The 72,089-nt window shown below is 47.3% G+C and overlaps 1 protein-coding gene across 1 annotated transcript; it reads right to left on the bottom strand.

Moving 5' to 3' along the window:
- Nucleotides 1–36,414: 36,414 nt before the first annotated feature.
- LOC140588952 (polymeric immunoglobulin receptor-like) lies at nucleotides 36,415–49,242 on the bottom strand. The gene is made up of 4 exons (XM_072711597.1): nucleotides 49,138–49,242; nucleotides 47,795–47,927; nucleotides 46,009–46,323; nucleotides 36,415–36,743 (listed from the first exon to the last, which is right to left on the bottom strand). The coding sequence occupies exons 1-4, from the start codon at nucleotides 49,240–49,242 to the stop codon at nucleotides 36,415–36,417; spliced, it is 882 nt and encodes a 293-aa protein (XP_072567698.1).
- Between the last annotated feature and the right edge of the window lie 22,847 nt (nucleotides 49,243–72,089).

Here is a 72,089-nt window from a genome sequence, read left to right as displayed (position 1 = left end):
CAGACTCGTGTCTGCTCGACGTTGTATGGCCTGAAGACACTCCTGCTGCGGCTGAGAGTAGAAGACCCACGGCCCCCTTCTGGTTTGGCCTGTGGATCTCTCTGCACCCTCTGGCCTCACTGACTTTCTGAGGCCCTCAGGTCTTGCGGACCATACAGGCCGGTGAACAGGCCCAGGGGGGTCCATATCCCAGGATTATCATTTTACAAAAATACCTTCAAAGTAACAGATTTGATAGTTGGTCATTACAGCTCAGAGAATAAAATACATGCAACTGAAGAAAGTATGTCAGATTTATTTCTTAACTGTCTGATTTCCTTGTTTTTCACTCATGCATGAACAGAAAGCAGCTAAATCATTAGCATGATGCAGAAATTATTTTAAGACAGACACTTATTCTCCATCCATCCATCCATTAAGTACCGCTTGTTTGGGGTTCGGGTCGTGGGGGTAGCAGCTTCATGAGAGATACCCAGACCTCCCTCTCCCCAGCTACCTCTACCAGCTCTTCGGGGAGGACACCGAGGCATTCCCAGGCCAGCCAAGAGATATAATCACTCCAACGAGTCCTGGGTCTGCCCCAGGGCCTCCTCCCTGTAGGACATGCACGGAAAACCTCTATGGATAGCCGCCCAGAAGGCATCCGCACCAGATGTCCAAACTTCTCACCCTATCCCTAAGGGAGAGCCCAGACACCCTGCGGAGAAACCTCATTTCGGCCGTCTGTATTCGCGATCTCATTCTTTTGGTCATTACCCATAGCTCATGACCATAGGTGAGGGTAGGGACGAAGATGGACCAATAGCTTGAGAGCTTTGCTTTCCGGCTCAGTTCTCAGTTAGCCACAACGAACCGGTTAAGCGCCTGCAAATCTGTAGATGTCGCTCCGATTCGTCTGTCCACCTCCCGATCTCACCTACCCTCACTCGTGAACAAGACCCGGAGATACTTGAACTTCTCTACTTGAGGCAGTACCTCTTCTCTGACCTGAAGAGGGTAATCCACCCATTTCTGGCTGAGAACCTTGGACTTGGAGGCACTAATCCTCATCCCTGCTGCTCCTCTCTCGCCCGGGTTTTTGCTTCTGTAACTGCCTGAGCCGCGTTCCGCCTGGCCTACCGGGAACCGTCAGCAGTCTCCGGAGATCCCCAAGCTAATAATTCATGGTCGGCTTCCTTCTTCATCTTGACAGCCCCCCTCACCTCTGGTGTCCACCATCGGGTACAGGGGTTACCGCCACGACTGGCACCGACCACCCTGCAGCCACAGCTCCGTACGGCCGCTTCCACAATGGAGGTCCGGAACAGTGTCCATTCAGACTCAATGTCCCCAACCTCCCCCGGTATATAGTTGGAATTCTGCCGGAGGTGCGAGTTAAAGCTCAGGCGAACAGAAGCCTCTGCCAGACGTTCCCAGCAGACCCTCACTATGCGCTTGGGCCTACCAGGTCTGACCGGCTTCCTCCCCTGCCACCTGAGCCAACTCACCACCGGGTGGTGATCAGTTCACAGCTCTGCCCCTCTCTTTACCCGAGTGTCCAAGACAGAAGGCCACAGATCAGATACGATTATGAAACCGATCATAGACCTGTAGCCCTGGGCATGTTCATACCATGTCCACTTATGGAGACCCTTATGCTCGAACAACAGTGTTCGTTATGGACAAACCATGCATTGCACACATTGGAAGAGATGCTGAGGAGAGAGTCTGCAGCTTCAGGTTCCATGGGGTGACCCTTAGTGCCAGAGCCTCAAGTCAGCTGGGCATGCAGCAGCCGTCACTAAAAAGGCACACCAACGACTGCACTTCCTCAGGCATATAAAGACAGCTGGGATGTAGTTGCTCAGAAGTGCATTAAGACCCATATAGAATGGAGTGTTGGTACCACATTTAGGAGATGATTATTGAAAAATGCTACAGTAAAAATTCACCAAAATAAGTCTGCTTACACTCTGTTATACCTACTATAAGATGGCAATGGCAGATTTTTGGGACGTTTTGAAATGAAAGAGCAGGGGCCTGTAAAAATACCTGAAAAATAGAAGCATTTAAGGTGGACCGGAAAAATCCGAATAAGTAACTGCGAATAAGTAGCCAACTTCTGCCTCGTCGGGTCTTGTGCCGTTTGTGCTTAAAATACGGTGTTTCGCTCGGGCATGTCTCTACTTGTTTAAAAGTTAAAAGTTTTTAAAAAAGCTAGGTTGTGGGGGAACGGGGGGGGGGGGAGTGGGGCGGGGGGGTATGCGGCTGGCCCTGTCAATCATCGTTGGGGTGGGGGCATGCAGCTGGACCTGTCAATCATCGTTGGGGTGGGGGCATGCAGCTGGACCTGTCAATCATCGTTGGGGTGGGGGTATGCAGCTGGACCTGTCAATCATCGTTGGGGTGGGGGCATGCAGCTGGACCTGTCAATCAATGGTGATGACGTCATAGACTAGGGGGGGGGCTTTAAGCCCCGCCCTAACTGCCACCTAACCTTTTTTTCAAGTCCCATAAAAACTCTGAAGTGACGACAATGGAAATGAAAGCTGATTAGATACATTCCCAAAAGGTGGTTTTGAAGTGTGCAGGATACTTTGAGGGATACTAGTCCCTATTCCTAATTTAGTCCCTATTCCTAATTTGCATTTCTTTTTGTAACCCGGGCTTTTATTATGTCTGCATATTTCTCCTTGAATGCTAAACTTTTCTGTGTTGAAGAAAATGAGTAACAACTAAAGTGTATTAGTGCTTTAATAATGTTGGAATATACTGCCTGTAACAGGCTTCAGCCCACCCCTTGCAACCTTAACCAGAAAAAGTGGTTCAAAGATGGATGGATGGTGTGTTTGGTTATATTTCCTAAGTCATATATTTTTTGTTTATAGATTTGTTTTACCCAAATTTTCGCATGGACCATCTAGCACCCCCTAGTGTTTGTTCCTGAATTTCTTTAGTTGCTGTCCATGGTCCTGAGGCGCTGTCCACTCAAACCTTACTAAAGTAACATTTTAAAGTGTATAATTCAACAAATGGGCGTCACTGGACCTTTCATTACAGCATCTAAATTTGGAAGATATTCACTGCGGGGGAAAATAGCTGTCGCCTTGCCATTTACGGTCAGGGGTTTTTTTTTCCAATTGAAACAAATATGCTCATTTTACGGGTGCTCTAAAAAGATTCCTAAAAAGACACCTCTGTCCACGTAACATGTATAGACAAGAGAAAATTAACCTGCAGCATGAACAAGAAAAACAGCACAGGATGGATGTTTAGGGGAGTCAATATCCTCTGTGTATCTGTGTGGAGACATGCTGGTTGTGAAAACGTCAGTGGACGGGATATCTGCAAATATTGTGGTGTGGGAATTGGGCAGCTGCTTACAGGTGTACTGGGAGAATGGATTTTTCTTTTTTGGGGAAATGGGGATCAAGCAGGGACAGAGACAAAACAACACAAAGTAAAAGTGAAAAATAAATATGCTTTCAGCAGGTAAGGCCAGAATAAGCAGGGACATGTGAGTCTGGGAAACGACAGAACACAGAAGCATGGGTCTCAGGACGGTGTCGGGATTTGAGTTACTGGGGCTTAAAAACAACAGAACAAATCAAGAAACATCTACACAAGGAACCAGGGGCAAGTGAACCAGATTAGCAAAGGTCTATTCCACAATGTCAGCAGTGTTTTACATCCTGCTATGCATGCTCAGTCCTACCATGTAATCAATACAGTCTTGAGTGACTAAAACTATAAAACTTGCAACTTCTTTCCAAGTGCAATAGTAAATCTTACATGAGCATTTTTACGTAATATTAACTACCAATCAATTATTATGCCAGACTGTTCATTTTACTGCCCATTCGTATCACAGGTCTATAAAAAAACATAATCTTCCTCCCAGTTTGTGTTTATTATGTAGTATTTCAGTGAATATTAGCAGGGAAGCATAATTACATCGCTGGGTGGCTGCAGAGACTTTTGGGCGTTCTTGTATGACTGCAGAGAGGCCTTTGTGCAACAGGGCCAGTATGTAGACAGAGCAGCACAGTGTGTGACACGTGGCTAATTCCCCCTTTCCGTACCATCTGAGCCTTACTCATCATTACCCTCCATGGGCACCAGGCCCAGACTATAGTCATGAGCTAGTTTCACTACAACCGCTTTCCAGTGTAATTTATTTGGTTTGCAAGAAATGCTTTTTCATGCAACTTGCTTTTTACATTAAAACTAAAATGTGACCTTCTTCATAAGACGTTTTCATCTCGAGTGATTTGCCCTTTAATAGTTGAGCATGTTTACAGTACAAACCTTGCCAGTGAAATATGAGGGAAAAACCAAAAACAGAATAATCATTCATTAATTGAAATTGAGGTAAATTTTTCAATTAATCATGATATTATTTTGAGGTCATATTGACCGGCACTAAGACAAGGCGCCCAGATAGAGTCTTAATCTGAGTCTCATAATACGCTCATTGAAAGGAGTGACATCAGGCACCATTGGGAGGAGTCAATTCACCAAAGCAACATCTGCTCCCTGAGTATGGCAGCCATCAGACCGACCAGACCAGTAATAGGTGAACCTACCGGTCCGTGTACCTCAGAGGGCGCCGCGACTGAAACGCGGGGTTTACGAAGCTCCCCGAAAGCAGAGGAAGAGGATCGTCCTGCCAGAGAGACGAGACATTCCACACGCCTACCCACCTGGGCCGCCTCAGGTTAGGACCCGAGTGTTGCCGTTCAGCGGGCGATGACTCAGCACCACACCAGTTCCGATCCCCAACAGGCCTGAACCCAGTGTCTTGTCTGCCTGGTCGGAGTTTTTACAGTGGCTGGAGTGTCAGTACTGCCACCAACCCCCAGGTGTTTTACCCTGCAAGTTGGAGGACTGCTTGCAGGGCTGGATGCAGTTTAACATCATAACCAGACATATATTTCAGCTAGTATGTATGTGGGAGGTATAGTGGAAATTATACATTTAGACATATTGGACATTTTTACTTAGAGAATATTTGCTATGATCACAAAGTACCGTCTGTCTGTGTGAAAGGCGAGGGCCACTTAGCAGCCGACCAGGAGGAAGGTCACACCGGTAATTACAGAGCTGGTTCGGACCGGTTCTGTTTGGTTGGACACAGAGAAGACAGTAACTGCGAACCTTCGTTCTTACAGTATCTCATCGAATGATAAACATGAGACTGAAGTAAGAAAAGAATTGTGGACACTTGTATGCAGACATAGTGTCCCGGCTTATTTGATCCATCAAATAACCTAATAATAAAACTTTGCTGCCTTCATACCATGTATTTGACTGTTTTTCCAGCACAGAGGAAACCAGAAAACCTACAAATGCCAGATGAAGAGCCAGGGGAAGAATTCAAACCCAAAGCCCTGAAAGTATGAGGCATCCATGTTACATGAGGCATCCATGAGACACCACTGCAGGCTTAATGAAGAGCATCTTTATTAACATTATGTATGATGAGTCACACAGTCTGTGGTCAATAAACAAAAGCCTAACATTCTGTGGAAACCTAAAAGTAAAGCTTTTATCCTGAAATGTGATATGATGGTAAAAGGGCAGCTTTTAATCCCACAGTCAGAGGAGAACAGGGAGGCAGTGAAACAGTGAAGCTGTCCAGCAGGGGGCAGTGAAGTGTGCAAGAAGAGAGTAAAATTAAAGCCAGAGTACATAGACCTCAGTAAACCCCCACTGGTACATACTGTATATACACAAGAGACAAACAGACACTGGGAAATACATCAAAATAATGTATATTGCAGTAACAGTCATTTTATATTATACAAATCAACTAGGATAACTGCTGATATTTTTCCATAATTATGAATGAAAAGTGACAGTTCACAGACAACCAAGATAATACCTCACATTTACATTTATTCCATTTGGTGCAAAGCAACAAACAAGTGAGGTAAACAGCACATTGATCACTGTTCAAATACACAATAGCCATGAATGTGTTTCACACCAGCTGATTCTTACTGTCACACTGGAATGTGACAGTGCTGCATGCCATTTAAATACAGCTCACATCACTGTAAGATGCTCCTCTCTGGTGATTATCCCTCCCCATCACTGCAGTATCTGTGTGTCCCTCACAGCTGTCATCCTGAGCAGCAGCTCCCCACATGTAGAGGAGCATCTCTGTGTTACTGCCCCCTACTGGAAAAGGAACAGATAAGCATTAACATCTGCTGCTGGATTCATCATTTCAGCTTCTGAGGCACCAACACTTTCCTTAGCATTTCAGGCAGTGTGGTGTGTTAATGTTACTGCTACAGGAAATCAGACTGATAGATTAATTTGGAAACCCTCTTTAGTTCTCTTTTCATTTCATTTTCATCACTTAAATATTAAAGCCAAATAATCATCTTGAATCATGTTGTAATAATGGCTGTATATGGTGTCAAAGGAAACATACGACACATATGAAGCATCACGGACTAAACTTATCACAGTTCATATTAGAGCAGATTGTCCAAACTGACCTCTCTGTGCTTCAGGGCGACTGAGCTGTAGACCACATCGCTGGCTGGGGTTACAGCAGGTCGGTGTGAAGAACATCTAGAGGACACCTGCTGAGAGCATTTAGCTGCTTACAGTGGAGGTACAAGACCAACCTTTGTACAGAAACCACAAATCCATAAACTCCCAAACCTCCAATGTGAATCACTGTGAAATATCAGGGGTATCATGGTACTTCTTGGTATATTACAGCTAATTCTGATACACATGGATCTGACAGATCAGCTGAGTGCAGATGTACCTGCCCAGTGAGGACATTGCTGATATACGTCTTACTCTCATTGTGATACTCATGCTGGATACTGATTTACATAAAACCATCTTACCTGTGGATCTGGCAGGAGAATGGAGCTGTAGGTGACATCAGCACCAGGTTCCACAGAGGCCTGAGAGAGGATCACATTATGACCATGTATCTCTACAGAACCACCTGTCCATTCTTTAACTGACAGCCATCAAATGTCATTGAGAATTTGGTGATATTCTGACATACCAGTTAATAATTTGTACTTTTACAAATTTTGTCCAATATTAATTCTTTTTAATTGCCATTTAGAAAATATTTTAACTGCAAATAAACTAAACTGGCTTATGAAAATGTGCCCCACAAAATGCAGTTTCTTCACACACTAATAACATTATATGTTTAGAGACAGGAGCTACACTCACAAATACCATCATATGTATGTTATTTCTGTGCTTTACCTGCTCTGCCGGGTCTCCCTTGATGATGCCAGTTCTGTCTATGACGTCGTATTCATGGTCTGGGTTCAACTAGAACAAAGTCACAACTTAGCATTCAAAACAATCACTCCTAACATCAGCTTAATTCACAGAGATAAACTTCTCAATGAGTTACTGGCTGTTAACAGACTTTAGTTTCTGTTTTTATTCTTTTATAAAAGACAAAACCTTGCAGAATTTTCTACAGTTTCTCCCCATATTAAACACGAACTCACTGTTAATTCTGTGCTTCCTGGATTTTGGTTCATTGCCATTTTTTTCTCTTCAAGGAAAGAAATGAGAAATAAAGTCAAAGAAATTTATTATGATCACATCACTCACTTTCAACTGATACTGTTAATTTGTTGTACAACAAACACATGGTCATTTCCTCTTAGTTATCATGTACATATCAGAGCATGTGAGCGGAGCGGAGCGGGCGGAATTTGATCAGAGCTCGGAGCGGTTTTTTTAATTAAGGCTGGAGCGGTCGCTTTGTCTCGCTCCAATTTCGCTCCGATACCGCTCACACTACAATTCTGAGGCGTGCCCAAATCTACCCAGAATTCATCTGTACAATTATCAAGACTGTTACACAAATTGGCCGAGATGGAATTCGCAAAGTATTATAAGGAAACTGATAAATCATACAAGTGTAGTATTCTTATCAAACGTATAGATGACAAGAATGTACAGCAAGAACAACAATGTGGTGAAACTGTTTCAGTGAGTAAAGATTCACTTTGGAATCACTTTTCTCAGAAACATGAGTGTGCTACGCGAACAAGCGGAAGCCAGAGCAAAACGCGTGCAAGTTTTATATGGTTTTAGCATATCGAGTCTATAAAGTAAATTAAAGTATAAAAGCCTATAAAGTAAATATTGGTAATCAAATAAATTCGTTTTGTCATTCAAAGTAGGTCTAATAAGATTTTTTTTAATTTCACGTAACGTAAAATTTTATTTTAGAGACGTGCTGCATCAACAGAATAAACTTTGAGGAATTTAAAACGTGTCTGTATATTGTTTAGGCTATTAAGCCCACTGATTCCTTTATTTTTAAGCCTATTTTTGTGTGAAATGCCATTTCCAAACCTGTCCGTTGTTGCCTATAGGTTGCTTAAAAATAAATATTTTCTGTTCTGACTGGCAATGTTGCCGTCAGAAGGCTTCGGATTAAGGTGACATTTGTTAGGCATGCAGATTATTTGCCCCTCTTTTAAATTGGAGCGAGCGTGGAGCGATTTGACTGGAGCGGGAGGACATTTTCGTGGAGCGAGGAGCGATGTTGAGCGGAGCGAGTTAGAGCGGAGGAGCGGGCGGAGCCAACAGCCGCGTGAGCGAGGAGCGGAAATTCTCACCGCTCCGCTCCGCTCACATGCTCTGGTACATATGTGTGTAAATGTTACCCAGTCTAATAATTGTATAAAACTACACAAATATTTATGAGCCATTGGCAACTCAGGTGAAATCTGATTATCAACCTACACTTACAGGTAACCTAGTTAATGATGCCCAGCCGGGCCTGGTTGGAATAACTAACTTGTTTGGGGTTTTATAAGCTCAGCTGGGTGGACACAGACTCTGAGGGTAAGAGGAAAGTCTGCAGGATCATGGAGAAAGGATCCTTCAGGGCTGCTGTGCTCTGATGTCCTGTTTGCTCCACAGCGGTTTTTAGCTCTCCACTGTTTTTAGTCTGTGTTCCCAAAGGGACTGTGACCATGTTCTGTGTTTTAATGTTACTGTATAACATGTGTGTCTGAATGCTGCTGTCTGTGTCTCTGTCCAGCCGTCTTTGGAAAAGGATAAAAGCATGAAGTTGTAGCTGCAGCTTACAGGAGTGCAGAGGGACAAGCATCACTGCTCAGACAGTCAGGTCACTTATACACCATCTGCATCAGCAGATACTCACTGTGTTTGTCCCAAACTTTCCATGCGATGATGATGATGATGATGATGATCAACAGCAGCACCAATAAGCCCAGTCCTACATACAGAAACAAGCTGGACCAGAGAGCTGAATGAGAGGGTGGATTTGAACAGTAAAGTCTCACATGCAACATTGGAAGGGAGTGGGGGAGGAGAGCACATGCGCTGGGGAGGAATGTTCAAACCACTGCGGGGAGTCCGGTTACAACTCTGATGTAAGTGCAAGCAGGATCCGGGTCACCAGTACTTCTCTGATAAAAGACGCCTTTATCTGATTGTACTGTAATTCTACCATAAGGTAGTATGCCGAAAATAGAGGAATATATGGTATGTATAGGTATGTGTGGTCTGTAAATATTGTAGCGTGTTACAGAGGTTGCTGGGAGGGATATTTTCTGTGAGCATGCACCCATCCAGGGGAGAGTGTGTGGGAGGAGCCAGAGGAGGCGGGAGGGCTGAGAGACTGACGGGAAGAAAGAAGAACGATCTAGGGCCCTCAAATGGTCTGGGAGGGTGTTCCATAGACGCGGGGCGGCAGAACAGAAGGCCTGATCACCCATGGTGCTGAGTTTGGTCCTGGGAAGTAGGAGACGATTTGCATTTGTAGATCGTCGAGACCGTGTTAATGTTAGGGGGGTAAGTAGTTCTTTTAAGTAAAGGGGGGCATTTCCATGGATGCATTGGTGAGTGATAAGGGAAACCTTGTATTCAATCCTTGCAGAAACGGGAAGCCAGTGCAGAGATTGAAGAATGGGTGTAATGTGTTCATATTTTCGAACTCTCATCAGAATCCTTGCTGCACTGTTCTGTATGTACTGGAGTTTTTGAAGATGTTTGTTGGGCATTCCAATGAGAAGTGCATTGCAGTAGTCGATTATGGCACGTTGGTCGGCGCGCTGAGGCAACGTTTCGGGCAGTGCTACCACTCAGAGCTCCTTCGGTCAGAGCTGCTTAACCGTCGGAGACTCGCTGAGGAATTGCTGCGATCCCTGGCTAAAGCTTAGCCAGGCAAGCTTACGCACACATGCCGCCAGATGTGCAGAGTGAGCTAGCCCACGACCAGTTCATCAGGGCTCTGTTCTCCGACGGATCATCATGTCCACACACAGCTCGCTCGCCCGCAGACCCTGTCTGATGCCCTGGAGTTAGCAATGGAGAGGGAGATTTCAGTGGGAGCGGCACTGCAGGGTGCTGATTCGCCACCTGCATTTAGGGCAGCCGGGGATTGCGAAGGGGTGGTGCAGAAGCCTGCCTGGGTGGAGGAGATCACAGAGATGATACGGGGGTTAACCTTGCCTCCAGCCAGGCATCAGCAGGCTGTCCTGCCCACTTGTACCAACTGGGTAGGCGAGCATGGAGTGGTTGTGGTGGGGCGGACTTTGGTGTCAGACTTCTGCCACATTCCAGTGTGTGTCAAAGGGGTTCCGTGCACGGCCCTGGTAGACACGGGGTCTACAGTCACGGTGGTCCAGCCAGAGTTGGTACCAGAAGGGATGCAGTCCAGCTCCGAACAGTAACTGGTGAGCTAGCGCCGATGAGGGGGGCGGGGACTGCTGAGGTTAGCAGCTGGGGGCAATAGTGTGCAGCACCTGGTTTGGGTAGCTGATGTGCAGGACGTATGCATTCTGGGGCTAGACTTTTTGAGGGATCAGGGCTGTCTGTTGGACCTGGTGAATGCCACATTGAGTTTCAACAGTGGCCATGTGGTAAAGATGAGGTCACCAGGTGGCCAGCGAGCCGGTGAAGTGGCAGGGGGACCCCAGGCAGGCAGGCCAAGGGCATGTAAGCAAACCAGCCCACATGGTACACCTCAGCAGCAGCCCCTGGCATGCCCCACACAACCTACCTGATGTGAGGAGGCGGGGAACCCAAAGGGGACCCGGCATAGCCATATAAATAGGCCCATACCTGCTACTGAGGCTCCTGTTACCCAAGTGTGCATTCCAAGCCGGGTACTGGGGGGACAGGACAGACCAGATGCTTTGCTCGACAGAGAGGATAGGAAAATGGCAGCTCTGCGGGAGATCCGGCACAGGAATGCCAGCGATCTGGATGAGCATCAGCAGGAACAACTGTGGCAGTTGTTGCTGGAATTTCAGGACTGCTTTGTATGCAATGACAACGAGTTGGGGCAGACTTCCCTGGTGCAACACAGTATTGACACGGGGGATGCTGCACCCATACGGCAGCGTCCACGCCATCTCTCACTAGGCTGACAGGAAGCTGCAGAGCAGGTTCTAGTGAAGATGTTACATGCTGGCATAATAGAGCCTTCTGAGAGCCCCTGGGCATCTCCAGTGGTCATGGTCCCTAAAAAGGGGGGAGAGTGGCGCTTCTGTGTTGATTACAGGAAGCTTAACGAGGTAACTAAAAAAGACTCTTACCCCCTCCCACGTGTGGATAAATGCCTTGAGCGGGTAGCTGGCTCTTCTAGGTTTTCATCCCTGGACATGAAGAGCAGCTACTGGCAGGTACCTCTGACAAGGGGTTGTGGCAATTCAGGGTTCTTTGCTTTGGGCTATGTAACGCACCGGCCACCTCTGAGCGTTTGATGGAACGGGTGTTGGAAGGGGCCCCGCCTCATGCATGTCTCGTTTTCCTGGATGACATACTGGTGCATGGGAACTCCTTCTCCTCAGCAGTCATCGCTTTGCGGCAGGTGCTGGAGAGGATCAGGGCAGCAGGGCTGAAGCTACATCCTGACAAGTGCAAGCTCCTGAACAGGGAACTGACCTTCCTGGGGCATAGGATAGGCTGTGGGGGGGGGGGGGGGGGTGGGCACTGTAGTGGCCATACGTGAGTGGCCCACACCTGTAGATCAGAGAGGCCTGAAAAGTTTTTTAGGCTTAGCTTCCTGCTATAGGAAGTTTGTACAAGGGTTTTCCTGCATTGCAGCCCCCTTGTACAAGCTGCTGCAAAAGGACGGAGGATTTCTGGTCGGAGGATTGCCAGGCAGCTTTTCAAGCTCTACAGGAAGCCCTGACTAGTCCATGCATAGCGATCAGGGGCAGAATTTTGAGTCCTGGGTATTTTACATCATGTGCACATGGCTGGGGATCACAAAGACCCGCACCACATTGCTCCACCCCCAAAGTGACGGGTTGGTGGAGCGGTTTAACCGAACATTAGCAGAGCAGTTGTCTATCTTAACATCCTCCCATCAGCAGGACTGGGATGCATATTTACCCTTGGTCCTGATGGCTTGTCTCTCTGCGGTCCAGAGCTCAACCTCTTGTACACCATCCCTCCTAATGCTAGGCCGAGAGTTCAGGACCCTTGCGGAGCTGGCTTTTGGACGACCCCCAGACACTGCATCTACCTCTGCTGGGCCTGAGTGGGCTTGGATACAGCTCACGAGTATGCCAGGGGACAGCTGATGAGTGCTGGGCTGCGGCAAAAATGGAATTACGACCTCCATGCCCAGGGGCGTCACTTCACAGCTGGGGAGTTGGTCTGGGTCTACAGCCCGAGCAGAAAGAAGAGCAGGCGCCCTAAGTTGGACACCCACTGGGTGGGGCCGTGTCTCATCCTGGAGAGGGTGAGGGAAGTTGTGTATAGGGTGCAACTACCTTCCCGGGGATGGAAAGTTGTGCTCCATCGTGACCGGCTGGCGCCTCACAGGGGAACTGCGACACCTCAGGGGTACGGGGCAGAAGGGGGCGGCCCCCTGTCCCCTGCTACACTATCTCCAGCTAGGCTGAGTATGCCAGTCGGTTTGGACCAAGCAGCTGGAGGTGACCAGTCTGCCCCTGCGATACCCGGGGTTCCTCAAGGGGCCACGCCTCCTAGAGGACCTCCAAAGAGAGGGAGGAGACCCCCACCAGGTTCAGGGACTTTGTTCTCGGGTCGAGGACTTAAGTAACAGAGGGGTAGTGTACCGTTACAGAGGTTGCTGGGAGGGATATTTTCTGTGGGCATGCACCCATCCAGGGGAGAGTGTGTGGGAGGAGCCAGAGGAGGCGGGAGGGCTGAGAGACTGACAGGAAGAAAGAAGAACGATCTAGAATAAGTAGGGAGGATGTAGTGCAGGACTGTTCTGCGACTGTTTCTTTTAGGAATATAAAGTGTGTATGGTGTGGCTGTGGCTCACAAAAGGCAAATAAAGTTAGTTTTCGGCCACTGGCCTCCTTATTCCCATAGCGGGAACTTTACAATATAAACAACACAATATGATATAGATTTAGCACAGCGATTACAATGGCGGGTGACACTATCCAGAATAACATGAATTAGTACCGATAATGCAAATTATCCTGGAAACATTACAGTATGTGCTGCTCTTATGCAGCGAACACAGATTTAACCAATGCATATATATAGTTCTCTAACATAAAGATACACTGAGGGCTATAACCATTAATATCTGGAAGTATGACATATGCCATCTTACATCTAGCATCTCCACCGTAACAGGCGAACTTACTAATTACATTCACTTAATGCATAAACTCCACATCACTCACATACTACAGTACAACAACTTACGGTTTTCATGGACGCACGCAATATCGGTGTAACAAATACTAGGTTGCAAACTAGGCTAAGTAACAACTAAATACAGTGGTACCTCAGAACTCGAATTTAATCCGTTCAGAACTCCGGATCGAATTCTAAAAAGTTCGAGTTGTCATCGAATTTAATGGAAAACCAATTAATTGGTTCCCAGCCCCAAAAAATTACACCTAAATATGTTTTTTTTCAGCATTTAAACACAAAATGAACTGGATAAAACAAGAAGAGAATATCCTGTACTAAACACATCTAAGCATATTTATCAAAACAGTAATTTGTAAAGTAAGAAAATAAATGTATCCAAACAATGTGTAAAGTTAAAAAAAAAACAATGTGTCCTGCCCCGATCGTCCGCTCCTTCCGTGTGCCACGCCCCCTCGTTAACCCCGTGTGGAATCCCCGTGTGATCAGCTGTTTCTGCTTGTTGTCATTAGTCCTCTGTATTTCGTCCGCTTATCAGTTTGTTTCCCCAGTCCGGTCATTGTATTGTCCGTCTGCGTTTTGCCTGCCTTACCTGTAATTAAACCCCGTATTCCCTGATACCCTGACGTCTGCGCCTTTATCTCCATTCTGTCCCGGCTCGGCACGACAATATTATTATAATTAAATGTATTAATGGTTTATTATTAATATTAAATTAATAAGAAATCTTTATTTTAAAATGTATTTTATTATATAATAATAATTACTGTTACTGTCTATCATTGTCTAAATGTATTTTTACTGTCTAAATATATGTATTCAGCTAGTGTAAACATGCACGATGCTATCACAGCGAATGCGAGGCTCAGACTGAAGCGTTATCCATTGTTTCTGCTGAGAGACGTGCCGCGTGACTCATTTCCCTGCGCGTACAAGTTATCTTAGGTCGGCGTTCATGGTTTGACTTTCCCCAGCAGCAGAGGGCACAAAGCAGAGCTCACCCTGGATGTGATGTCATCACAGGGATATTATAGTTAATGAAAAAAGAAAAACAATGTTCCCATAAAATAACAGAAGTTTCCCATCACTGTGTGATCAGGTAGACGCTCATAGCTGGACACCACACTGCTGTAAGTGCTGCTGAATGCTTACCTCTGTTTTTCATTATTCCCTCCTTCTTCATCATCTGCCAAAAATGGAAACAAGAGAAAGGATTGTTAAATTAAAAATAAACAACCCTGTTCCCGGGGGCCACTAGAGATTTTGGGCCCCATGAAAGCAAATCAGATTGGGCCCCCAGCCCAGACCAATCCGATTAAGTTCCTAATTTCTTAGGGCCCTGTCACTTAGGGGTCCATGGAATCATCCTTATGCCCCCCCTCCCTTTTTACAGCACCCCTGCCCTGTTCTGTCAGTCAGTACAGACTGTGAAAGGTCATTTCTAAAACTAAAAAAGAATATCCAAGAATATTCAATAAAATAGCTGTTTGGATGCAGAATATTACATTAGGGTTGTGACCAAAGTGTCCACATCCCAGGGCACTGATAGTGGGCAGGTGAGATAAATAATGTTATTAATATATCATAATGTATTTATTTCAGAACTGGATCAGTTATTACAGAGTGCAACTGTAACACTGGCCTTTGCTGCAGTTAGAAACTACCTGCAGAGAATCACCCAGCCTGTACACCTTTATTAGCAATTAATCACTACAAATGTATGACATCTAAAGAAAAATAAATAGTTTTAATGTATGACAGTAAAAATCTACATTTTACTTTTTTATTTTTTACTTTGTACACATAATAAATGGCTGTAAGATGAATATGGCTGTATGTCTGTTTCCAGTAATCTGATGCCTGTGATGTTTTATGAAAGACATCTGACTGGGTGTCTGATTGAGAAAATAGTCAGATCTGTAATATTTATCATATTATACAAATGTATCAAACTAGAAATATGTGAATCCTGAGGCCTCTGTACAGCTCCCAGGTGTAACATACAGATCAGACACTCATGTATTTGATAAAGAGCAGGACCTGTATCTGATGAGGTCATCAGGCCTGAATTATGGGATGTCTCCTTTAGAGGTAATACTGATATGTATAAGTTAATCGTTCTGTCCATCATACATACACTTGAAATTATAGCCATCAAACATCAGAAACTTGCAGTAAATTACATTTTAAAATGTTGATATTGAAATTTTCTCCTGTGTTTGTGTTAATGTCCTTCCTTTCTGACTGAATGACATGTTACATACTGAGCATCTCATTGGCTACAGTCTGAAGAACAGACATCTTACCCCCAGGGACTGACAGGGAAACCCGTGTTCCCACAGCTGAACCTCTGCTGATCTCCACACCACACCAGTAGTAACCAGAGTCCCCAGATGTCAAATTATTCATGGTTACATTGAAGACTTGCTGGTCAGGATCATCTCTGATTGACACATCACCAGTTATATATGGAGAGTCAGTGTGTACTATGGGAGTACATGAACTCCAGTCACTCCCTCTGCACCAATATTTCTCATGTTGTTGATATATGTTGTCATAGAAACATGGGATGGTGACAGATCCTCCTCTCTGTACAGACACCGTGTTCACTGTGGACACACCTGCAGGGACAGTATGAAAATTATCCAGCTGATTAACTCTCACTCCCTCTTACACCATTTATACACATATTCATAAAGAGTCAGTACCAGTTTACTGTCCGTTAGACTACTTCAATTTGCAGAATATTAAAATTTGTTTTAATTGTTCCATTTACTATCACTGTATTGGTAAAAAACAAAACAGTGCAATGAATGATTAACTGAACTAATCATTTAGTATAAAAATTAGCCTGCAAAAACCTCATTTGTCGACTTACACATTTAAGTTCACATTTTTAGGTCAAAAATCAGTAACTGAGAGCGATTCCTGGGCATCTTTCAATAGAGTAGGGGTGGTACCCGATGCTCTGGCTAAACTGCCCTCTGTGGCCCTTTCAAATCTGGCCTCCTAATCATCCCCTTTATCTAATTAGTGAATTCTCTCCTGCTCCTTCACCATGTTAGCTACTGTGTGGTGAGTGTACTGGTGCAGAATGGCTGCCATTGCACCATCCTGGTGTGGGCGACACAGTGGTGGTTGAAGCGGCACCCCATTACTTCCGTAAAGTGCTTAGGTTGTCTTGAAAAGTGCTATATAATCACAACATTCATTCTCATACACTATAGTTATTTAAATTTACATATAGGTCAAATATCAGTAACTGACAGCCAAACAGCTGTTCTTTTACAGAATGTTTATTTATAATTTTCCTTTTGTATAAGATTTCTACTTAAAATTCAAACCAGCTGACATTTTTAACATATTTTTTCTCATATTTAACCCCCTACAGTAGCCTATTTAATGTTATTTCTCCCTGGTCTCATTTACGGTGTTGATCAAAAATAAAACTTGGTCCCTGTTATACATTAAAATATTGTCTCCTGTGTTTGTGTTAATGTCCTTTCTTTCTGACCGAACGACATGTTACATAATGAGCATCTCATTGTCAACAGTCTGCAGTACAGACATCTTACCCTCAGTAACTGACAGGTAAACCCGTGTTCCCACAGCTGAACCTCTGCCGATCTCCACACCACACCAGTAGTAACCAGAGTCCCCAGATGTCAGATTGTTCATGGTTACATTGAAGACTTGCTGGTCAGGAAAATCTCTGATTGACACTTCACCAGTTATATTTGGAGAATCAGTGCGTACTATAGGAGTACATGAACTCCAGTCACTCCCATTGCACAAGTATTTCTCATGTCTTTGATATATGTTGTCATAGGAATACAGGATGGTGACAGATCCTCCACTCTGTACAGTCGCCCTGCTCACTGTGGACACACCTGCAGGGACAGTATGAAAATTACCCAGCTGATTAACTCTCACTCCCTCTTACACCATTTATACACATATTCATAAAGTCAGTACCAGTCTACTGTAGGCTGCAGTACTTTACTCTGCAGAATATAAAAATTTGTTTTGAATAAATGTTGTTTTTACTAGCATCGTATTTGCAAAAACAAAAAACAGTGTAATCAATGAACTGCTGATTATTCAGAGTAAAATTAGCTGCAAAAACCTGCTTTGTGGGATTATTGTTATTTAATTTTTCAGTTCATATCAGGCTCCTAGAAGCATATTTTTCAACTGTAGGTTACAGTGCTTCATTCAGCAGAATATTACAATTTTCTGGCACGGACACCAGACATGGTGATCGCAGCGATAAGAGTCACAGACGGGTACTGATTTATGCCAGTAATACTCACAACACACAGACACTGCCCACTGTGCAGAGCATCCCAACTACACATGGTGGCCCACACAACGATAATTACAACAATTACCATTAACGCTACACATGACATTAACATACGGCACAATAACAACACAATGATAAATACACAGAGCTATTTACTTTATTCATGCTATTTACACAGCTGGCACCGGGCCAGCAGGCCACTGCGCTGCCTGACAGGAATCCCCAGTGCTACACTGCCCCCCTTCTGGGAGGGTGACCCAACCTGGTACCCCCACAAAGTCCTGGTAGCGCTCCAGATAGCGCTGAGCCCCCTATGGCCACAGAGCCCCAGGTTCCCCACCGTCCTCCTCAGTTCCAGCTGCTGGGAAACCCCAGGTCCTGCTGATGGTCTCTCCAAGTGGGCCAAGGGTTGGTATGGAGCCAGCTGGTCTCGATGTAACATGACAGCCCTGCTTCGGAGATTCACTTCAGGACCTCCTGGGGGTCTCTCCAGTGGCTGTCCAGCTTGGGAAACCCCCCCTTTTTCCTGATGAGGCAGGACATCCAGAGTCCCCAGGTTGGAAGACCTGTCCCCAGCAGCGGACGTCATAGGCTCACCTCTGTCTGGCTCTGACCACGTCCTGATGTTACCTGGCCAGCTCATGCATTGTCTGCACATGGTCTTGGAGATAATCCAGTCCAGGTGTCGCCGGCAGCTCCGGCCCAGGGGGTGAGCCAAACACCAGCTCTACCGGGGTCCACAGTCTTCGGCTCTACATGAGGGAAGCAGGGGTGCAGCCAGTGCTCTCCTGCACGGCTGCATGATAAGTCCACAGAACCAGGAGAAGGTGGGTGTCCCAATCATGCTGGTGCTCACCAATAAGGGTTGCCTGCTGGGGAGCTGGGATGCGATTCAGCCTCTTCACCAGCCTGTCACTCTGCTGATGGGGGGGGTCTTCACAATCCCTAGCAGCCAGCTGACCTCACAGACCACCAACGTCTCGACGTTTCTCCCCTGGACGCTGTACACCTTCTCTGAAGCCCCGAAGCTCCTAGAGCTGTTATTCTGCCGTGGTGGTCGCACTCTGCTCTGGAACCATGTGAGGCTCAGCCCACTTTGTGAAGTAGTCCATGACCACAAGTATGTAGTGATTCCTGGCCTCAGTGTGGGGAAAGAGGCCCAGGACATCTACCCCAACGTGCTCCACTAGGTACAGCTGGAGGGCAGACTGGGACTGCCAGCTAGGAGCCCTCTGAGTCCAGCATCACTGCAATGCAGGAACATCTCGGTGTCCTGTTGGCAGCCCGGCCAGGTGAAGCGCTGCCACAGCTTCCTCAGCATCTTCTCTACCCCGTACTGCCTGACCCGACGGCTCCGTGCACCGACCTCAGCATGAGAGAGCACAGGTGTAGCGCCCCCTTCAGGCCTTTGCTGGGCCCAAGTTAACGAACACTAGACGGGGGCCCTGAGTTCACTATGGCGTCTGTCTGTAGGCTATATGCTCCCTTCAAAACTAACCCAGGGCTAACATGCCCACCCTAAATACTTTCACCACCTTATTTAACAACTATGCAATATAAAATGACGCAGTTAAATTTAAGAACTTTACAACATAAATGCTAATATGTACAAGACACAATATATACAGTGTAAACAGTATTTACAATTGCTCCCACTCTGTTATTTCCCACTCAGAAACCTAAGCCGGCAAATAATTAAACCAAAGAAAAATCATAGCAGGCCTGATCCGCTGCTTTCTCTCTCGTCCTGGAGTCGGGGCAAATGACTCGTCAGACACTCTGTCCTTTGCCACCGTGAATCGAATAGCTCTCTCTCTACTAGCAGATGTACTCTGAAATTTAGTAGCTTTGCTAGTAAGCTTGCCGAGGGTGTGGAAGGAAGACGTTTGGTCATCTTTCTTCTCCCATGTCCAACTCTCTTTTGTCTCTTCTCCTACGTTTCTTTCCCCCATTACGGGAATTCATGGGATTGCTCTCATTGGCAGATATCAAATGAATAACTCGTTAAATTATATTTAACAAACAAAAAAAAGAACATAAAACATAAATTGTACGGAACATGTGTCAGCTCAGCACATGCTCCCCAACATTATACAAATCAGATTAATTACATACGTTTTACCAAAACAAAAGAACCAGACACTGGGTTATACAGGCTCCTGGGCACCAGCAGCTGCAGCAGCTCCCCTGCGCCATCCAGTGATCACCTGCGGCTTAACAGCAGACCCTCGTGTTCCTCCAGGGTGCCCCACTGGCTGTGGTAGGCCTTGGTCTCTGGGCTGGAGGCTGAGATCGCCTCCCAACCCAGTCACCCTCCTTCATCCAGCTACTCCCTCACCCTGGCCAGCAGGGGGCTGCTGTGCTGCTCTGTGACGATCTGCTGGCAAATGAAGTCTTGGTGGTGGCCTGGTTGTCCTGCACTGTGAACTGCTGCAGGGTCGGTGAGACAGAGTGTCCACGTTTCCATTCATCTTCCCAGGGTGATGTTGGACCTCAAAGTCAAACTCTGCCATTACCTCCAACCAGTGGACCAGCTGTCCTTCTGAGTTCTTGCAGGCCTGCATCACAGATAGCAGCTCCTGTCAGGTTATCTGAAACTTGCACTCCTACCTATTTAGCATTTTGCTGAAAAATGCAACTACGTGCTCCCCTTCGGGTCCTGCCTGTGATAGCACAGCACCCAGCCCCTCATTGCTCGCGTCCCGGTTCAGAATGAAAAGGAGATTAGGGTCCAGGTCCTTAACAGAGTGTTGGTAATATGACACTATCCCCAGGAAGCTGTGCAGCTCTGCTACAGTCTGTGCAGGGGGCCAGTCTCACACAGCTGCCTCTTCTGCGGGTCGGTGGCCACACCCTCCCCCTGATGACGTGGCCCTGGAAGTGCATCATGCATTGGAGGAGGGAGGACTTCCAGGGGTTCAGCCACAACCCTGCCCAGAGGATCCCTGCAAACACTGTCTTTAAGTTCCACAATGTCCCGGGAAAATCAGCGGTGTAGAGCAGCAGATCATCAATACTGATGATGCACTAGGTCCAGGTGAGCTGGGACATGCTCCCTTAGCCTCTCGAAGGTGGCCAGGCTGTTACACAGGCTGAATGAAATTGACCAGAAGTGTCATAGCCTGTGACCGATGGTGGTCTTGGGGTGGGTTTCTGGGGACAGTTCGACCTGCCAGTAGCCACTCCAGAGGTCTAAGGGGCTGAACCTTGTTGACCCAGTGATGCATAGATGCAAAAGGGAGTCATTCCTTGTTACCGCATTCAATCGTGGAGAGTTGACGTAAAAGCAACATGACCCGTCCTTGTTAGATAACTCCTGTCTCTGCCATTTCTTGGATCTGCTGCTCTGCCACTTGTTGCTTCACCAGAAGCAGTTGGAGCAGATGCAGATGGATGGACAGGGCTGATTGCTGTACAGTCACAGTTGCTGGACAGCCTGCACTGTCTAGGGAGACGGTCCTGCTGCGGTGCTGCCGTTCAGCACAGTCTGGGCTGGAGTTATCGTCATATCGCTGGTGGAGACTTTCCCTCAGGAGCTGTGGGCAGCTCTTTTCCCCACTGGGTGGATGACTCACCTCCTCTCTTCCCCCACTGGGTGGATGACTCACCTCCTCTTTTCCCCCACTGGGTGGATGACTCACCTCCTCTCTTCCCCCACTGGGTGGATGACTCACCTCCTCTCTTCCCCCACTGGGTGGATGACTCACCTCCTCTCTTCCCCCACTGGGTGGATGACTCACCTCCTCTCTTCCCCCACTGGGTGGATGACTCACCTCCTCTCTTCCCCCACTGGGTGGATGACTCACCTCCTCTCTTCCCCCACTGGGTGGATGACTCACCTCCTCTCTTCCCCCACTGGGTGGATGACTCACCTCCTCTCTTCCCCCACTGGGTGGATGACTCACCTCCTCTCTTCCCCCATCGCTAGCGCTGGCTGCCGCTGGTCGCCGCTCTCATGCTGGAGGACCAGATGCACCACATCTGTACCCAAAGCAGAGGGCTGCCCCCAGCAGATCAATGGCGGCCCCTAGCTGCTGTACTAGTAAGTCCAGTCTGATGACACAGGGGTCAGCAATGCTGGCTAGTCAGACCTCTTCTACCACCGATTGTCCTGTCAGCATGACTTTTAGCTCCCCCCCCCCATGGCCATGCACACGATGGGTGCAGCTGAGCTGTAGGGGTTAGACTGGCATACACTGGGGGTGGCAGCACCCATCAGGTGTTTCCTGGTTGTTGTTCAGGGTGAGGGTGCGGTGCTGGAGTGTGGAAGTTTCAGGCGATTTGCGTGAGCTTCAGGTAGCAGGGAGAGAGAGTGCAGCACCGGGGGCGAGATTGCTGGCGAGGTGCGGATACAGCGATGTGCAGATCTTAGCTCCACTCTTTCTTGATGCTCTCTGCAGTACAGGCCCAGCTCTGAGTTGGACACAGTGTTGTGTCCAGGACTTCATCAGCCTGCTCTGCCTGTTCCCAGTATGGCTGGCTTCAGCAGGCACACATGCTCTCTGGGGAGAGCACCTACAGGAAAGCATGGAGGACCAGCTCGTCCTGCACCACCCTGGGGAAGTGAGGGTAGCCCCAGTGCACAGTCTTCCAGGTCGGCTGTGAATCCCCCAGATGAGGTCCCCAAGCTGCTCCCTTATCTTCCCCTCAGACTGTTCCGGGCCGAAGCGCCGCTCCAGCGCGGTGATTAGGGCTCTGCTTCAGAGAGCTGGCAGTACCTCCCCTTCCAGCAACATCACCAGGTGCCCCCCCCGTCTTGGGGACCAGTGATTGAGCCGCACCACCAGCCGGACCTGTATGAGGGAGGGTTCCAGGGGCCATTACCCATTGTACTGGGGCAGTTATAGGGGGGCCTTCACCGCGGTCGGCCGTGTCCCCACGTCATGCCGCTCCCTGCTGAGCTCTCACCTTTATCCTCAGGTCTGACACCAGTGTGGCACAGGTACCAGAGTCACAGATAAGCGCAGGAAGGGAACAAAGATGGGGTTTCCTGAAGTATGCCAGTCATACTCACAACAGACACACAACACAATACATGGTAAATACACAGAGCTATTTACACTATTTACACTGCTGGCACCAGCCCAACATGCTGCCTCGCTGTCCGATGGGCCCCCAGTGCTACAATTTGTTTTGATTAAATGTTGTCTTACTATCACTGTATTTGCAAAAATAAAACAGTGTAATGAATGATTAACTGATTATTTAGTATAGAATTAGCCTGTAATAACCTGCTTTGCTGGTTTACAGTTATTTAAATAAATAAATAAATACAAACACAGATTTTACAAAAAAAATATAAAATACAGTCTTTATTAATACACACTCATGTGACTGGATTAAATCGTCAGTCAAATTGGTCCCTACCTTAATGAAAAAGAAAGGCAAGAAACAAACAAAATCACCACGACATTGGGGCAGAGGCCTGCTGAACCCAGGGAGGACAGACACCCTGGAGAGAGACTGGGATTTCTAGGCCTCACGTGACGGTGCAAACACCTATCCTAGTATACACTGCAATCAAACACCCCGCAATCCTCACCATACTCAGGCACCTTAAGGGTTAGGGACAACGGAGCTTCACACCGGGTGGCACTGCAAACGTTCATACAAAAAGACTAGAAAACCCAGCCTTCCAGGGTGACCTCCCTTAACGCATTAAGCTACCCTGTACACCCAACACCCTGGTTAGTTAAAAGGTACAAGGAGGGGGGGCTAAAGAGTTAACAAAGATAAAGGAAAATATAAAAATGAAACCCACTCCAGCCTGTGGCATACAGAGCAATCTCACCTAGTGTCTACCACACTTACGCTATCACAAACAGGCTAGAGGAGAACAAAATACATATATAAATTGAGCAGCACCACATTCACACTGTACGGAAAACAGCAACTAACAACGCAGCACAGCCATATAAACCTGTAAATTAAAACACACAAATAAAGGCTAATTATCAAAAAGCATATAAACCGGTACACAGAATAAGGCAGTCCTTAACCACCAATTGGGTAACTGTAGACAGTTTAAAACAGCCTAAACAATACATGCCACGGGTTACCCCGAACTGCAATGCAATGTTCTACAACATGGACCCAATAAAAATACAAACAGATCAATGAAAATATCCTGACATACAGAATTAACACATACTTAGTCCACTACTTGTCAGTTAACGCAGCTTAAGGGAAACTCGAGACGTACCTGAAAGCAGAGACAGCCCAAATGCTGCTATACCACAAACTGCATCAGCTACCCTGCTGCCAGGAGGACCCCACGTGCCCTGGTGTACCCAACTAAGGAATTTTTATACAGTAGGTGGCCCAATCAATGCCCGTCCTAATCCCCAATTAGCAACAGTGGCAGAGCAGAACTGTGTAACTGCGCCCAATCAAAAAGAGGGAGGGAACCACAAGATAGAAAAAAATGGCTGTCACCACCAGCCTCATAACCCACCGGCTACAAATATATTTATGCTTTTATGAAGTTATTTAACATTCACTTAAAAGTAAACCAAAGGATGTTACTTCTCATATCTAACCCCCTGAAGTAGCACATTAACTGTTATTTCTCCCAGGTGTCATTTATGGTGTTGATCAAAACTAAAATTTGGTCCCTCTAATACATTAAAATATTTTCTCCTGTGTTTGTGTTAATGTCCTTCCTTTCTGACTGAATGACGTGTTACATACTGTGCATCTCATTGGCTACAGTCTGCAGTACAGACATCTTACCCGCAGTGACTGACAGCTGAATCCATGTTCCCACAGCTGAACCTCTGCTGATCTTCACACCACACCAGTAGTAACCAGAGTCCCCATCTGCCAGATTGTTGATGGTCACAGTGAAGACTGACTGGTCAGGATCATCTCTGATTGATACTTCACCCTTCGTCTGTGGAGAGTCACTGCGTACTATGGGAGAACATGGACCCGAAGAATAATTTTCTCTGCACCAGTATTTCACATGTGTTTTATAACTGTCTTCATAGGAACATGGGATTGTGACAGATCCTCCTCTCTGTACAGACACCCGTCCCACTGAGGACACACTGTCAGCACCTGTGGGGAAAACAACCAACTGAATTCACATTTTCAGCATCACAGTATCTCTGGTTAATATTATATATTATCAGTTTGTGTAACACTTGTACCAGGAGTCATGGCACAGAGAGATGGGTTTAAGAGGACAGTGAGGAGGTAAAACAGCAAGACTGTCATTTTGCCATAAGAACAAGGGAAAGACACAGGAAAACAAAGCAGGTGTGTTGTAGGGGAGGGGCACTCAGCTATCATTCCCATCAGGGGCACAGAGCCAAGGTCCACATCATTTACTGACCAGGGATGGGGGGGACTGGATTGAATTGGGTTTCAGTCCAGAGTTTGCCATTTGGGCAGCACTGTTTTAGGGTTGGAGAGGAAAACCAGGACCTTAAGTCACTGGTAATAAATAACAGTGAGGAGAATGAATGGGCTCATCACTTTGTGGTGATCACACCCCTTTAACACTCAGGCTGTATTTGTAAACACATTCAATTCCGTCATTTTTGTCTTTTGAATGGCATATAGTAAGTACTGAAATGTATTTTAGCTCCATCGTCCATCTTCTACATGCTTATCCAGTACAGGGTCAGTACAGTACAGGGAGCGTGGAGCTGATCTGAGGCAGTACTGTTGTTAGCATGTAATTCACTCCTACCTAAATCCCTAAGACAAAGTTGGATGCAGAATTCCGTGGTATCAGGGTAAATGAATTTATGCACACAACAACCACGAGACAGAATAAGACCATTCCTTTATACTGCTGCCACATAGTGAACAAAAAGAAGACTGCAGTCAGTTCTGAAATCATCCAGTCAGTCTACATTTAACCTCTGCAGTGCAAACAGGAAGTGACAAAACCATAATAGGTGTTCCAGTGTTCTGCATGTAATGAAACCAGAGAGAGTGGTAATGAGTGTGTGCTAATACAGTGCATTACCTCAGCACTGTACTGGGGACATGTGTAAGAGGGGGACAGGAAGTACTGGTATTAAACGACACACTGGACATGTCGGTCTCTGCCTGACTTCATTCGTAGCATTAACACATGGTGTCAGAAGTTAAGAAGAGTTCGTGTAATCTTAACATGATAAGATTTTAACTCCGGAGCCTCGCGACGGAACGGAGGAGGATAATTGAGCGACAGGACTTAACTTCACTGCCGTTACCGTCATTTAGGTTCGCGTGTTCATAGCTGGCTACAGCTAGGCGGGCTAGCAACCTGTGGACATCGGTTGGAAAGGAGAAACGGAGAGGATTTCCTTTACCCCCTTTTTCTTTCCACGGAGCTGCACGGAGCGTGAGTAAGAGAGTGACATCGCATGGTCCTTGTACGGAGGTACCAGTATAACGAACACACGTTCAGTTCACAGTTGTAGAAGTATGATGCGATTTAGCTCCAGTCCGGAGCATGCCTACCGGACGTGAAATAGACACGGACGGTGAAAGTTTGGATTCGCTCTCGCCTGAGGATAACCCGCAAAGAGAAAGTGTAAGCCTACCGGCACAAATGGAAACACGTACAATGGCTACTACAGCGGTACAAATATCTCCGCCGGATAGTTTTGATTTTTCAAACTCAGTTAATTGGCCTAAATGGATAAGGAGATTTGAACGGTTTCGTATGGCATCAGGCCTCATCGACAGACCCGAGGAGTACCAAGTGAACTCTCTGGTGTATACGTTAGGGGATACAGCTGATGATATTTTGAGTGTTTTGCCATTGTCTGATGATGATAAAAAGAAATATGACACGGTGAAGGCGGCTTTTGAAGCCCATTGTGTAGGAAAGCACAACGTAATTTACGAAAGAGCAAAATTCAACATGAGACGTCAGGAGGAGGGAGAAAGTGTTGAATCCTTCATAACCTCGGTACACACCCTGGCCGAGCACTGCCAGTTTGGTGCACTCCGCGACGAACTCATAAGGGACAGGATAGTTGTAGGGATCTTGGACGGAAAGTTATCTGAGCGCTTACAACTAGATCCAAATTTAGACCTGGCCAAAGCGATCACATGCGCACGTCAAAGTGAGACTGTGAAGAAGCAGCAGTCAGTGCTGCATGGCAAACATGCAGAACACAACATAGACAGTATCAGGTACAAAGGCAAGGGGTTGAAACCTCAAGGAGCCAAGGAAAAACTCCCCAAAGCAGAGAAGCCACCTCAGTACAAGCGGGACAGCCCCAGTGCAGGGAGTGAGTGCAGGTGGTGTGGCCGAACACAGCGCCACCAATGGAAGGACTGTCCAGCGAGGGACGTAATCTGCAGGAAATGTGGAAAAGAAGGCCACTACGCTGCAGTTTGCCGGTCCTCGACAGCAGTCCACGCTGTCACTCAGCAGAGGTGGCAGGAAGGCAGTGAGGAGGAGCATGAGTTCTTGGGGTCAGTGACAGTCAGTACATGCTCATTGACAGAGTGGACAGAAACACTGTCTTTTAATGGAGAACCTGTCACGTTCAAACTGGACACTGGCGCGGCTGTGACTGCCATCCCCACGGAGGTGTTCAAACCCGGGCGTGACGGGCCTCTTACAAGACCCAGAAAAGTCTTATATGGCCCTGGAAACAACGTCCTGGAGGTCCAAGGCTGCTTTCAGGGCACACTGTCAGCAAAAGGTCACGGTGCGACACAGGAGGTGTTTGTGGTGACAGGACTTTCAAAACCCTTGCTTGGCTTACCTGCAATTGAAGCTTTGCACCTGATACACAGACTGGAGGAAGTGAGGGATGCTCAAGAGGACTTTAAGGCTTCATACCCGATGGTGTTCCATGGATTGGGATGTCTCAGGGAGAACTACACTATTGAGCTGGAGAGGGACGCCACTCCATATGCCCTCTCTACGCCACGGCGAATTCCAATCCCCCTACGAGGCGCGGTCCGGGAGGAGCTTGACCGCATGGAAGCGATGGGAGTCGTCTCAAAAGTCACACAGCCTACGGACTGGTGTGCAGGAATGGTCGTCGTCCCGAAGACGAACGGGAAGATAAGGATCTGCGTTGACCTCACTCACCTCAATAAAGGGGTGAAACGAGAGCGGCACATCCTACCATCTGTCGATCAGACTCTGGCGCAACTGTCTGGAGCAAAGGTATTTTCGAAGCTTGATGCACGATCGGGGTTCTGGCAAATACCTCTGGCTAGGGAGTCAGCCCTGCTCACAACCTTCATAACTCCCTATGGCAGGTACTGCTTTAACAGGCTCCCTTTCGGAATCTCGTCAGCTCCCGAACATTTCCAGCGCCGGATGTCCCAGATGTTGGAGTCACAGGATGGTGTGCTCTGCCACGCTGATGACATTCTAGTTTTTGGAAGAAACGAAGAAGAGCACAACGCCCGCTTACGTCAGGTACTACAAAAGTTGAAAGAGGAAGGACTGACACTCAACGAGAAGTGTGAGTTTGGCCGGGACAGTATGATTTTCGTCGGCCACAAAGTCACAGCTACGGGGATAGAGCCGGACCCCGGAAAAGTGAAGGCAATAATGGACATGCCCGAGCCCCAAAATGTAGCTGATGTGCGCAGGCTACTGGGGATGGCTAACTATTTGATGAAATTTATTCCCCAACTTGCTACAATCACCACACCACTAAAAGACCTTCTAGGGGACAGGAACGAGTGGTGTTGGGGAACGAGTCAGGTCAAGGCATTTCAGCATTTGAAGCTAGCATTAAGCTCTCCACAAGTTTTGGCACAGTACTCACCTACAGCGGAGACAAGAGTTGCAGCCGATGCATCTTCTTATGGCATTGGAGCTGTTCTCACACAGAAACAAGCTGATGAGGAATGGAGACCCATAATATACATCTCCAGGAGCTTAACCAACACTGAAAAACGGTATGCTCAAATAGAAAAGGAGGCTTTGGCCGCCACATGGGCGTGCGAGCGACTCTACTCTTACCTCCTTGGATTACGGTTCACGCTCATAACCGACCACAAACCATTACTGCCACTACTTGGCTCCCGAGGCCTTGATGAACTTCCACCACGGATACTACGGTTCCGCCTGAGACTACTCCGATTCAGCTATGAGATTTTGCACGTCCCGGGGAAGTCTCTTATCACGGCTGACACTCTTTCACGGGCACCAGTCAATGACACTCCTACAGCCGCAGAACGTCAGCTGGAGAAGGATGTTCAGGTCTTCGTGGACGCAGTGCGCGCTGCGCTGCCAGCTTCCGAGCCACGCCTACAGCAGATCAGTAACGCCCAGCACGCAGACAAAGCTTGTAGACGCGTGGTCCAGTACTGTCTCCGGGGTTGGCCAGAGAAAAGTGAGCTGGATCCAGAGGCTAAGCCCTTCTGGTCAGAGAGAGGACACCTTCATCTGGTCGGCAACCTGCTGCTGAAAGACGAGAGGTTAGTCATACCTTCAGCTCTTCAGACGGAAACCCTACAGCAGCTCCACCAAGGTCACCAGGGCATCACCAAATGTCGTGCACGTGCCCAGCAGGCAGTGTGGTGGCCAGGTCTGTCAGGTCAGATCAGGGACCTGGTCATGAACTGTAAGCCTTGTCAAATTCACCAGGTCCCCCACAGTGAACCTATGCGGTCTACCTCCACTCCAGACCGTCCATGGCAGAGGGTGGGGACGGATCTGTTCGCTTGGAAAGGGCACACCTACCTGTTAATTGTGGACTACTTTTCTCGTTACATCGAGATAGCCCGTCTCACAGTCACATCCTCCGCGGTTGTCATAGCCGCACTGAAAGAAGTGTTCTCTAGACATGGCATCCCCGACATCTTGGTGTCTGATAATGGGCCCCAATACTCTTCAGAGGCCTTCAAAGAGTTTTCCAACGCCTACCAGTTTCAGCACGTCACCAGCAGCCCCCGCTATCCTCAAGCTAATGGGGAAGCTGAACGCGCAGTGGGCACGGTGAAAAGTCTCTGGAAGAAGTGGACTGATCAAACTGACGCACTCCTTGCTTACCGAGCAACACCCTTGGAACATGGGTACTCTCCAGCACAGCTGTTAATGGGGAGGCACCTCCGCACGACTGTTCCACAACCTGCAACATCACTCGTCCCACGATGGCCTAACCTAGAAGAGTTCAAGAAAGCAGACAGGCAAGGACGTCTTCAGCAGGAGACACGCTTCAACCGTCGCCACCTGGCACGCCCGCTGCCAGAGCTGTCGCAAGGTCAGAAGGTCTGGATTACAACTGAGAATATTCCAGGGGCTGTGGTCGGACGGGCAGACGCTCCTAGATCTCTCCTGGTTCAGACAGACAGGGGTCTGTTTAGACGGAACCGCATCCATCTACGTGCAGTGGGGCACCCACCAGAGACACCTGTGCCACTCCCGTGCCCCCAGCAGACAGACACCCGACGTGTCACCGCCACTCGCTCAGGGAGAGTGTCCAGACCCCCAGATAGACTGGACATATAGAGTAGTGGATAGGGTTGGAAGGACTATAGCACATTCAGTTTCTCTGCTGCATTAGGTTAGAGCAGCTTATGTTCAAACAGAAAGGAGAAAGAGAAAAAAAAAAAAACTGTTTGTTGTTAGCAAGGTGTTTATCCCAGCAATGTGGTCAGACTATTTTAGTTTATTGATGACATTCCGTTGTGGGTAAAGTTCTGAGACAGGAATGGGACATTAGATAAGTCTCAGCAGAAGATTGTTTACTTAAATTTAAGATGTTCTTGCTTTCTAAAAGGAGGAGGTGTACTGGGGACATGTGTAAGAGGGGGACAGGAAGTACTGGTATTAAACGACACACTGGACATGTCGGTCTCTGCCTGACTTCATTCGTAGCATTAACACAAGCACCACACTGGCTTGAATGGAGTGGAAGAGTGTTAAGCTTTTTTTCCCAGTGGCTGGAGGGCCAATCCTGCCACCAACCTACAAATATTCTCTGAATGTTGGAAGACCTGCTTGCAGGGCTGGATGTAGGTTAATGTCATAACCAGGACAAAGCAATTGCAGGTTAAGGATCTTGCTCAACAGCCCAATGGAGCAGGATCACTCCTGGCATTTAAAGGATTCGAACCAGCAACTTTCAATTCACTGGCAGAGAATACCAGCCTCACAGCCACCTCTCTGCCCCATAGCCCACCTGACCAACATTATTATTGTTTTTTAAATCATTCAATAAACATCTCTCTGTTCAGCTTATTTATGATTACAGAATAAAAAGAAGATTTGATTTTACAGTAGGGGTAACTGCCCATGACATCATAGCTCCTAGGACCACAGAGGGACACAAACTCCTCCACCATGATGAGGAGGCGATTCATGGAGGGGAGGATTCATCCAAGGGTTTGACCTTGGATCTCGGATGAATGATGCAGATTTTGTCTTGCTAATGGAACAGTGAAGCAGCTCTTTACCCTCACAAGGATTCTGGAGGGAACATGGGAGTTTTCCAAATGTGAAGTAGCTGTGATGAGGATCAGCACCTCTAAGTCGGAGGTCATGGTTCTCAGCCGGATAAAGGTGGACTGCTCCCTCAGGGTGGTGGATGAGTTACTGCTTCAAGTGGAGGAGTTCAAGTATCTTAGGGTCTTGTTTACATGTGAGGGAAGAATGGAGCAGGAGATTGGCAGTCGGATCAGTGTGGCATCAGCAGTTAGGCGTTGTTCTGATTTGTTGTGGTGAAAAGAGAGCTGAGCCGCACTCATCCCACATTACTCTCATGCCAAATTATAACTTAAGACAAACCACAGCACAAAGCCAAGACAGCACACCACTGCAGCTCACCCACTGACCGCTCCAACCGGGAGCCTGCACGCCACTGCAGCTCACCCACTGACCGCTCCAACCGGGAGCCTGCACGCCACTGCAGCTCACCCACTGACCGCTCCAACCGGGAGCCTGCACGCCACTGCAGCTCACCCACTGACCGCTCCACCCGGGAGCCCGCACGCCACTGCAGCTCACCCACTGACCAGGAGCCTGCACGCCACTGCAGCTCACCCACCGACCGCTCCAACTGGGAGCCTGCATGCCTGGAGACCTGGATCAGTCATCCAGATATTCAGTGTCCCTTGAAGGCTAAGTGCAAGAGGTGTGGGAGAAAGCACCTTGACGTCCTGCATGAGGTTAACACTCGTGGTGAAGGCAAGGCAAGTAGTAACAGCTCCACCATGCCAGAGTAGACGTGTCCCAGTACCTCCATAGCTGAGACATTTTATGTAGACAGGCCTACAGTACATAGGAATTTAATGCTGTAGGTAAGCCAGGTTGTGTTACACCATGGAGAGAATACCCTAGACTAGTATGCTCTCCTGCTTATGGCTGGATGATCTTGCTGCTTGAAGCCGCTCAGAAACTAGGCCTCCAGGGAAGACCAGAAGACTTGACACTTCACACAATTAGGCATGACCTATGACCTATCAAGGGGGCCATGGTGTCTTTCTCAGTGTCGCCTAGGAGCCATGCTGGTTAGACCTTCCATATATGCAATACTTTCACTGCTAAGGAGCTGTTGTATGTCTTGCCCCACATACTTATCCAGTGGTAGCTCTTTAGAGGAAGCATAAACACCTGAAACACCTCCCTCTCGCTCCAATTAAGGATCCATGTCCACTCCTGCTATCTGGGTTGGACTGTCTCCATCTGATAACCCAGATATAGCCAGTGAGACTAGGAGCCCCTGGTGGACCAGCAGTTATAAAGACCTGCCTAGGCTGGACCCTACAGAGTCCATCACACTTGCTGGCCACCAGTCTCAAGACTATTCATCGTCTCCTGACACATGCTGCCCCTCCAGCCTCTGATCTATTTAACCATGTAGAGAGGCTTTGGCAGTTTGACACCTTACCGTATCACAGTGAGAGGCTCATCACACAGTATAGACAGGATACTGAGGCAGTTAAGAGACTCGAGAACTTTACAGTTAACATTTCAGTCAAAGGCGTTGACTGATATGCGGCTCCACTTCTTGGAAAACCAGTCGTCCTCCTTAAGCTGCCCCTATGGAAGCTACTCTTGCTCATCTTAGAGGAACTGAGAAGCATCTAGCTAGAGACCCTGATACAGCTGCAGTTTATTGTAGGAAATTCACTAAATTACAGTATTTGAAGCTGACTATGTGTGAAAGGTTCCACCAGACACCACTGAGGGCAGTCCTGGGTGGTACTTCCCACCCCACTTAGTTCAGCATAATGGCAAGAACGGACATGTCTTTAATTGCTCTTTCACCTACAGGGGTATGAGCCTAAATTAATATCTTCCCAGGCCATCACCAGACGTGAATGCTTTAGGAGGACCAGACCTTTCTCAGGTTCCTGTGGCACAATCTGAACAGGAAAACTCCTACCTGATGTTTATCAGTGGCAGGTTCTACGCTTTGGGTCCACCTGCAGTACCTGCTGCGCCACTTTCACATTTCAGAAGCATGTGATGGACCAGTGTGAGCCAGGAGAAGATAAACGTTCCTCAGTTGAATATTGTTTTTATATGGACAACTGCCTTCAGAGCCTAGCTACTCCGGGGGAGGCTAAGGAACTCTACAGTAAGTTGCGACAACTTCTAGCTGTGGGAGGATTTAGCTAATGTCAATGGGCATGCAACTACCCAGAGGTCTCCCAAAATCTCCATCTAGAGTCCAAAGCAGAGAGCTAAGGTCTGGCTCATGCAGCCAAGCTCTGACCCACAGGAGCACATCCTCAGGTTACGCTGGCAGTGCTTATCCTGGGATGCAAATACAGCCAGGTAGAGAGAGCTGAACCTAGAACGTGGGGGATTTACCAAGTCCTCACCAGCCAGTATGACCCACTCGCGTTCATAGTCCCATATACCACCTGAAACAAGGTCCTGGTTTAGAATCTCTAAACCAAGAAAGGGGAGTGGGATGACCCCAACTTACCTAGTGAGCTTATCCAAGAATGGTTTAATTGGGAGAGAGAATTTATCCAGTGACCCCAAATTAATTTACTCAGATGTTTGAATAGTGATGGTTTGTGTCCACTGGCTACCAGGAGCATTCATATCTTCACCGATGGCTCAGAGCAGGCCTATGGTGCTGTAGCATACCTGCGTAGTAAAGGTGTGGATGGAACAGTAGAGACTGGCTTCTTAGCTCCGAGGTCCAGAGTTGCATCAAAGCCAAGCAGGCAATCTGTAAACTGGAGCTCTGTGCAGCTCTGACTGGAGTCCAGTTAGTGGCAGTACTACAGAAGGAGCGTACTGTAGAGATCCATGAGGTCAACTACTGGATGGACTCTATGACTGTTCTTACTTGTCATCAGTCCGAATCCTGTCATTTTAAAGTATTTGTAGGGACTAGGATTGTGGAGATACAGTAGCTGACAGATTGTCAGTCATGGCGATATGTCGCTGATGACAAGCCAGCTGATGACATCACAGGGGACTGACACTATCTCAGATAGCTGGAATCAGCAGGTGGAGCCGAGGTCCTGAGTTTCTACAGAGGCCTCAGACACACTGGCCCCCAGGACCCACGGTGTTTCAGGTGGATGACTGAGGAGCATAAAGGGTCACCTTCTGCGGTTTAGCGTCAGCAGGGTTGAACAGCGAGGTTCCAGAAATCTGTCTTTACCAATCCTTCACTGACCCGGTGAAATCAGTTGCTCAGCAGTCTTACAGGGCAGCCAGCGTGGGCTGCAGCCCCATGGCTGATGATTTTAGAGCAGCTGAACTGAAACACCTCTGACGTGCGGAGATTGAGAGTTTCCCTGAAGACTACGCTTGTCTTGAAGCTGTGCCTGTCAGCAGTAGGTTGGTGTAGCTCGCACCCAAGTTTGACACAAGCCTAATCAGGGTAGGAAGCCACCTACGCACATGCTATGGCATAGCCCAGGACGCAGCGTGACCTGGTGCTAGATCCGATCCATAGTATCACCTCCTTGCTGATTACGTGTTATGATGAGCAGCTGCATCTTCGAGGACCAGAGTATGTGACACACAGTAGGTGCTGTTGGGTACTCTGGGGAAGGGCAACAGTCTGGAGAAACAGTTTGCATGTATGTTGTGTCACAGATAACGTGGTAAATCCCTCAGATGGATTTGCCCCCCTCTACTTTTACAATGCATTGTCCAGCATTTTACTCCACAGGTGTGAACTGATTTGGTCCTTTCTTAGTGAAGATCGGTAGAAGACAGGAGAAACACTGAGGTATCATTTATAACTGTGCCGCTACAATAGCATTGTACCTAGAGCTCATGCTTAGCCTTGACACAGACTCATTCCTCATCATTACGTAACTGTACTGCATGGAGAGGGAAGCCAGGGCACCAATTTTAAGGGAGCTGGTACTGAGCTGAGAGGCCCTTAATGCTTTAGGATCCTCTATAAAGGAGCAACTGGCAGCCCAGCCAATCACCTCCCGCTTTAATCCGCATAGTGCTCTGCAGGCTAAGTGAAGGCAGCCTTGTACACCACCCTAGGCCCACATACTGTGGACTGTGCTGGTTGAGGTAGAAGGGATTTTAAATTCAAAGCCCCTGGGTTAAGTGTCCTTGGATGTAGCTGATCCTGATCCCATCACGCCCAATACTCTCCTGATGGGGCGGCCAGATTCAGCCCTTCCTCAGGTGATCTACCCCACATAAGAGGGACTCAGACAAAGGAGATGGAGGCATAGCCAGGAGCTGGCTGACCATCTTTGGAGGAGCTTCATCAGGGATTATCCACTAACCCTCCAGACCAGGCAGAAGTGGCAGATGGACGCAGCTAAACTGGATGTTGGGACTGAGGTTATGATTGTGGATCCTCAAACACCAAGGTCAGTGTGGTTAACATGGTTAACATCCACCTGTGTGCTCTAATCAGGGCTCTGCTGAGATCATCTCTGAGAATAAATCAGCATCTCCAGTATCTAAATCTTTCTCCTCTCTTTACATTTGGTTTGACTTATTTCTCAGTTCATGGGAATGTGTCTGTGTATAATATACATTTTTTTGCAAATTCCAGCCTGACTCTTCCCTGTTTCTCATTAATGAAAGACCTCTTACTTGCTTTATTCTTTGCTTCAGTTCTGCTTCTAGCAGCCTAGAACTTCACACCATTTCATGTTCTCTAAGGTCAGATGAGGTCATCCTCTGATTTATGAGGCACAGCCGTATAAGTTGACAGTCATCTCTGGCATTAAAATGTTGCTTCTGCCCTCTACATGGCTGGTTTCTGGATATTCCCAGTGTCTCCTGCTTTATTTTGTTCTTGTATACTGCTGTCTTAGAAACTTTGAGCCTGGAAGCAGCCTGCAGTGCAGTGTAGCCTCTGCTAGCAGAACCAGGATTAAACCAGGATTTAAAAAAGCTGATTGGTTTAAAAATATAGAGTGATATCTTAATTTTTTTCCAGAGCTGTATAATATAGAGCCTTGTGCTGACTGGGTGCCAGACAGCGGTTGGATCATCTCTGGTAATACCCTGGAAAACACCCCCCCCCCCCAAATATCCCACAAAACACACAGACTGCCTTCATGAGTAAAACTGTTGGGCTCATTTAGTATTTATCTAAGCAGATAGATAAGTAGATTTTAGGTCAATACTTACGTTCAGCGCTGGTTTTGGTTGCAGTTCTCTGACTGACAGTAATATGAACTGGGATCTGCTGGTATCCATTATCATCACACCAATACCAGCCTGTGTCCTTCCTCTCCAGTCCCCTCATTGTCACAATGAAGACTTTCTTTACTCTGTCAACCCTGATCAGGACAGGCCTCCCATCCAAACCCGAAGACCTTGTTATACAGGAGCCCCCCATTCTACACCATGACAGACTGTAATAGTATTCAGAGTGACACTGAACACTAACACTGTCTCCTTCCACACCTGTCATCTCCTGTTTGTCCACAGACAGCTCTGGGGAACCTGAACACACAAATTAGGAAAAAACACTGTGATATTTACATAACAATAAAATAGTCATGAATATGAGCCAGTTATGTTAATATTATACACATATATTTCATACCCCTATGAAGCGAAACCAAAGGACATTTATTAACATATTATCATATTTAACCCTCTGCAGTGGCCTATTAAAACTCACACTGTTACTTCTCCAAGGTCTCATTTATGGTGTTGATCATTATATTTATGATTTTATGAATTTATTTAAATTCTCTTAAAACTAAACCAAAGAATGTTACTTCTCATATCTAACCCCCTGAAGTAGCCCATTAACTGTTTTTTCTCCCAGGTCTCATTTATGGGTGTTGATCAAAACTGAAATTTGGTCCCTCTTATACAGTTGAAACCAGAAGTTTACATACACTTCAGAAAAAAACACAAAAACTTTTTTTTCTCACTGCTGAACATTAAATCAGAGTAAACTTTTTCTGTTTCAGTTAGTTAGGATCACCATTTTTTTTTGTATTTGTTAAATGTCAGAATATAACTAAGGAAATCATGGATTTGATCAACTGGTCTCTCAACGCAATTGACACCATCTTCTCGACGAGATGCCCAGGTTCGGGGGAACCTGACTGTCCTGCAGGAACGCACGCAGCTGGCTACACGATGGACGGATGGGAGAAGTGGAGGGTCGTGTGTCTGGCAGCTCTTTCCATGGAGGACATCGAAGATATCTACCTATTCGGAACCTTGATAACAGGTCTTATGCTGATTGGATTAGACATCGCCCTGGTTTATCGAAAATTGAAGAAAACGGTGACAGCCGCTCATAGCCCCACTAGGCTGGCCGGGGTGATTGACGGAGTTGGCATAGCTGTCGGCACTCAGACTTTGGCTCTAGATCGCAAATTGGATACCATCATTGTGACTATGGACCGCAGACTTGATAACATCACGGAGAAGCTTTAGGCTCTGCAAAGGATGGATGACGGAGACCAGTGTGGACATTAGAGAAGCTACAAAATTTCAGCTTCTCGCCCGAAAACCCAAACAACCTAATTATCTGTTTCGAGCTCCCCCTTAATCAGCACGGGCCTTGGCCAAGGCCGCTGCTGAATTCAACAACTCCCCCAGAAGGACAAGGCAGCGTGACTCTCTTGCATCCCTCTCCCCCGACCCCAAGGACACCCTCCCCCCATCCAACGCCTTCGCCGCTTGACACCCCCAGCGTGAACAGGCGGGTCGATGACCAGGGCTTCTGGCTGCAGGGCCGGATGGTTGTTTGTTCATGCTGGACTACCTCCACTTCCCCATTCCCTTCCCTGTGGCATGTCCCGATTTTATATTGTGTAGTGGCTATGTGCTTATGTTGCTGAGGTGTTTTTTTCTGTTCCTACATTATACTCCCTAATGGAGTACAGTCTAGGGGCTGTTTTTTTTATTCGCCTCTCTCACCTCATGTAATCCTGTTTTCTCTGTTCTTCCTATGCCCGGGTCGCTGCTCGTGCGGTCGACCGGTTGGCTTGTAGAGCGGCTGTCTCCTGACCTGTCTTCCCCTACTGTTTGTATATGTATGGTCGGGTTGATCTTAACACTGCTCTATGTGCCCTTAAATTGCCCCTCGGGGACAAATAAAGTGTTTGATTGATTGATTGATATAGAGAGAGAATTTTATTTTTAATTTTTATTACTTTCATCAAAGGCAGAAGTATACATATACTTCCATACTATTCGGTAGCATTGCCTTGAAACTCTTTCACTTGGGCCAAACGTTTTGGGTTTCCTCCTCAAACTTCTCACAATAGTTTGCTGGAATTTTGGCCCATTCCTCTTGACAGAACTGGTGTAACTGGATCAGGTTTGTAGGCCTTCTTGCTCACACTCCCCTTTTCAGTACCGCCCACAAATTTTCTATAGCATTGAGGTCAGGGCTGTGTGACGGCCACTCCAATACATTGACTTAGTAACTAATTTGTAGGGACGCTTGGGGTCATTGACCCTTTGGAAGACCCATTTGCACCCAAGCTTCAACTTCCTGGCTGATGCCTTCAGATGTTGCTTCAATACATCCACATAAGTTTCTTTTCTCATGACGCCATCTATTTTGTGAAGTGCACCAGCCCCCCCTGCAGCAAAGCAGCCCCACATGATGCTGCCACCCCCATACCTCACAGGTGGGATGCTGTTCTGAGGCCTGCAAGCTTCCCCCTTTTTCCTCCAAATATACTGTTGATCATTATGGCCAAACAGCTCAATTTTAATTTCATCAGAGCACAGGACATGTCTCCAAAAATTAAGATCTTTGTGCACAAACTGTTGTCTCTCTTTTTTATGGTGGTTTTGAAGCAATGGCTTCTCCTCGCTGAGTGGCCTTTCAGCTCATGTCGGTACAGGACTCCTTTTACTGTGGATAATGATACTATCTTACCAGTTTCAGGCAGCATTTTCACAAGGTCTTTTGCTGTTGTCCTGGGGTTGATTTGCACATTTTACCCCAAAAACGTTCATCTCTGCGACTCAGAATCCGTCTCCTTCCTGAGCAGTACAATGGCTGTATACTCCCATGGCTTTTATACTTGTGCATTATTGTGTGAACGGATGAACATGGGACCTTCAGGCATCTGGAAATTGTACCTAAGGATGAGCCAGACTTGTGGAGGTCCACGATTCTTTTCCTGATGTGTTGGTTGGTTTCTCTTGATTTCCCCATGATGTCACAGAATGAGGCTCTGTGTTTGAGGTGATCCTTAAAATACATCCACAGGTATGCCAGCAGTTTACTCACATGGTGTCAATTAACCTATCAGAAGCTTCTGGAGCTCAGACTGGAATCATCTGGAATTTTCTATGTTGTTTAAAGACATAATAAACTTAGTGTATGTAAACTTCTGACTTTGATGAAAATAATTAAAATAAAAAATAAAATTCTCTCTCTCTTTATTTTGACATTTAACAAAATTTTTTAAAAAATTGGTGATCCTAAATGACCTAAAACAGAAAATGTTTACTCTGATTTAATGTTCGACAGTGAGAAAAAAAAACGTTTTTTGTGACTTTCTCTGAAGTGTATGTAAACTTCAGGTTTCAACTGTATCGGTGTCCTGCTGGCAGCCCGGCCAGGTGAAGCGCTGCCACAGCTTCCTCAGCATCTTCTCTACCCCGTACTGCCCGACCCGACGGCTCCATGCACCGACCTCAGCATGAGAGAGCACAGGTGTAGCGCCCCCTTCAGGCCTTTGCTGGGCCCAAGTTAATGAACACTAGACGGGGGCCCTGAGTTCACCATGGCGTCTGTCTGCAGGCCTTCAAAACTAACCCAGGGCTAACATGCCCACCCTAAATACTTTCACCACCTTATTTAACAACTACACAATATAAAATGACGCAGTTAAATTTAACAACTCTACTACATAAATGCTAATATGTACAAGACACAATATATACAGTGTAAACAGTATTTACAATAGCTCCCACTCTGTTATTTCCCACTCAAAAACCTAAGCCAGCAAATAATTAAACCAAAGAAAAATCATAGCAGGCCTGATCTGCCGCTTTCTCTCTCGTCCTGGAGTCGGGGCAAATGACTCGTCAGACACTCTGTCCTTTGCCACCGTGAATCGAATAGCTCTCTCTCTACTAGCAGATGTACTCTGAAATTTAGTAGCTTTGCTAGTAAGCTTGACGAGGGTGTGGAAAGAAGACATTTGGTCATCTTTCTTCTCCCATGTCCAACTCTCTTTTGTCTCTTCTCCTACGTTTCTTTCCCCCGTTACGGGAATTCATGGGATTGCTCTTATTGTCAGATATCAAATAAATAACTCATTAAATTATATTTAACAAATAACAAACAAAGAAAAGAACATAAAACATAAATTATACGGAACATGTGTCAGCTCAGTACAACCTCCCCAACATTATACAAATCAAATTAATCACAATTTACCAAAACAAAAGAACCAGACACTGGGTTATACAGGCTCCTGGGCACCAGCAGCTGCAGCAGCTCCCCTGCGCCATCCAGTGATCACCTGCGGCTTAACAGCAGACCCTCGTGTTCCTCCAGGGTGCCCCACTGGGTGTGGTAGGCCTTGGTCTCTGGGCCAGAGGCTGAGATCGCCTCCCAACCCAGTCACCCTCCTTCATCCAGCTACTCCCTCACCCTGGCCAGCATGGGGTTGCTGGGCTGCTCTGTGACGATCTGCTGGCAAATGAAGTCTTGGTGGTGGCCTGGTTGTCCTGCACTGTGAGCTGCTGCAGGGTCGGTGAGACAGAGTGTCCACGTTTCCATGCAGCTTCCCAGGGTGATGTTGGACCTCAAAGTCAAACTCTGTCATTACCTCCAACCAGTGGACCAGCTGTCCTTCTGAGTGCCAGAAACATAGGAGCCACCCAAGCGATTTGTGGTCCTTCCACAACCCGAACCACTGGCTACAGAGGTATGGATGGAAGTTCTTGCCAGCCTGCTCCACAGATAGCAGCTCATGTCAAGTTACAGTACATGGTACTGGCACTCCTGCCTGTTTAGCATTTACCTGAAATATACTACTACACACTCCCCTTCGGGTCCTGCCTGTACTAGCACAGTACCCAGCCCCTTGTTGCTGGCTTCTGCATCCAGAATGAAAAGGAGGGTCTAGGTCCTCTAGCATGGGAACATCGGTGAGCGTCACGCGGAGCTGGTTAAAAGCCATGGCTCAGGCATCCATCCACGCAAAACCACCTCCCTTCTCTGTAAGATGGTGCATTGTGTCTGTCATGCTGGCAAAGTCCTTAACAGAGTGTTGGTAATATGACACTATCCCCAGGAAGCTGTGCAGCTCTGCTACAGTCTGTGCAGGGGGCCAGTCTCACACAGCTGCCTCTTCTGCGGGTCGGTGGCCACACCCTCCCCCTGATGACGTGGCCCTGGAAGTGCATCATGCATTGGAGGAGGGAGGACTTCCAGGGGTTCAGCCACATCCCTCCCAGAGGATCCCTGCAAACACTGTCTTTAAGTTCCACAATGTCCCGGGAAAATCAGCGGTGTAGAGCAGCAGATCATCCATACTGATGATGCACTAGGTCCAGGTGAGCTGGGACATGCTCCCTTAGCCTCTCGAAGGTGGCCAGGCTGTTACACAGGCTGAATGAAATTGACCAGAAGTGTCATAGCCTGTGACCGATGGTGGTCTTGGAGTGGGTTTCTGGGGACAGTTTGACCTGCCAGTAGCCACTCCAGAGGTCTAAGGAGCAGAATCATGTTGACCCAGCATGGAAGCAAATAGGAGTCCTTCCTTGTCACTGCATTCAATTGTTGATAGTTGAAGCAAAAACAACATGACAGTCACTGACACCAGCTGGATGCCCATGGGTTCCTAACCGGCTGGCGCAGCCCCATTGGTGCCTGCCAGTTTGCCCAGACAGATCAGAGTGATGGTGGATCCCGTGTCCACCAGGGCTTGGCAAGGAGTTCCATCCAACAGGCAGTCGACATAGAGGTGTCTAGCCTTGCATAGGGGTCAGACTGGTGTGCATTGCAGGTGACGCCCCTCTTAAGATGCAACCCGCCCAACATTTCCTGGATGTTCAGGGTGACAGCAAGGCGCTGATGCAGGCCAGCTGCGGGCAATGTGTCCCAGCTCTCCACAGCGGAAAAAAACCATGCGGCAGTGGGGCTTCTGGTGAGGCGCAGGAGCAGCACCAGCAGCAGCAGCATGCAGATCTCCAACCAGCTCTGTTCCCTCTGCACTCTCCGCAATGCAGGCTTCACTATGTGGTGGGCGGGGCACTGTGCCCAGAGGACCAACGCTCATCCTGCGCTACCCAGGGGAAGTGAGGGTAGCCTCACTGGGTACAGCTCTCGAGCTCAGCTGCGAATGGCCCCAACCTTTCACTGGTGTACCATCACTGGCTGTCCAGCTGCTCCCTCATCTTCCCTCTGACTGTTACTGGCCAAACCAGTGTGGTAATTAGTGTCCCACAGTCCTCCTGCTCTTCTGGAGAGAGGCTTAGATGAGCCTTCAGCGCCTCCCCCTCCAGTGACATTGCCAGTTGACCCGCAGTTTTGCTGGGTCACTGGCCACTGAGCCGCGCCGCCAGCTGGACCTGGGTCAGGTAGGGCTCCAAGGGGCCTTTTCTGTCATAGCGGGGCAGCTTGAGGAGGGTCTTGATTGCGACCGGCTGTATCCCCGTGCGGCACCACTGTCACCTGGGCAGGTGGGGGGCGCTGGGGCCATCAGGTTGGTCCAGGAAGGCAAAGCACTCGGTTCCTGGAGGTCTGCTCAAGCTGGCTGCTCCCCTTATGGTGTCAGCTTCTTGGAGCTCCTCTTGCTCCCTCTCAAGCTCCTCATTTATCATCCCCAGCTCTGACACCAATGTAGCGTATCGTATAGCCATGGTGTGGAAACCGTAATAAGCAACAGGAGGCGATGGGATTCAACCGCTAGGTGGCATTTATTTCACCTGTGCCAGTCACTCTAACAACACACCCACACTGCCCACCATGCCCATCACCCACTTACTCCCAACCCACACGTTGGGCGCGTATACACACACACACACACACACACACACACACACACACAGTACTATGTACCACTATTAACATTTAACATTACACATGACACTACAGTACAGCACAAGACATTACGATGCCTGAAAATCACTAAGAACTATGTACAAGGTTGGCGCCAGTCAAATATTCCGCTCTGCCCCACGGTACCTCCAGCGCTACAATATACAGTCTTTTGCAAAAGTTTGGGCACAAATAAATAACATATTTTGGTCATTTTTTATTGAAAAGATGTAAACACAGTCTCTGTAGGAAATAGAAAAAATGCACAATATTTTTGGCAAAAATTGATGCATAGTTACTTTTTATTTCATAAATTGAACAAAGATAAAAGATAAAAACATTATTGTGGCACTCTGCAAAAGTTTGGGCACCCTACATAATCAGTACTTAGTAACACCTCTTCTGGCAGATGTCACAGCTTGCAAACGCTTTTTATAGCCAGCTAAAAGTCTTTCAGTTCTTGTACTTGGGATTTTCTCCCATTCTTCCTAGCAAAAGGCTTCTAGTTCTGTAATATTCTTTGGTCGTCTTGCATGCACAGCTCTTTAAAGATCTACCCACAAATTTTCAATGATGTTTAAATCAAGGGACTGTGATGGCCATTCCAAAACCTTCAGCTTGCGTCTTTTGAGGTAGTCCATGGTGGATTTCGAGGTATGTTTAGGGTCATTGTCCTGTTGTAGAAGCCATCCTCTTTTCAGCTTCAGCTTTTTTACAGACGGTGTGATGTTTGCTTCCAGAATTTGCTGGTATTTAGTGGAATCCATTCTTCCCTCCACCCGTGCAATGTTTCCTGTGCCACTGGCTGCAACACAACCCCAAAGCATGATAGATCCACCCCCATATGCTTAATAGTTGCCAAGGTGTTCTTTTCATGAAATGCTGCTCCTTTTTTTCTCCAAACATGCCTTTGCTGATTGTGGCCAAAGAGTTCTATTTTAACTTCATCAGTCCACAGCACTTGTTTCAAAAATGCATCAGGCTTCTGTAGATGTTCTGTTGCATACTTCTGACATTGAATTTTATGATGGGGATGCAGGTAAGGTTTTCTTCTGCTGACTCTTCCATGAAGTTCTTGTGGAACGGTGCACCACCACTCCTGAGTCTGCTAAATGTTCCTGCAGATTTTTTGCAGTCAAATTGGGGTTTTGATTTGTCTTTTTGACCAGCATACGAGCAGTTCTCTCCGAGAGTTTTCTTGGTCTTCTAGATCTCATCTTGACCTCTACAGTTCCCCTGAACTGCCATCTCTTAATTACATTTCTTACTGTAGAAACTGCAAGCTGACAACGCTTTGCTATCTTTTTGTAGCCTTCTCCTCCATTGTGGGCATCAATAACTTTCATTTTCAGAGTCTTAGACCGGTGCTTAGAGGAACCCATGGTTGCTGAGTGTCCACAAGTGTGTGCACAAGGTTTAAAGAGTCAGGGTATTTGTAAAGCTTTGAAATTGGCACCAGCTGACATTTGCTAATGACAGCTGCTGCCATGCATCAGATCTAATGAGCTGATTAAGGTCTGAAACCTTGTAAAAAGAATCTGAGGCTTCGGAACTCTTAGGGTGTCCAAACTTTTGTAGAGTGCCACAAAAATGTTTTTATTTTTCATCTTTGTTGAATTTATGACATAAAAAGTAACTATAGATCAATGTTTGGCGAAAATATTGTGCATTTTTTCCATTTCCTATAGAGACTGTGTTTACATCTTTTCCATGAAAAAATGACCAAAATATGTTATTTATTGAGGGCTGCCCAAAGTTTTGCATAAGACTGTATTCATGTATGTAAATGCATATTTCAAATAAATTAATTTGTTAAAACAACATGATAGTTATTCTTTTCAATCTTCTTATCTTACTTTCTGATTGTTTCTTTGCCGTGTTACTTAGTGTATTTTGCACAGAGGGCTCATGCACATGTACAGGAACCTTGTGTTCATTCCCAGTAATATGTGAAACAGCGCCCCCTGGAGTCACTCATCATGACAGTCACAAAATATGGTGTAACACTGGCATTGATAAAGGAATTGATAAGCTCAGAGACATACGAATCCGATGCTTTGGAAAATTTGGAACCGGTTCTCAATTCCCATCCCTAGTACCAGGTCCATTAAGCCCCTTTACTTTCCAAGATATAAACCTCACAGGATGGCCTCCTATAGCAACAGCCATGTTAGCCATAATAAAATACATTCACAGCCTGTGACCCGAAACACTCTGAGGGTACAAGCTGCATGTCAGCACATGCAATGAAAAATAAGTTTGGTCCATTCATAACACTGAAAAGGAGACACTGTCATGGTAATACCCAGAACATTCCCCCATCTCCTTATAAGAACAAGAAATAACATTTAACCCCAAAAGCTGTATCTTCTTCCCCAAATGACATAAATCGTAATCATTACATAATGAATAACTTATATGATTCCTCATACAAGTAAAACTTCAATGAAAACAAATCAAATTGAGGACGACTCCCTGCCTTGAAATTTCTGTGTTCATCTGTTCCACCTTTAGGGTATTTCCAGGCCAAAGATAACAAAAGTCAAGCAAACCATTAAACTATGCCAGCTCACTTCATGCTCAACCTGGAAGTTCCCAATGAAGTTTTAAAATATTGAAATGGAATATTTTCTAAAATATTTTCTCCTTTGTCCTTCCTTTCTACCTGAATGACATGTTACATACTGTGCATCTCATTGGCTACAGTCTGCAGTACAGACATCTTACCCTCAGTGACTGACAGGTAAACCGGTGTTCCCACAGCTGAACCTCCGCTGATCTCCACACCACACCAGTAGTAACCAGAGTCCTCACTTTTCAGATTGTTGATGGTCACAGTGAAGACTGGCTTTGTGGGATTATCACTGATTGACATTTCATTGCTTATCTTTGGAGAGACAGTGCGTACTTTGGGAGAACATGAACTCCAGTCCCTCCCTCTGCACCAGTATTTCACCTGCTGTTGATATGTCTTGTCATAGGAACACGGGATGGTGACAGATCCTCCACTCTGTACTGTCACCCACCTCACTGAGGACACACCTGCAGGGACAGTATGAAAATTACCCAGCTGATTAACTCTCACTCCCTTTTACTCCATTTATACACATATTCATAAAGTCAGTACCAGTCTACTGTAGGCTGCAGTACTTTACTCTGCAGAATATTAAAATTTGTTTTGAATAAATGTTGTATTTACTAGCATCATATATGCAAAAACAAAACAGTGTAATTAATGAACTGCTGATTCTTCAGAGTAAAATTAGCTGCAAAAACCTGCTTGGTGGGATTATTGTTATTTAATTTTTCAGTTCATATCAGGCTCCTAGAAGCATATTTTTCAACTGTAGGTTACAGTACTTCATTCAGCAGAATATTACAATTTTCTGGCACGGACACCAGACATGGTGATCGCAGCGATAAGAGTCACAGACGGGTACTGATTTATGCTAGTAATACTCACAAGACACAGACACTGCCCACTGTGCAGAGCGTCCCAACTACACATGGTGGCCCACACAACGATAATTACAACAATTAACATTAACACTACGCATGACATTAACATACGGCACAATAACAACACAATGATAAATACACAGAGCTATTTAAATTATTCATGCTATTTACACAGCTTGCACCGGTCCAGCAGGCCACTGCACTGCCTGACAGGAATCCCCAGTGCTACACTGCCCCCCTTCTGGGGGGGTGACCCAACCTGGTACCCCCACAAAGTCCTGGTAGCGCTCCAGATAGCGCTGAGCCCTCTATGGCCACAGGGCCCCAGGTTCCCCACCGTTCTCCTCAGTTCCAGCGGCTGGGAAACTCATCCCAGGTCCTGCTGATGGTCTCTCCAAGTGGGCCAATGGTTGGTATAGAGCCAGCTGGTCTCGATGTAACATGACAGCCCTGCTTCGGAGATTCACTTCAGGACCTCCTGGGGGTCTCTCCAGTGGCTCTCCAGCTTGGGCAACCCCCCCTTTTTCCTGATGAGGCAGGACATCCAGAGTCCCCAGGCTGGAAGACCTGTCCACAGCAGCGGACGTCATAGGCTCACCTCTGTCTGGCTCTGACCACGTCCTGATGTTACTTGGCCAGCTCATGCATTGTCTGCACATGGTCTTGGAGCTGGAGCAGATAATCCAGTCCAGGTGTCGCCGGCAGCTCCGGCCCAGGGGGTGAGCCAAACAGCAGCTCTACCGGGGTCCACAGCCTACAGCTATACATCTCCTGCACAGCTGCACGATAAGTCCACAGAACCAGGTGAAGGTGGGTGTCCCAATCATGCTGGTGCTCACCAATGAGGGTTGCCTGCTGGGGAGCTGGGATGCGATTCAGCTTCTTCACCAGCCTGTCACTCTGCTGATGGGGGGGGGGGGGGGGTCTTCACAATCCCTAGCAGCCAGCTGACCTCACAGAACACCAACGCCTCGACGTTTCTCCCCTGGATGCTGTACAGCTCCTCTGAAGCCCCGAAGCTCCTAGAGCTGTTATTCTGCCATGGTGGTCGCACTCTGCTCTGGAACCATGTAAGCCTCAGCCCACTTTGTGAAGTAGTCCATGACCACAAGTATGTAGTGATTCCTGGCCTCAGTGTGGGGAAAGAGGCCCAGGACATCTACCCCCACGTGCTCCACTAGGTACAGCTGGAGGGCAGACTGGGACAGCCAGCTAGGAGCCCTCTGAGTCCAGCATCACTGCAATGCAGGAACATCTCAGTGTCCTGCTGGCAGCCCGGCCAGGTGAAGCGCTGCCACAGCTTCCTCAGCATCTTCTCTACCCCGTACTGCCCGACCCGACGGCTCCGTGCACCGACCTCAGCATGAGAGAGCACAGGTGTAGCGCCCCCTTCAGGCCTTTGCTGGGCCCAAGTTAACGAACACTAGACGGTGGCCCTGAGTTCACCATGGCGTCTGTCTGTAGGCTATATGCTCCCTTCAAAAATAACCCAGGGCTAACATGCCCACCCTAAATACATTCACCACCTTATTTAACAACTATGCAATATAAAATGACGCAGTTAAATTTAAGAACTTTACTACATAAATGCTAATATGTACAAGACACAATATATACAGTGTAAACAGTATTTACAATAGCTGCCACTCTGTTATTTCCCACTCAGAAACCTAAGCCAGCAAATAATTAAACCAAAGAAAAATCATAGCAGGCCTGATCCGCTGCTTTCTCACTCGTCCTGGAGTCGGGGCAAATGACTCGTCAGACACTCTGTGCTTCACCACCGTGAATCGAATAGCTCTCTCTCTACTAGCAGATGGACTCTGAAATTTAGTAGCTTTGCTAGTAAGCTTGCCGAGGGTGTGGAAAGAAGATGTTTGGTCATCTTTCTTCTCTCATGTCCAACTCTCTTTTGTCTCTTCTCCTACGTTTCTTTCCCCCATTACGGGAATTCATGGGATTGCTCTCATTGGCAGATATCAAATGAAGAACTCATTCAATTATATTTAACAAACAAAAAAAAGAACATAAAACATAATTTATACGGAACATGTGTCAGCTCAGTACATTCTCCCCAACATTATACAAATCAGATTAATTACATACATTTTACCAAAACAAAAGAACCAGACACTGGGTTATACAGGCTCCTGGGCACCAGCAGCTGCAGCAGCTCCCCTGCGCCATCCAGTGATCACCTGCGGCTTAACAGCAGACCCTCGTGTTCCTCCAGGGTGCCCCACTGGGTGTGGTAGGCCTTGGTCTCTGGGCTGGAGGCTGAGATCGCCTCCCAACCCAGTCACCCTCCTTCATCCAGCTACTCCCTCACCCTGGCCAGCAGGGGGCTGCTGTGCTGCTCTGTGACGATCTGCTGGCAAATGAAGTCTTGGTGGTGACCTGGTTGTCCTGCACTGTGAGCTGCTGCAGGGTCGGTGAGACAGTGTCCACGTATCCATGCAGCTTCCCAGGGTGATGTTGGACCTCAAAGTCAAACTCTGCCATTACCTCCAACCAGTGGACCAGCTGTCCTTCTGAGTTCTTGCAGGCCTGCATCACAGATAGCAGCTCCTGTCAGGTTATCTGAAACTTGCACTCCTACCTATTTAGCATTTTGCTGAAACATGCAACTACGTGCTCCCCTTCGGGTCCTGCCTGTGATAGCACCGCACCCAGCCCCTCATTGCTAGCGTCCCGGTTCAGAATGAAAAGGAGATTAGGGTCCAGGTCCTTAACAGAGTGTTGGTAATATGACACTATCCCCAGGAAGCTGTGCAGCTCTGCTACAGTCTGTGCAGGGGGCCAGTCTCACACAGCTGCCTCTTCTGCGGGTCGGTGGCCACACCCTCCCCCTGATGACGTGGCCCTGGAAGTGCATCATGCATTGGAGGAGGGAGGACTTCCAGGGGTTCAGCCACAACCCTCCCAGAGGATCCCTGCAAACACTGTCTTTAAGTTCCACAATCCCCCGGGAAAATCAGCGGTGTAGAGCAGCAGATCATCCATACTGATGATGCACTAGGTCCAGGTGAGCTGGGACATGCTCCCTTAGCCTCTCGAAGGTGGCCAGGCTGTTACACAGGCTGAATGAAATTGACCAGAAGTGTCATAGCCTGCGACCGATGGTGGTCTTGGGGTGGGTTTCTGGGGACAGTTCGACCTGCCAGTAGGCACTCCAGAGGTCTAAGGGGCTGAACCTTGTTGACCCAGTGATGCATGGAAGCAAAAGGGAGTCATTCCTTGTTACCGCATTCAATCGTGGAGAGTTGAAGTAAAAGCAACATGACCCGTCCTTGTTAGATGACTCCTGTCTCTGCCTCTTCTTGGATCTGCTGCTCTGCCACTTGTTGCTTCACCAGAAGCAGTTGGAGCAGATGCAGATGGATGGACAGGGCTGATTGCTGTACAGTCACAGTTGCTGGACAGCCTGCACTGTCTAGGGAGACGGTCCTGCTGCAGTGCTGCCGTTCAGCACAGTCTGGGCTGGAGTTATCGTCATATCGCTGGTGGAGACTTTCCCTCAGGAGCTGTGGGCAGCTCTTTTCCCCACTGGGTGGATGACTCACCTCCTCTCTTCCCCCACTGGGTGGATGACTCACCTCCTCTTTTCCCCCACTGGGTGGATGACTCACCTCCTCTCTTCCCCCACTGGGTGGATGACTCACCTCCTCTCTTCCCCCACTGGGTGGATGACTCACCTCCTCTCTTCCCCCACTGGGTGGATGACTCACCTCCTCTCTTCCCCCACTGGGTGGATGACTCACCTCCTCTCTTCCCCCACTGGGTGGATGACTCACCTCCTCTCTTCCCCCACTGGGTGGATGACTCACCTCCTCTCTTCCCCCACTGGGTGGATGACTCACCTCCTCTCTTCCCCCACTGGGTGGATGACTCACCTCCTCTCTTCCCCCACTGGGTGGATGACTCACCTCCTCTTTTCCCCCACTGGGTGGATGACTCACCTCCTCTCTTCCCCCACTGGGTGGATGACTCACCTCCTCTCTTCCCCCACTGGGTGGATGACTCACCTCCTCTCTTCCCCCACTGGGTGGATGACTCACCTCCTCTCTTCCCCCACTGGGTGGATGACTCACCTCCTCTCTTCCCCCATCGCTAGCGCTGGCTGCCGCTGGTCGCCGCTCTCATGCTGGAGGACCAGATGCACCACATCTGTACCCAAAGCAGAGGGCTGTCCCCAGCAGATCAATGGCGGCCCCTAGCTGCTGTACTAGTAAGTCCAGTCTGATGACACAGGGGTCAGCAATGCTGGCTAGTCAGACCTCTTCTACCACCGATTGTCCTGTCAGCATGACTTTTAGCTGCCCCCCCCCCCCCCTCCATGGCCATGCACACGATGGGTGCAGCTGAGCTGTAGGGGTTAGACTGGCATACGCTGGGGGTGGCACCACCCATCAGGTGTTTCCTGGTTGTTGTTCAGGGTGAGGGTGCGGTGCTGGAGTGTGGCAGTTTCAGACGATTTGCGTGGGCTTCAGGTAGCAGGGAGAGAGAGTGCGGCACCGGGGGCGAGATTGCTGGCGAGGTGCGGAAACAGCGATGTGCAGATCTTAGCTCCACTCTTTCTTGATGCTCTCTGCAGTACAGGCCCAGCTCTGAGTTGTTGTGCCCAGGACTTCATCAGCCTGCTCTGCCTGTTCCCAGTATGGCTGACTTCAGCAGGCGCACATGCTCTCTGGGGAGAGCACCCACAGGAAAGCATGGAGGACCAGCTCGTCCTGCACCACCCAGGGGAAGTGAGGGTAGCCCCAGTGTGCACAGTCTTCCAGGTCGGCTGCGAATCCCCCAGATTTTCGGCAATGTGCTGCTGTCGGTCCCCAAGCTGCTCCCTCATCTTCCCCTCAGACTGTTCCGGGCCGAAGCGCCGCTCCAGCGCGGTGATTAGGGCTCTGCTTCAGAGAGCTGGCAGTACCTCCCCTTCCAGCAACATCACCAGGTGCCCCCCCGTCTTGGGGACCAGCGATTGAGCCGCACCACCAACCGGACCTGTATGAGGGAGGGTTCCAGGGGCCATTTCCCATTGTACTGGGGCAGCTATAGGGGGGTCTTCACCGCGGTCGGCCGTGTCCCCATGTCATGCCGCTCCCTGCTGAGCTCTGTCACCTTTATCCTCAGGTCTGACACCAGTGTGGCACAGGTACCAGAGTCACAGATAAGCGCAGGAAGGGTACAAAGATGGGGTTTCCTGAAGTATGCCAGTCATACTCACAACAGACACACAACACAATACATGGTAAATACACAGAGCTATTTACACTATTTACACTGCTGGCACCAGCCCAACATGCTGCCTCGCTGTCCGATGGGCCCCCAGTGCTACAATTTGTTTTGATTAAATGTTGTCTTACTATCACTGTATTTGCAAAAATAAAACAGTGTAATGAATGATTAACTGATTATTTAGTATAGAATTAGCCTGTAATAACCTGCTTTGCTGGCTTACAGTTATTTCTATTTACATACTACAGCCCAACTGAGGCTCTATTACATTATGTTTATTTATATATTTATGCTTTTATGAAGTTATTTAACATTCACTTAAAAGTAAACCAAAGGATGTTACTTCTCATATCTAACCCCCAGAAATAGCACATTAACTGTTATTTCTCCCAGGTGTCATTTATGGTGTTGATCAAAAGTAAAATTTGGTCCATCTTATATATTAAAATATTTTCTCCTGTGTTTGTATTAATGCCCTTCATTTCTGACTGAATGACATGTTACATACTGTGCATCTCATTGGCTACAGTCTGCAGTACAGACATCTTACCCTCAGTGACTGACAGGTAAACCTGTGTTCCCACAGGTGAACCTCTGCTGATCTCCACACCACACCAGTAGGAACCAGAGTCCCAGGCTGTCAGACTGTTCATGGTCACAGTGAAGACTCGCTGGTCAGGATCATCACTGATTGACACATAACCATTTATTTGTGGAGAGTCACTGCGTACTATAGGAGTACATGGACCCGAAGAATAATTTTCTCTGCACCAGTATTTCACATGTGTTTTATATCTGTCTTCATAGAAACATGGGATGGTGACAGATCCTCCTCTCTGTACAGACACCCGTCCCACTGAGGATACACTGTCAGCACCTGTGGGGAAAACAACCAACTGAATTCACATTTTCAGCATCACATTATCTCTGGTTAATATTATATATTATCAGTTTGTGTAACACTTGTACCAGGAGTCATGGCACAGAGAGATGGGTTTAAGAGGACAGTGAGGAGGTAAAACAGCAAGACTGCCATTTGGCATAAGAACAAGGGAAAAACACAGGAAAACAAAGCAGGTGTGTTCTAGGGGAGGGGCACTCAGCTATCATTCCCATCAGGGGCACAGAGCCAAGGTCCATATCATTTACTGACCAGGGATGGGGGGGACTGGATTGAATTGGGTTTCAGTCCAGAGTTTGCCATTTGGGCAGCTGTGTTTTAGGGACTGAGAGGAAAACCAGAACCTTAAGTCACTGGTAATAAGGCACAGTGAGGAGAATGAATGGGCTCATCACCTTGTGGTGATCACACCCCTTTAACACTCAGGCTGTATTAGTAAACATATTAAATTCATTTTTGTCTTTTGAATGGCATACAGTAAGTACTGAACTGTATTTTAGCTCAGTCATCCATCTGCCACATGCTTAATCAGTTCAGAGTTCACAAAGGCAGGGGGACACCCAGGACAGGATGCCAGTCTGTCAGAAAGGCAGGGGAACAACCAGGACAGGATGCCAGTCTGTCACAGGGCACAAGGCAGGGGAACAACCAGGACAGGATGCCAGTCTGTCACAGGGCACAAGGCAGGGGAACAACCAGGACAGGATGCCAGTCTGTCACAGGGCACAAGGCAGGGGAACAACCAGGACAGGATGCCAGTCTGTCACAGGCCCCAAGGCAGGGGAACAACCAGGACAGGATGCCAGTCTGTCACAGGGCCCAAGGCAGGGGAACAACCAGGACAGGATGCCAGTCTGTCACAGGGCACAAGGCAGGGGAACAACCAGGACAGGATGCCAGTCTGTCACAGGGCACAAGGCAGAGGAACAACCAGGACAGGATGCCAGTCTGTCACAGGGCACAAGGCAGGGGAACAACCGGGACAGAATGCCAGTCTGTCACAGGGCACAAGGCAGGGGAACAACCAGGACAGGATGCCACAGGGCACAAGGCAGGGGAACAACCAGGACAGGATCCAGTCTGTCACAGGGCACAAGGCAGGGGATCAGCCAGGACAGGATGCCAGTCTGTCACAGGGCACAAGGCAGGGGATCAGCCAGGACAGGATGCCAGTCTGTCACAGGGCACAAGGCAGGGGAACAACCGGGACAGAATGCCAGTCTGTCACAGGGCACAAGGCAGGGGAACAGCCGGGACAGGATGCCAGTCTGTCACAGAGCAAACAATCACAAACAGTCACTATGGGAACTTTTATAGGTCCCAATTCAAGTGGACTATGTATCTTTAGATGTGAAACCAGAGAGTTCATATGAAACCAGTATAGATACAGGAAGAACATGCAAACTCTACACAGAGAGCTGGGCCAGATACCGAAACCACAAGCCTGGAGGTGTGAGGCCCCCACGCTGCCCCCAGTCTCTACCAGCTAGAGGTTAACTAGCTCTGCAAACCTGCTGCAGAGTGAAAGTCAACCAGGTCTAATCTCCACCCCTGAAGGCCAATTCATACTTTCCGTTTCTGCATGTGCTTTCGGTCATGCACAGGGTGAGGTGACATAAATTTCATCAGGCGCGTGTAGCCCAGATTGACTAGGTGTTTCCAGTAGGTGGCCACACTGATTTTCACAGGGCAAACAAAAAATAGCAGCGGAAGAAGAATTGTTGTAAGAGGTGAGGAGGTATCCGCAAATGTATTTTTACATTTTTACTATGCAGATAATTTATACTGTCCAGACATTATACAGCTATATATGGTCTTTTTAAAATCATTCTATTCTGCCCAAATCTCTACTAAAAACTTTAAAACTATTCATAAAAAGTTTGCCCATTTCACTGCACTGCTTTTGTGTTTGTTGCAACATATCTGTTCTCTCTGGGTCTGGTGGGATATCACTGCTGCATGCAGGCACTGACCATGATAATCTGCATCCAGCAATAAATGCAGCATGAACACAAGCTGCTGTGTGCATGACCGTCTGCAGACTGAAAGTGCAAATGAAAAAGGGAAGTATGAACTGGGCTTGAGGCTGATCTTGACCCCTGATAAACAGAGACCTGCCCCAGTAGCACATGAAGCTGGGTGTTTAGACCCCTCTGTCTGTACACACAGAAATGACTGATGGCATCCCGGCTGTCTGCTCACATAACCACCTGTGCTGCTGAAATGACCCCAGGAAGATAATCCTACACCTCACAGAACATCAAAGCATGCAAAAGACAAGGGCATTTTATCTGCACTAACAGTCTTTGTACTGTTCGATTACTAAAGAAAGACATGACAGTATTACACTTAGTATTTAGATATTAAATCTATATTATCAATAACCTGTTACATGCAACATTGTTTAAAATATTATCATAGCAATTACAAATGTTTTGATACAAACACCCAGGGGAGTTTATAGAAATTGAAAAGATCAGGGACTAATTCAAGTTACCAGGGACTTGACTTTTTTCTTTTTTGAAGGAAGATTGGCATCAGAGGAAAAATACTTGGGGCTACAGCCCCAACTGATCTGGCCTAACGACGCCCATGCAAACACTCGTAAGAATCCAAAAAATATTCACAATTTTCAAGACAACATTACACAAAGCAGCTGAATCTTTTCACAACTGACATTTTGCGATTTATCCTGACCAGATCTCCATCCTGATCTCCAAACTGTATCTGACAGTGTGTGGAGGAGCAGGAGAGAGATCTCTACTCAGTTCCACTGTAATGAGTGACACTCACCTGTGAGCCCAGCAATGAGAAGAAACAGGAGCATCAGAGGATCCATACGTGTGTGTGTCACTGAGCCCAGATCTGTGGAGAGTGACACTCACTTCCTCATTCTCTGTACCTTCACTGTCTCTGTCGTTTCTATTGTTACACACAGCAGTCAGAGTGAAGGGGGAGTGGAAACTTTAAACAGAACGTGACAAAACCTCAAGGCTGAATGTTTAGCACTTCAGAAAGTCAGACCATTATTATTAGTCTGTAGAGAATAAGATAAACTATCAATTCATAGACTCCATTCACAAAATAAAAAATCTGCATGTATAAAAGACTTCATGAATTAGAGTTACTGTGTATATATAGATTGTTCTAATAAGACATCAAATATAGTTGGATATCCCTGTTGTCTCAAAGATTTATCTCTGTTTTATCATAGTTATTTATCAGTAGTATCATTATCTAGGTCCTAATGCTGGAAACACACAGAGTAAAGTGAGGTAAACCTTCAACAGAACGTCAGTCCACTGCAGGGCACTGGAACCTGGAGAAATGCCATGTGATCAGAGGAAGCCTGCAAAATGCACACAGACACAGTCATGGTCACATTCAAAGCCAACACTCAGGAGTGCTGAGATAGCAGGTGTATCAGTCAGATATCTAATATCATGAAAAACTCAAGACACAGAGGGACTTTGAGGAACCACAGCAAGACCAACAGTAGACATGGGCTCCTGACAGTAAGGCCTCAAAATCCACCAGTTCACTGTCGCAGTCCAGTTGCTCTTAGCTACAATTGCAGCCAAAGAAAAAAAACTTAAATCTTCAACTTGCCTACTTTCCTGTGTTAAACATGTGACTCACAGCTATGTTCTGCAGCTTCACAAGTAAACTGAAATGAACTTTGAGGTATTAAACAGTGATGTCATGCTCTGCCTGCCATGTCTGCTGTGTCTGTCTGACCCTCCTGTCTCCTCCCTCACGTGGCCATGATGGGCTACATGGGCTACTAGTTCTTCACTCATGCATGAGCAGAAAGCAGCTAAATCATGAGCATGATACAGAAATTATTTTTAGACAGGCACTTATTCTGAAAAGCAGAAATGTCCATCCATCCATCCATCCATCATCTTCCGCTTGTCCGGGGTTCGGGTCGCGGGGGTAGCAGCTTCAGCAGAGGCACCCAGGCCTCCCTCTCCCCAGCTAACCCCACCAGCTCCTCGGGGGGGACACCGAGGCGTTCCCAGGCCAGCCGAGAGATATAATCCCTCCAGCGAGTCCTGGGCCTGCCTCGGGGCCTCCTCCCTGTAGGACAGGCACGGAAAACCTCTCCGGGTAGCCGCCCAGGAGGCATCCGCACCAGATGTCCAAACCACCTCAACTGGCTCCTTTCGACGTGAAGAAGCAGCGGTTCTACTCCGAGGCCCTCCCGGATATCCGAACTTCTCACCCTATCCCTAAGGGAGAGCCCAGACACCCTGCGGAGAAACCTCATTTCGGCCGCTTGTATTCGCGATCTCGTTCTTTCGGTCATTACCCATAGCTCATGAGCATAGGTGAGGGTAGGGACAAAGATGGACCAATAGATCGAGAGTTTGGCTTTTTGGCTCAGTTCTTTCTTAGCCACGACGGATCGGTTAAGCGCCTGCAGAACTGCAGATGCCGCTCCGATCCGTCTATCCAACTCCCGATCCCGCCTACCCTCACTCGTGAACAAGACCCCGAGATACTTAAACTCCTCCACTTGAGGCAGTACGTCTTCCCCAACCCGAAGAGGGCAAACCACCCGTTTCCGGCTGAGAACCATGGTCTCGGACTTGGAGGTGCTAATCCTCATCCCTGCCGCTTCGCACTCGGCTGCGAACCGCCCCAGTGCCTGCTGGAGATCCCCAGCAGATGAAGCCAACAGGACGACATCGTCTGCAAAAAGCAGCGAGGCAATCCTGAGGTCACCAAACTGGACACCCTCGACGCCTTGGCTGCGCCTAGAAATCCTGTCCATAAATGTGATAAACAGGACCGATGACAAAGGGCAGCCCTGGCGGAGCCCAACACGCACCTGGAACACGTCCGACTTATTGCCGGCAATGCGGACCAAGCTTCTGCTCCGTTCGTACAGGGACCGGATCGCCCACAACAGTGGACCCCGGACCCCATACTCCCGAAGCACCCCCCACAGAGCACCTCCGGGAACCCGGTCGTAAGCCTTTTCCAAATCCACAAAACACATGTAGACTGGATAGGCAAACTCCCAGGCCCCCTCCAGTACCCCTGCAAGGGTATAAAGCTGGTCCAGTGTTCCACGACCAGGACGAAAACCGCATTGTTCCTCCTGAATCCGAGATTCGACTATCGATCTCACCCTCCTCTCCAGTACCCTGGAATAGACCTTCCCAGGGAGGCTGAGAAGTGTGATCCCCCTGTAGTTGGAACACACCCTCCGGTCCCCTTTCTTAAATAAGGGGACCACCACCCCGGTCTGCCAATCCAGCGGCACTGTCCCTGACCTCCACGCACTGTTGAGAAGGCGTGTCAGCCACGACAGCCCCACAACATCTAGAGCCTTCAGGTACTCCGGGCGGATCTCGTCCACCCCCGGGGCCCGGCCACCACGGAGTTGTTTAACCGCCGCGGCCACCTCAGCCTCAGTGATGGGCAAGCCCCCCCCAGCACCCTCGGGCTCTACGCCCTCAGATGTCTCAAAGGCAGTATGCGTAGATGTATCGGAGGCAGGGTTGAGGAGGTCCTCAAAGTATTCCTTCCACCTCCGGATGATGTCCCCAGATGAGGTCAACAGCCCCCCCCCCCCACTATAAATAGTAGGAACCAGGAGCTGCTTCCCCCTCCTGATACTCCGTATGGTTTGCCAGAACCTTTTTGAGGCCGACCGAAAGTCACTTTCCATGGCCTCACCGAACTCCTCCCACACCCGGGTTTTTGCTTCTGTGACCGCCCGAGCCGCGTTCCGCCTGGCCCGCCGGTACCCGTCAGCTGCCTCCGGAGACCCCCGGGCTAATAATTCCCGGTAAGCCTCCTTCTTCAGCTTCACGGCCCCCCTCACCTCTGGTGTCCACCATCGGGTACGGGGGTTACCGCCACGACAGGCACCGACCACCCTGCAGCCACAGCTCCGTACGGCCGCTTCCACAATGGAGGTCCGGAACAGTGTCCATTCGGACTCAATGTCCCCTACCTCCCTCGGCATGCAGTCGGAATTCTGCCGGAGGCACGAGTTAAAGCTCCAGCAAACAGGAGCCTCTGCCAGACGTTCCCAGCAGACCCTCACTATACGCTTGGGCCTAGCAGGTCTGACCGGCTTCCTCCCCTGCCACCTGAGCCAACTCATCACCAGGTGGTGATCAGTTGACAGCTCTGCCCCTCTCTTTACCCGAGTGTCCAAGACAGAGGGCCGCAGATCAGCTGATACGATTATAAAATCGATCATCGACCTGTAGCCCCGGGCATGTTCGTACCATGTCCACTTATGGACACCCTTATGCTCGAACATGGTGTTCGTTATGGACAAACCATGCATTGCACAGAAGTCCAATAACTGAACACCACTCGGATTCAGATCAGGGAGGCCGTTCCTCCCAATCACCCCCTTCCAGGTCACACTGTCATTGCCCACGTGAGCGTTGAAGTCCCCCAGCAAAACGATGGAATCCCCCCGCGGCACACCAAATAGCATACCGCTAAGGGAATCCAAGAAGGCCGGGTACTCCGAACTGACATTCGGCGCATAAGCGCAGATGACAGTCAGAGACCTATCCCCGAACCCGAAGGCGCAGGGAAACAGCTCTCTCGTTCACTGGGGTAAACTCCGATGTTAATGCACCGAGCTGTGGGGCCACCAATAGCCCTACCCCAGCCCGGCGTCGCTCACCCGCCGCAACTCCAGAGTAAAAGAGCGTCCAGCCCCTCTCCAGGAGATTGGTTCCAGAACCCAAGCTATGTGTTGAGGTGAGCCCGACTATATCTAGTCGATACCTCTCAACCTCACGCACAAGCTCAGGCTCCTTCCCCACCAGAGAGGTGACATTCCATGTCCCGAAAGCCAGTTTTGTCAGCCGGGGATCGGACCGCCAGGGCCTCCCTTGGCCGCCACCCAATCCACAATGCACCGAACCCCTGACATTCCCCTTGCGGGTGGTGGGCCCACCTGGGGACAGTCCCGCATGCCTCTTTCGGGCTGTGCCCGGCCAGGCCCCACGGGCCAAGGCCCGGCCACCAGGCGCTCGCCAACGGGCCCCTCCCCCAGGCCTGGCTCCAGGGTGGGGCCCCGGTGACCCTAGTCCGGGCGAGGGAAACGGGACTTTGCTGTACAACTTTTTCATAGGGTTGTTTTGGATTGCTCTTTGTCTGGCCCCTCCCCTGGGACCTTTTTGCCTTGGGAGACCCTACCAGGGGCTATTGCCCCCGACAACCTAGCCCCCAGGTTCACGGAGGCACGCAAACCCCTCCACCACGATAAGGTGGCAATCCAAGGAGGAGCAGAAATGTCGTCATGCAGTATATGAGGGTGAGACTCTGCAGAAACACTGTGTGCTGCATACAGAGGGTCTGTCCTCAGGCCTTTGGTTCAGCCTTTATTATGTGTTATACAGTTTAAGTACCACTTCAGTAGGTCCTTCTAATCTCTGTTGATCAGTAGGAAACAAGAGGCCTATTAGGAAGGTGTCTCTGTATGACAGGGGTGGGGGGGCGTCCGGGGGGGGGGGGGTCGAAGGCAGGTGATGAAAACAAGCAGGGCAGTGGGGCCTGAGGACCGAATTTGAGAACCACTGGCTTAGTTTATACGGGTTCTGCAGTCTCCTGTTCGGTTTGCATGGGCTGTCAGCCCATTCTCACCAACTGACCACAAACTTTATCATCATGCTGCCTTTGCACAGCCCACCTGACCAACATCATCACTTACAGTAATGGCTGACTGTGGCCTTTGTGACCGGGGCTCTACATCAGCAGGACACTGTCTGCAAGACAATAAACTTGCCTTGCAACAGTGACAAAGTATAGCACCACTGAGATACAGTGACTGATAATTACGTGAGCTGTCCTCACCCTCCACTTCTACTTCCTGGGGGGGGTACTTCCTCCTCTGTTGTGAGCATGCTGTCTCCCCCCCCCCCCCCCCCCCCAGATCACCCAGTGCTGACTAGTTGGACCAGTGCTGGTGGTGGATCACTGTCATTCTTACAGTCATGCTGCAGCTTTTGCCAAAGTTCTCTTAGGATCCCATTCCTGTTGGATATTCTGTTACTTTAACTATGCATACCTACATCCGGAAATCTGAATATCTTTTGATTAATTTCCTGGTCAAAACATTGTTTATAATGCTGTCATTGTTGTTTTATGTATGAAATGCACTCCTGCCTAAATCCCTGACACAATTTGGAAGCAGAATTTCATGCTATCAGGGTATATGGATTTATACCAATGCCAGCCTGTACACTGCTGCCCCTAAGTGGACATAAAGAAAACTGCAGTCAACTGTAAAATCACTGTCAGTCTACAATTTAACCTCTGTGCACTACAAACAGGAAGTGACAAAACCACAATAAGTATAATTGTTTTGCATGTAGTGAAAAAAAATCATTCAATAAATGTCTGTCTGTTTAGCTTATTTGTGATTACAGAATACTGAGAGTACTTGATTTTTACAAACATCCATCCTCCAGCTGCTTATTCTGGTCAGGGCTCCAGTTTTCATGGTTAGATGGTTGGAACGGAGGATGCAGGAGCAGGAGTCAGGGCAAATCAAGGAAGTTTATTTAAACAAACCGAACAGGAAACAAAACAGGATCACATAGGAACAAAAAGGAAGCCTAAGGCATGGACAACAGGAATGCAGAACATCAGTGATAGAACTGGGGACCAACATAATGTAATGAAATGTTTCTGTTGTCTGTCTCTTCATTTTAACTATGCTATTGTGAACGAGAGTGGCTACAAGTCTCTTGTAATGATTTACGTTCCCTAGTGCACAAATACAATGATCTACAGCACCGTTTCTCAAACTATGGGCCTGCAGGAACCCTCTCACAGATCGGCACCGGTCCGCGGAGCCTCGCTTCTGCACCAATCAAAATTCAGTCTGATCAGGTCTGATCTCAGCTCTGCTGTCACTGCATGTCCCTCCCCCACTTCACGGCCCGCCCCTTGTTTCAGCATTCTAGAATGTTCAGCGTTCCCGCCTTGTCTTATTCACTCCAAACTTTTCACAGACACACACACGTTATGAGAGCTGTCAATAAATCATGGTGTGTTCAAAGCAAGCGAGTCTGGATTCTTTCTTTCGGAAGCGTCCATCAAATGATGCCGACTTACAGGATGAGCCAGAGGCAAAAAAGCATCGCCCATTTACTCAAAATTACGACATTTCATACATTAAATTCGGTTTAATTTCTAGCGATAGTTCCCCCCCCGAAACCATCCTGTGTCATCTGCCGAGCTATGCTAAGTAACAAGGCTATGAAACCATCAAAATTACGCCGCCATTTGGAAACAAAACATGCACTTCTAAAAGATAAATCAGATGACTTCTTCAAAAGAAAACGCGATGAATTGGCCACGCAAACCAAAGTGCTGAAAGGTAATTTAACAGACAATGAAAAACTTACAAAGACGTCATACATTCTGTTCCATCACATAGCCAAATGTCAGGAGCCATTCACGATTGAGGAGAAGCTAGTTTTGCTCTCCATTGTCAGTTCTTGCTCGGAGGTGTTGGGTCCGGCTGCTGCAGCAAAGGTAAAGGAGATCCCACTGTCAAACGACACCGTCTGTCGCCAAATTGATGACATGGCAGCAGACATTGAAATGCAAATCATAGAGAGGGCAAAAACATCTGATTGGTTTGCCATTCAGTTAGACGAGACAAACCTAGCCACGCTTCTGGTGTATATCAGATATGTTCATGAGGGCCGGTTTCATGAGGATTTCTTGTTCTGTAAGGAGCTGCCAGGGACCACAACCGCTGGAGAAATATTTTGTGTGCTGGATGGGTGTATCACTGGGCATGGGTTGCTGTGGGGTCGTTGTGTTGGTGTCTGTATAGATGGGGCAGTGGCTATGACCGGTAGGCACAACGGAGTTGTAGCTTCATTAAAGCCAACCTGACAAATTCACGTCTATTCACTGCTCTGTGTGAGGAGATGGGTGCAGATAATGTTCATCTGCTTTTGCACTCAGAGGTTCGTTGGCTGTCACGGGGTAAAGTGGTGAGCAGAGTATATGAGTTAAGACGTGAGATTGAGGTCTTTTTGACAAATAAACAATCCAGTCTTGCCGATCACCTGCAAGATCAGTCATGGATTATTAAAGTAGCCTATCTCTCTGACATCCTGGACCATTTCCAACACGATGAACCTGTCAATCCAGGGCAGAGCGTGTGACATTTTTCAGGCCAACGATAAAATCATGGCCTTCAAAAAGAAGCTCTCGGTCTGGACCAACAGAGTCAACAGAGCTGGGATCAGGAGGTTCATCTTGGAGTTTACAGCTGTCCCCAGTGCAGACAGACCTTCACACCCAGACCCGTCCTGTACAGAAACACCATACTGGCTGAGGTGGTGGAGAAACTGAAGAAGACTGGACTACAAGCAGCTACCTTTATTTCAGTGGAAACCATGAAACATCTGTACTTTACATTTCTGCTCCCTGCATGGATTACCTTCCATTTATCTACGTTAAATTTCATCTGCCAGGTATCAGCCCAGTCGCGAATTAATCAAGATCCCATTGTAGCCTCTGTGCTGCTAGATCAGTACCTGCTACATCACCCACCTTGGTGTCGTTTGCAAATTTAACCAGTTGAGCTTTTGTGTCAATATCATTAATGTAAATTAGGAACAATAGTGGTCTAAAAATTGAGCCCTACGGTACCCCTTTATGAACGCAGGCCCACTGTGACATTGTGCCTCTAATAACTACCTGCTGCTTTCTGTCTGTTAACCAATTTTGGTTCCAAGCTGCTACAGCTCCTAAAATCCCTGCAGCTTTGAGCTTAAGCAGGAGCCGTTTGTGGGGGACAACATCAAAGGCCTTCTGGAAATCTAAGTAGATCACGTCGTAGGCCTTTTTGTGATCAATTTCTCTTGTAGCTTCCTCAAAGAACTCAAATAGATTCGGTAAACAGGATCTACCTCTCCTAAATCCATGTTGCCTATCCCTCTGAATGTTATTTGAATCCAGGTAATCTTCCATTTTCACTTGGATTATAGCTTCCATTACTTTTCCAGTTATGCAAGTTTAACTGATTAGCCTATAGTTTGATTTATTACTTCTATCCCCTTTTTTGAATAGGGGCGTTATATTAGTGTAGTGTATTAAAAAGGGTTTAACGGAGCGCTACAGCGCCCCCACGGAGGAATGGTTAGCGCGGTGAGCTAAAAAGAAACGGGAGACAAGAAGTGTTTCGTGTGCTGTTCAGTATGTTAATAAATATCGTCTTCTTTGTATTACGAGTTTCTGCGAGTCCTTAAATTTCTCTCTTCCTCAATCCCGGATGATGATGCAGCCGCTCGAACACTACAATTAGCATGATTCCAATCAGAAGGTACCACACCAGTGTGGTAGAAAAATTATAAATCAAGCACTTAGAATAAAAGTCTGGACCTCTTAGTTTGGTGAGTAAAGAAAATCTCTTTTATTCCAGCAAGTTCAGCAAAGCACTCCCATCACACTCTGGCACTTGGTACCAAGTCACCCCCAGCCCACAGAGCAACCAGTAGATAAACCATAACTCCCAGGACTTCTAAGTCCTGATTGGTCACAAAACATCAACAAACTAAGCTGAAATGTATAACAAACACAATTCTCCTGCTCCATTAGTTCACCTTGGTAGCAAGGTAAAGTCCACTGTAGGATCACACATGCACATATCACAGGGCCTAAATTCCAGGTGGCCTGAGACAAGGCCGAGCCTGGTACGAGAGGCACCAAAGGGGGGTTACACACACAAACACACACACATAGATAACCAGGGAGGCTAGCACTCCAACTTTTATTGCCCAAAGTGGACTTCACGGACAGGGGTCCCTCGACTTGGCACCCAACCCCCTCCACATACACTCTGCCTTACATCTCACTCACCCAACAGACGAACACCCTAAAGGAAATTTCATTTAAGTTTGGCTTTTGTATACCCTGTATATTGATTTACTCACGACTACTAGTCTCAATATACAGATACGTTATGTTTGTATGTGTCCTAACTTTTAGAGAGTCTTCTGTGTTAGAAACCCCCCCCTTCTCTTCCAACATTCCATTGTGGTCCTTATCTGATCTTGGTGGACAGTCACCAAGTTTCTTTGTTTCTACCATGCTATGTTAAAAGAACTGAATTAAGGTGTATCTTATCCATTCTGGAGAAGATGAATTGGCACAAGCCACACCAAACAAAATATGTTGTTTCCAGATGTGCAACTTATATTGATATTACCACAAACTAACGGCCACGCCTATCTATGGATAAGATGTGCGGTTTGTAATAGGAATATTCGATGTAATATCCGCACAAAGTGTAACATCTGTTGAGGTGCAACCCAAAACCCCTGTATCCTATACTGATGTGAATCAGTCACATAGATACAATAATTAATTGTTTAATCAATTAATGCAGATGGTATGAGGTATGTACCTGTGAAGCTGGTATGGCATGTTTGGTATCAAACTGATTGTTAATCACCCCTGATTCCGAATCTGGTCAGTGATTACCATAAAAGTGGATGTATCAAAAGTTATAACAGCTTAATGAAAATCATCAGTAAAGGTAGAATCAGGCGGGCCATAAATCCCAAAAGGACTGATACAGACCCCCTTCCGAAAGCCCGCCAAATGGATGGCCAGCCATTGGGCCAGGAGTCGAATTCCTGGTCATCCCTATTCATGAACTTTAGACCATAAAAATCCTGGCACCTCAGAACAAAGGCGAGCAGAACAACCGCCAACCAGCGCAGAGAACACCCAGCAGCCGTACAGAAAAGACCATCAGCCCGGGAGCAGAGAAGCCCACCAGAAACCCTCCGGTGAAGGCCCAGCTGAACAGAGAACAGCACCCAAGACAAGGCTTCACCAGGAGAGAGAATCCAAAGGGGCTCCACTCCACTGCTTCAAACGCCGCGCCTTCCTGAGTGCCATCAGCTCAGCAGCTCTGCCATCAACTGCCAAGACCCCCCCCCCTCACTCTTCAACCAAGTAAACCAACTTCCTTTCATTCTAACAACTTAAGCTGTTCTGTTAACCTGCTATAAGACTTTAGGGTCGTCCACAAACTGTGCTTGCTTTGCAGAACAGGATTTCCCATTTCAGGTTACTCATTTAAATCCGGTCATTGCATTTTCATAATTACATTGTTTGTTTTATTCCGTGATTTCGTGTTTGTTGTTGTGTTAGGTGTAATGTCTGTCTTATGTCAGTTGTAGTGTTAGCTAGGAATAAATGCATGTCTTTTACACAACTTTAGCCTCCGTCATTGTGTGTCTCATAATAAGTTCCTGCCATTGTGCGATCTTGCTACACGCTCTGAACCTCAAACTCGCCTGAAACATCACGAGACTCTCTCTCATTGGCCGTGAGGGGAGCTTCGCTACCAATCGTGTACATTACCTGGTGATGCAGCTCGCTGGACGAGCCTTCTAACCCAGGTTACTAAGCGATACTGGTAATTAGTGAATCCCATTTAGGTCTCACATTAACAGACTCACAGGGATACCGCAATTGAGTTTGGAGGAGCCGACCATTCGGCATAACAATTGATTAATAATCAGCATTAAATAATAATTAATTAAACTTTAGTTAATCCAAACATATTGGTGGAGAATATTAAAATTTATTTGAGCTAATAATTCCTACACCACCCATTATACCGGAATCTGTCTCGGCTTCTAGACTCTACTTGAGATATGTATATAGATATTAATTATATGACATTGAATCACTGTTAATGTTTCGGTGTTCCATTGATTAATGATTAACACATTGACATATTGTCACTGAATCACTGAAAATACATGGTTAACATATGATTAGTATGATTAACATGATGCGATCAATTGCGTAACATATTATATACTGTATTGATTACTACAACTACTTTATTAAGCTATAACTCTTTGTGCACCAGTTGGGGCGGCTTCGAGTCTCTTCCTGCAAGTGGTTTCTCCCCCCCCTTTGCTCCACTGTCTGCCTCTCCAAGGTCCGAGCTTCTGCGGAGCCAATTGCAGGCAGCTATCACAAAGCGAGGTCACACAGTATTCAAAACAATCTCTTCTTGCCTAAGGCCTAAAACATAACAGACCCAATATGCCTCCCCTCCCGGGCCTACTAATGTCCAATTTTACTTCCACACCAGCAGATAAGGATTTCGAAAATAGTAAAGTAAAAGATTGGCTAATAAACTGTCTTGTATATATTATAGTGTATGTTTAAAATGAACATGAACATGTTTTGTTTCAGCATTAGTGTGTCAGCTTTGAAGACAAAGAAATTAAGTCTGGCTATATAAACTGAAAGGAAAATATACTGAAAATGAGTTACTGAAAATATCCTATTATTGTAATGTTTTACAAACGTAAACGTTCACTGCCGGGGACTGCAGGGCTGGAGTAGGAGGGAGACACGAGACCTGCGTCAGGGTGGCTGGCCTGACTGGTGTGTCCTCATCTCCCCCATAGGGAAACAAAGAAATGGCCGGCCCTTTTTATGGATGATTGCTCACTCTGTTGTCCACTCCAGAATTTACGACTGGAGTGAACCAAGCCATGGACAGAGGCAGGAGCCTATACTGTGGGGCTCAGGGCCAGGGGGTTCCATTCCAAGTCCTCAGGAGGGGTATCCCCCAGGTCCTACCCCTCAAGGCTGGGGGTGACTAGGGACGCTGAGATGAGGCCCAGGGCTACAATGGAAGACAACGAGGGGGAAGTCTAGGTGATGACAGGAGATGAGGATGGACTTTATCACCAAATAGATGAGTGGGACCTTACGGGCCAGGCTTGGGAAGCTAAGGCAGAGCAGGAGCAGGACCAGGTGGGCCGGACTCAGGAACCTTGGTATGGGTGGCGGCCCCTTCTGGGTCAGGCTCAGGAAATTCAGTAAATCTACACCCAAGTGTACTGTTTCTCTTTCAGGAACTGCTCTCTCCAAACATCCACTAAAACATGGTAAGCAGGTAGATCTTTCAAAACCTTAGCAGACTTTGGGTGAAGCTCATCATAAAGCAATTAACATCTCCAACTAAAATGATCACTCTATCCTTTGAACAGTCAGATACGGCAGTGCTTAGCTTACGGAAAAACTGAACATGTTCTGCACCAACATTAGGGGCATAGATATTAAAAATGGAAAAATAAAAACCATTACAGTCTACATCAATGCGCTGCATTTTCCCTGGTACGAGCTCAACAACACCTGCACTGAAGTTAGACCCATGGTTGGCCCTTCCATTCTATCTGCCAATCTGCCTGATTGTGGGGATCTGTGTGTGTTTCCTGCAAAAACAAAACACTACATTGTTTCATTGACGCAAAATCAAAGAGAAGATCATTTATTCTTATCACGCAATGGTGGAATGTAACAAAATATTTGTACTTCGTTACTGTACTTAAGTACATTTTTACGTATCTGTACTTTACTTAAGCAAAAATAATAATGCATACTTTTTATTTTACTCCATTACATTTTGGGGCAATTATCTGTGCTTTCTACTCCACTACATTTCTACAATTTATGCTGTTAGTCGTTACATTTAATGAACACAATCAATCAATGATTTCCTCAAAATCTTGCATGAAAAAATATAGTTAGCCTATTGCGTTCTGGCGTTGTTTGCCATTTCCTACCAATCAGGTGGCTTTATTAGCTCCAATGATGGCAGATGTGTTGAATAGTTTTGTAAGTACATAAATGATTTAAAGATATATCATGTTCTGATTGGTTTATCTTAATGGTACACTCACCTAAAGGATTATTAGGAACACCTGTTCAATTTCTCATTAATGCAATTATCTAATCAAAAATGCCTTGTTGATGCTAGAGGTCAGAGGAGAATGGGCCGACTGATTCAAGCTGATAGAAGAGCAACTTTGACTGAAATAACCACTCGTTACAACCGAGGTATGCAGCAAAGCATTTGTGAAGCCACAACACGCACAACCTTGAGGCGGATGGGCTACAACAGCAGAAGACCCCACCGGGTACCACTCATCTCCACTACAAATAGGAAAAAGAGGCTACAATTTGCACGAGCTCACCAAAATTGGACAGTTGAAGACTGGAAAAATGTTGCCTGGTCTGATGAGTCTCGATTTCTGTTGAGACATTCAAATGGTAGAGTCAGAATTTGACGTAAACAGAATGAGAACATGGATCCATCATGCCTTGTTACCACTGTGCAGGTTGGTGGTGGTGGTGTAATGGTGTGGGGGATGTTTTCTTGGCACACTTTAGGCCCCTTAGTGCCAATTGGGCATCGTTTAAATGCCACGGCCTACTTGAGCATTGTTTCTGACCATGTCCATCCCTTTATGACCACCATGTACAGTACCAATCCTCTGATGGCTAATTCCAGCAGGATAATGCACTATGTCACAAAGCTCGAATCATTTCAAATTGGTTTCTTGAACATGACAATGAGTTCACTGTACTAAAATGGCCCCCACAGTCACCAGATCTCAACCCAATAGAGCATCTTTGGGATGTGGTGGAACGGGAGCTTCATGCCCTGGATGTGCATCCCACAAATCTCCACCAACTGCAAGATGCTATCCTATCAATATGGGCCAACATTTCTAAAGAATGCTTTCAGCACCTTGTTAAATCAATGCCACGTAGAATTAAGGCAGTTCTGAAGGCGAAAGGGGGTCAAACACCGTATTAGTATGGTGTTCCTAATAATCCTTTAGGTGAGTGTATATTAGAGGGTACGTAATACCTAAGTTAGGCTACACACAGTATTGCAGAGTGCACGCACAATAAGCACACCAAACTTTCCAATAAACATATACAGTGGCACCTCGGTTCTTGAACTCACTAGAACTCGAATTTCTTGAAAGTCGAACAAACCAGTTTTACCTAGAACTCGATCTGAATATCAGAAGTCGAACCGTGAACGCTGACCTAATATAAATTGTACACGCCAGGAAATGAGTCATACTACAATGCAATTCTTACTTGAATGCCTTCTTCACAGACTGGATGATTAACCAAATAAAGCAGCGCAACATTACAGTAACTAACAATAAATAAACCACTAACTTACGTGAGCATTTATGTCATTTATTTAAACTTTATTTTACCAGGTAAATTAACTGAAAACCAGTTCTCACTGCTTTACGTGATATTCAGGAGAAATAGCAGATTACACATCGGAACTAAACACTTCAGCCAATAAGGACAAAGGTGTGTTGTCACGGAGGCCGTTCCAGTTTGTGCAGCCGGGTGAGAGGTCGTAATGCATCTAACCGTAATGCATTGCGTCAGGATCAGATCATCAGAATGCGTTGCTTTAAGTCAGCGCTGTAAGCAAGTCGAACGCACCCAATGACCGCACTGGGGAAACAAACTGAAACGCGGACAAATGGTGCGTTCGTTTTTCTCTCGGAACTCGGAAATTCCGAGTTGAGTGATATCACGTCTGACAATCTCCCGTTCGAGCTACCCACATCTCAGAACAAACATGGCTGCCTCCATGAACACGTTGCTGTGTGTTGTTGCTTTATATTTTAGCAGATTTTGAGTTTTCCAAATGGAGAAAATGGAGAAATGGAGATTTTACCGAGAGACAAACAAGAAACACGGACCAGTCAAACCACATTAAAAGTTTTATAAAATATTTTAGTACATTCATAGCGATATTCTTTTTTCGATTGGTAAACAAACTGCAAACAAACCAAGTTGCCATGTTGAAATTACGTCACAGGGGCAACTTGGGCAACAAAATCTGGTCCGACTTCAACGTCATAAAAGGGGCGTGTTTCCGACGGGAAGTGACGTTTTTCGTGACGTTTCATGACGTTTTCATCCGAGTTCCGACTTGGAGAGAAATAATCGAATGCACCATTAATACAGAGGACTAATGACAACAACCAGAAACAGCTGATCATATGGGGATCCCACACGAGGTTAACGAGGGGGCGTGGCACACGGAAGGAGCGGACGATCGGGGCAGGACAGGGGTAATGTTGGGATAAGATCTTTATGTATGGAGTGAGATCACTGCCAAATATACAAGAGCGCAGACGCGTAGATAAACCGAGCCTCGCGCTCGATTCACCGTTTTCTGCTCACTTCTGAAATCTCTGCGCACTTCACAATTTTCTGCTCGTTTTGTAATTAAAACAGGAAATGAAGTCAGAGATTCAAGGCGTGGTAGCTGATTTCCGAGACTGTCGATTGAAAGCGCACAAAAGGGTATGGCTGCAGAATGATTTTTTTCATTGTTTAGGCAACTACTAGCCAGTTTGCATATGTTGTCTTATCGTAAAGTAAACACATTTCTAGTTTTACAGAGCCTTTCATGGAGTTATCTTGTGAGTGTCTTAGTTTCTAGCATATAGCTTTTAGTTGTTCGTGTGGTCTTGAGGAGAACGTTTCTCGGTCTTATGGCAAGACAAGAAAAGTTTATTATAATACACAGGGGTTATTTAAAGTGCTTTAAAAAAACAAGATTTAAAAAAGTTAAACAAAGACAAAAAAGGCAAAATGGAAATGAAAAAAGCTTTTTAAAATTGCTTAGAAAACCTAAAAAATCTGATTAAAAGTGCAGTGTCATGCCCCACTCATCTGCTCCTCCCGTGTGCCACGCCCCCTCGTTAAACTCCTGTGGAATCCCCGTGTTTATCAGCTGTTTCCAGTTTTCATTAGTCCAATGTATTTAAGACCGCGCCGAAGTATGTTTCCCCAGTCCTGTCTTTGATGTGCGTCTTGCGTTTCTTCGATGTTCCTGTTTTGTCTCCCTTCTAATAAACCCTCGTTCACCCGATCTCATGGCGTCTGTGCTGCTTCTCCGCAGGAAGAATTTTAGTAAATGTACAGCTAAAAATCAGGCACAGTTAGAGGTTTTATATTATATCACAATGATTTATTGGTTTGTTTTGTTTAGTTTTTTTATCTCATTTGCAAAAAATAAATATTTGATTCCTGATGTTGTGTCCAGTGTTCTTTTTTTTTCCCTCATCCAGCATTTATTAACAATCACAGTTCTGATATAAGATTATCCATCCATCCATCCATCCATCCATTTACTTCCGCTTATCTGAGGTCTGGTCGTGGGGGCAGCAGTCTCAGCAGGGAAACCCAGACTTCCCTCTCCCCGGCCACTTCCTCTAGCTCCTCTGGGGGAATCCCGAGGCGTTCCCAGGCCAGCCGAGAGACATAGTTCCTCCAGTGTGTCCTGGGTCTTCCCCGGGGCCTCCTCCCAGTGGGACATGCCCGGAATACCTCA

The sequence above is a fragment of the Paramormyrops kingsleyae genome, chromosome 4 (genome assembly GCF_048594095.1).
Source record: "Paramormyrops kingsleyae isolate MSU_618 chromosome 4, PKINGS_0.4, whole genome shotgun sequence".
In the NCBI taxonomy this organism is placed as follows: domain Eukaryota; kingdom Metazoa; phylum Chordata; class Actinopteri; order Osteoglossiformes; family Mormyridae; genus Paramormyrops; species Paramormyrops kingsleyae.
This window is presented reverse-complemented; position numbering and strand designations above follow the sequence as displayed.

What these genes read in the sequence shown, in the direction of transcription:
- LOC140588952 (XM_072711597.1), bottom strand. Translation starts at nt 49,242, where the DNA reads ATGGCAGAGTTTGACTTTGAGGTCCAACATCACCCTGGGAAGCTGCAT. An exon ending in TTACATGGTTCCAGAGCAGA is followed by an intron (nt 46,324 to 47,794) that starts GTGCGACCACCA and finishes CTGTCCCTGCAG; the next exon opens with GTGTGTCCTCAGTGAGGTGG. An exon ending in TTACCTGTCAGTCACTGAGG is followed by an intron (nt 36,744 to 46,008) that starts GTAAGATGTCTG and finishes TTGTGTGTTCAG; the next exon opens with GTTCCCCAGAGCTGTCTGTG.